The 61,279-nt window shown below is 44.1% G+C and overlaps 1 protein-coding gene across 1 annotated transcript; it reads right to left on the bottom strand.

Moving 5' to 3' along the window:
• Positions 1-7,302: 7,302 nt before the first annotated feature.
• Positions 7,303-40,366, bottom strand: LOC308506977 (uncharacterized protein). Its single transcript, XM_081071082.1, has 4 exons — positions 39,466-40,366; positions 39,079-39,269; positions 8,959-9,084; positions 7,303-7,496 (listed from the first exon to the last, which is right to left on the bottom strand). Exons 1-4 carry the CDS (start codon positions 39,554-39,556, stop codon positions 7,377-7,379), a joined length of 528 nt encoding a protein of 175 aa, XP_080927208.1. The 5' UTR covers positions 39,557-40,366; the 3' UTR covers positions 7,303-7,376.
• Between the last annotated feature and the right edge of the window lie 20,913 nt (positions 40,367-61,279).

Here is a 61,279-nt window from a genome sequence, read left to right on the forward strand (position 1 = left end):
CTCTTGGGGGTGAGCCACCCCAGGGAACAGGCTCAAGAACTTGAACCAAACTGTGAGGACACAAGGAATCACTGAAGGATTTTAAGCAAAGAAAAGAGGGTTATATGTCTTTTCTTTCTCTCTTGCCTTCAGCCCTCTGTATCTTCTGTTTCTTCTGCCTAGAATGCTTATCCTGTCACTGTCCACCTCTTCTCTTGATTAACTGTCACTCATTCTTTAGGACCCAGCTGAGATAACACTTCCTCCCGGAAGACTTCTCTGTTACAGCACTTAGAACCAACATGGTGTTCACTTGTCTTCACACTAGACTGCAAATCCATGGGAAGAGGGCCTGTGTCTGTCCTGTTCATCCTTGAATCCCAATCCCTAACCCACCGACACATGGTAGTCCTGAATTAATCATTTTAATGTCAATTATTGAGTTAACTCTATAATGTCCCAACAATTCGTAAAAGGATGGAGCTAGGGTCAAAAGTCCTCTGCCAAGATAGGTGGACAGGAGATGATAAGGACAGGAGAGGACCCACACCATCAGGTGACCAGTAAATGGCCACTGAATTAGAGTCTGAGTTCCTTTTTCTTTCTTCTTCTGCTCTAAGCCCCATGAGCTCCTTCCTCCAAGGAGATGTCCTTGAGCCGGTGTCCATTGTACCAGCGAGAATCTTCAGAGTTTGCCAGTGAGAAGAGAGACTTTTTCCTGGGGCATTTGTGAGAAACATTCAGTGGAGATTGTTCAACATGACAGCTGCCTGACGTGGTCATAACAGCTGCGAGGGGTGGGGGCAGAAAGCTGAGCACATAACTTCAAAGGAAAAGCAGGGGGGTGGCTTTGAAAAGTTCTGACATACCCCTAGGAATCTGGAAGCCACCCATGTGACAGGGCTGTGCTCATGCCCAGGAAAGACCCGAGAGCGCCCTAGGCACTCACCTTTGGCTGACCTTGAAGTTTGTGCTAGCAGGTAGTGAAGGCTAAGGCAGAGGTGTACACTGTGTGAATGGGTGTTGAAGGTGCAGCCCAACACACAGACAGCCCTGTGGCACCGTCTGGGACATCCTCATCCTGGGTATTTCAGGAAATAACCTTCCCATTATTAACTGACAGCTAAGCTAACCGAGGAGAGACTTCAGTGGCCAGTAATGACAAAGAACGGATGGTCACAGGCTGGCAGCACCGGGCCGGTTGCTGGGTGTCAGCAGCTGCTTTGCTCTTTCTCAATATAATCTAATGCCCAGGCTGTGTTCAGTTAACCCCAGTGTTTCAAAATGTGCTTCCGCAGCCAGTGTGTTCAAATCCAGATCGAAGGTCCACACATTACAGTGGACTGATACGTCTCTCAAGACTCTTGTTCTGTAACCGTTCTCCCTTCCTCTTTTCCCACGAACTCAGCTGGGCTGGTTGCACTCTCATGATGGCAGGCCATGTTCTAGGACTTTACAAGCATCGTATTTATTTACAGGCCATGTTCTAGGACTTTACAAACGGATGAGATGGTCCTTATTATATCATATTCCCGTAAGCCAGCGTCTCAGTGTGTGGCAGAGCAGGTCATGCCCAGGGCTGTTCTTAACCAGCTAACCCTCGCATAGCTGTCTGTGCGATAAGCGCCATCCTCTCCACCTGACGGATAAGGAAGCAGAGGTGCAGGAAGGCTAAGCACTGAGGTTCAGTCCTCTGCACCTGTTAGCTGGCTCTGCATTCACGGGAGCAGCACCAATCTCCCTTGTCACAATTTCTCCTCCCACTAAGCTCAGCAAAAGGAAAAACTCAGAATAGACACGGAAGTGCCCTTTTGTGTGAACTGTGCCACACACACTCCCTTTTGAAGGTACAAGTGACCAGCTTTGATTTTGTCCTAATAAACATTCTCCCCCCTCTGTGAAACGCAGAAGGAAATCAGTCTGATTCTCTGCCCTCCAGAACTTCACAGCACGCCTGGGAAGACAGGGAAATACTTATAGATACCTCGGATGCAAGGCAGGCATTGACAAGCCCAGCATACAGGAGTCTCTCAGGAAGTAAGCGAAAGATGGGGGGATGAGTAATAACCGCGGAGGCAGAAGGTATCTGGGGATGGAAATGTAGGAGGACATCATGGAAGAGATGATGTCTGACGGGTCCCTGAATGGAAGGTACATGACGTGAGACACAATAGGCATGTTTATTACTAAGTAAACGCACAGTAGAGGGTGATGGACCATTTGTTTGGGACTGTGGGCCTGTCGTTTCACATTTAACCACCAGAGGGCAGTAAATCACGTCCCGGTATTTAGGAAAACAAAGTTGGTTTTGGTCAAGTTTTGTCTTTCCCAGGCCCACTGCTCAGCAAGGTCTTTTAAGTCTCTAGCTTCTGGGGACTTGGCTAGTTCTCAGCATTCCTGAAGCCTCTGCACATAAAAGGGTCTTGGCTGGAGGAGGCTGTAACCTTTCTGGGGAGGGATGACAGAAGAGCTTGTTCCGAATTTGACTTGATGACCCTCCCTTTTTCCCTCCATGCTTCCAGCAAGAGGGTCAGGACAGCCAGGTTGAGCAACCTGTTTCCTCCCCAGAGATTCCCTCTCCTAACCCCTTTCTCCTCCAGAACTACCTTCTGTCTGAGCCCCCCGACAGACAAATTTAGAAGTTCCGTTCATATTTACGACTTTGTGTTCTAATTCTTTGTGTTCTTTTAAGAGTTCTTAGCAGTCAGAAAATGACTCTTCTTCTCTAATTTGCCTTAGGTGGACTTCGTGAAAGACCAGAGGACTCGGATTTTCCTGTGTCCCGTCCCCTGGGGAAGCCATGCTCGCTCTGCGGGCTGGCTCTGGGCCAGTAGTTTCCTGGTCTCCCCACAGCACGGGGACTGCTTGAGTCGGGGATGTACCGCAGACCATTGTACCCTCGATGCCTAGCAAAGCGCTTAGCACATGGCAAGTGCCCCCAAAACGTTTGCTGTCTGAGGAACAGATGAATAACCAAGAGCTACTTTGCTCGTATGACCAGGGCTCTACGTGTCAGGCCACACTCTCTGGGCTTTGAGGCTCACAGATGGTGGAATGACTCACGCCACAGCAAAGGGGCCAGTGTCAGTGAAATTACAGCACCTCATCCATCATGTCTGTCCCCGACTCCAGCCTCCATGGCTTCCTAACACACTTCAAATGGAAGCCTACGTCCTCTCTGGGACCTCAGTCCTGCGGGATCACCCCGGGCTCCTTCCCCACCTTACCTCCTGCTACACCCCTCACCTGTCAAACTCCGACACAACCTCCATCCACACACATCCACCCTGCCCACTCGGGGCTGTGGCACAGGCAGTCTCCTCTCCCTGGAACCCTTTCCTCCTCATTATCCCATGGCTGGTTCCATTTTGCTATTCAGATCTTAGTTTCAATGTCACGTCTCTGAAAGGCCTTACCTGTCACCCAACTAAAATGGACACCCAGCACTGTTGATCACGTGAGCCAGTTTTAATGCTGTCTAGCATACACCTGGGTTTCTCCATGGTGATGTGTTTATTGTCTGGTGCCCCAACTACACGACAAGATCCAGGAAATCCCAGGGCCCAGTACCAAGCCCGGCCCAGAGCAGGAGCCTATGTGCTGACCAAAAGCTTCTGGGATGGAGACCACAGCTACCCCTGGGCCAGAGCCTCTGCTGTCCCAGTGTTCACCCTGCTGACTCCAGACCCCGCCTTTCAGCCACAACGAGAGAGAGAAACAAATAGCAGTAAAGAGCAGGCTGTGGGACCTAGAGGGCCTGGATTTAAGTCCCAGCTCCTCCACTTACTAGAGATGACCTTGGACAAGTAACTTCACCGTTCCATGCCTCAGTTTACTCCTCTGTAAAAGGGGGATGCTAATCATACCATCTACCTCACAAGGCTAGACATCACAGGCTTTTCAAATCCTGGCATAGAACAAGCACCCCGCACGTGTTAGCCGTTACTATGAAGACTTGTTTGATTAAATCAAGAAGACTGTGTGTGTGTGTGTGTCTCCCTAGCAGAGCAGCAGCTCTGAGGGCGGGGATGGTGACTGGCCCCCCTCCTCCCGGCACCCAGCACCTTCCACAGTGCACGGCATATCCTACGATAGACAATCAGTGAGGTTGCTCGCCTCAGCGGAAAACCAGGAGATTTTGGATTTGGGAGCCTCTGAGCCCCCTCCAGCTGGAAGGTGCTCCGTTCTACTTGGGCCTGCTGCTGTTTCCTCTCCTTTTCATCCACTTACCTTAACAAGCCGTTTGCAAGTTCCCTTGTTTTCCAAAGGAGCCACTTCACAAGAGTGGGCTGGACCCATGCGGCAGTAGATACAGCTATGCAAAAACAATCAAAACATGCCTTTCCTTTCAGGTTATTTCTGCTCCGCCCCCCCCCCACCGTGAACAACACCCCTCCCTCCTGAGGCCCCATGGAAAAGCTCTCGCCGAGAGGAATGAAATGTATGTTCCGCAGAACTGCCAATATCACAGCCGATTTCCAAAGAAAATTGCCACTATCCATCAAAGCAGCTCGGAACCAGACATGCATCAGTGAGGAAGACCCCGAGCCAGCCACTCCGAGGGTCTTCTCGGAGGCAGAGGAGAGAAAGCCCACTGCTGGAAGACGAAAACGAGACACAAGGAAGAAAAAGAAGAACCACGTGAATCAGCAGATACCCCCCAGCAGGCCCCTTTGCCACCTTCACTGAATCCAGAGCCAGACAGTGTCCTGGAGGCCTGGCAAATGAGCTTTCCAATCACCTCCTCTCGAGTGGGAAATGGGAGTGGTAAGCCAGAGGGAGCTTGGAAGGCTACGTGACCACAGCTGCGTGGGTGGCTTTCCCCACAGCCAGAGTGGGGCAGCCCCTCCAGGGAGACCATCCAGGCTGCTCTGCCCTCCCCTCTCGTCTGTCTGTTCCAAGCCTGCCAGAGGTGGGCATGGCAGCATCCCCTCCGGGAAGATAATAATGAAGAACATGGCCACTAAACACATTCCAACAGAATCCATCAGGCATTTCCTCTGGGGCGACTCAGTTACTCTCAAAGCTAGGAGGCAGTGGGAAGCACCACCTGAGCTCTGCCAATCACGGGATTTCCTGGTCTTTGTGGCCATTGAAGATAGGCAGTTTCACAGCCTGTGTTTCTCACTGAGCCGCACAGCCATTTGCCTTTACTTTACAAATGACTAAGCTAAGACTTATGGAGGCTGAGAAAAGTGCCCAAGGGCACAGGGAGGCTAGGAGGTGGGGTGGTTCTCAGACCTCCCCGCAATCCCTCTTTAATGTCTGTGCATTAGGAAGAATGTCGTCGCCACGGGGTTTGCCAAGGAGGGTGCGGAGAATGTACAGAGAGCGTCCAGCCTCAGACACAAAGTCTCACACCTTATGAGTTCATAAGCATGTTTTCCCTGTTTATGTCAGGCCTCTCAGCCGGCCCTTCCTCAGCCCTGCCCCTGGGCCAGACCGTGTGCCCCCCACCCTGGGAGAAGACGCTCTCTCACTCATCCCTGTGTTCCTGCTGTCTGACTCAGGGCTCGCACACGACATACACGTGATTTGTGTTTCTGCTCCTGAACTGAATTCACTGGACCTACTATAAAAGGGGAAGGTGGGAAGGCCAAACACCCCACTTCTGGGGCTTCTAATAAGCCATAAATCCTAAGTCTCCTTAAGTCTGGCCGAAAAAGGAAAAGATGCAGCCCGGAAAGATTCTGCTCCCCAAAGCAATCGGTATATTCCCTCTAGCACTGGGCTTGTTCAGGCCGTCCAGCCCCAGCGTGGGACACATTTTCTACCTTTCCTTTGGGAAAGAGAGCAGTAATTTGGGGTTTGGCTGGAATCAGGGGCCGCTCCACTTACGTGGCTGGCTGGAAAATTGAGAGCAAAGCTGCAAGGCCCTTGCAGGTCACCTCTGGAGCTGGCTGAGATCAAGTGACTTTTAGAGATGAATATCCTCAACTGGTAGATGATGAAAGGAAGCTGCTTCCTGCATCACCCAGCACAGGGGCTGGAAGACAAAGAGCGGTATTCTCGGTTCTCCTGTGCACCACCTCGGCTTCATTCGGGAGGTTTGGGGGCTCCTCATACATAGAAGGCCCTGGGCTACGCACTGTGGGGGAACAAGAAGAGGCTGGGGTACAGCTGGAAGGGCATGCGCCTGGAGCCTGGGGTCTGGGTGTGAACTGCAGCCCTGCCACCTTGAAGTTGCATGACCTTGGGCACGTCATGCCAACCCTCGGGGAGAGTTCCCTCTGTGACTAAGTGATTGGGGAGGATTCTGGGATTGGCGATCACTTGTTCCATGTCGTATGGACCCCCTGGAACAGATCATAGTCAAACAACATCTGTCCTCAACTCTGTTCTGCGGCCCAACCATGTTCCTGGAGGTAGCAGGAGAAATGAAGTGGTTTTGCTGGTGCTGATTTCATAGGTATGAGTATTCCAAGGGATCTATGTGGGAAAAAGGAGACCCTCTGCTACAGAGGATGTGGATTCCCCAGCCTGCTTTCTCTGAGCATTTGTCACTTGTCCTGTGTGTCTGAGGAGCCCCAAAGCTTTGTTCAGGTCACCCACACCTGAGCAGGTTAACTAAGGGAGCTCTTTCACTCAGCAATATTTAAGACCAAAAAAAAAAAAAAAAATCCTTGAGAATAACGGAACACAGTGTAATGAACCGCATACGGTTTCTCAAATGGCTTACACAGAGGGTTTTCAGAAGTATTTAGCCAACGTTTAGCAATGGAGGGTGGGGGGGGGGGCGGTGATTCACTCTCGTACCTTCTCCCTAGGGAATGAATGGAAAAGCCCCAGCTGAGCATGAAGAACTTGCTGCCTTGCTCCTGTCCAGCTCCTTTTCTTTATGCAACATGACCAGATGGATTGTTCTCTGAGAGATGGCACCTTCCCTGAAACAACACTGTGATGAGGCAGGGGTACCAGACAGAGCGTGAGTGCTGAGGACATCCAGACCAGGATCAATGAGATCCCGTCATTTGAAGTTGTGTGGTTCACGCTGAACCACGGTTATCTCATCTAGAAAATGGACATGACCATACCTAGCTCGTAGGGCTGCAGAGAGAATTCTAGGTAATATACACAAAGCACTCAACACATAGACATTCTTAATATATGTTCATTATCCTCATAGTCTGTTAGTGGAGGGGCTCAGTCTGCTTAGCTTTGCAGAGTCAGAAATCTGATTTTGTCAGTCCCTGGAGAGCTGAAACCACATACCCTGAAACTGAACATAAATAATAATGCCACCTCATTAATTTACATTGAAAAATCACTGTCATGTGTATTAGTTTGCTTTTGCTGCTATAACAAATCACCACAAATGAACTTGGTGGCTTAAAACACCACAGATTTATTATCTCACAGTTCAGTAGGCCAGAAGTCTGGCACGCGTCTCACTGGGCTCAAAGCAAGCTGTCGGCAGCTGCGTTCCTTTTGGAGGCTCTCCGAGAGAATCTGTTCCCTTGCCGTTTACAGCTCCGAGAGGCGGCTGCGTTCCTTGGCTTCTTGCCTTCTTCCTGCATCTGCAACATCAGCAACAATGGGTGGAAGCCTCACATCTCCTCACTCTGACTGCCCTCTTCTTCTGCCCACCACTTGCACTTTTAAGGACCCTTGTGATTACATTGGGCCCACCCAGAAAATCCAAGGCAACCTCCCTATTTTAAGGTCAGCTGATTAGCAACCTTAATATGCCTTTACCATGTAATACAACATAGTCACGGGTTCCCAGGACTAGGACATGGACATTTTCCTTTCTTTTGGCGAGCAGGGAGGGAGGCATTATTCCACCTACGGCCTATGGGAACAAGAATACTCGCGTCCACAGAACCAATATGCTATTTCCCTGTAGGCAGGTCTCCCCAACAGGCTTAGCACATAGAACAGGAACCCAAAGGTGTCAGGATTACACAGTCCAACGTGTCTACCTCCAACAGGGACATGGCGTGACCAAGGGACCCAGATGCCAGTGTGATTCTTTCCCTGATGAGAACTGGGCTAGTCCTGAAAACAGCTGCCTCTGCGATGCCCTCTTCCATTCCCCCAAGGCTAAGTCACCACCGCTAACACCAACAGCCAAGGCCACCTTCCAATGAACACACGTTTACTTTACAGGTAATACTAAGGTCTTAGGCAGCCTGGGTGCCTTCATGCTTACATGGCCACGTATTGCATCTCTTCTGCATCTCTTCTGTGATCCATTATGTGTAGAAATTAAAGTTGAATTCTCAAAGTGTAAACTGATTTCCAAGTTCTTAGGGAACATCTAATTGTGTCCCCCGACAACAAGGATTCAATCCTGTGGGTACTCGTGAGCGCCTTCTTCATATCAAGCACAGTGAAATACTGGAGTAGAACTCAGACGCAGCCCATCCCTCAAAGAGCTCAGTGGTTTGAGCCAGATAAGGCCTGTGCCACGCCGATGACACGAGACATCACGTACCAAACCCTTCAAGAGGGGTTGGGGGCTTCCGAGGGGAGAGATGTCTGTGAGCTAGGGGGAGCAAGAAAAAGGATCCAGGGCTGTGGGATGGCTGTTCCAACACCAATGGAATCATTTGTCAGTAGACGGCTTTGTACTGTGACCCATTTTTGTCATGCCCAGACTTGAGTGTGGGCAATTTTCCCTTAGTTTTGAATACTTACTCAAAGGGAAAAAAACAAGTCATTTGTTCTTATGATCACACAGTAGGTATGAAACCATATGCTACGTTCTGCAGTTGCCAAGATTCTTAATTAAATTCTTTATGTTCTGCATAATGATGAGTATCTATTGTGTTTTTTTAGGATCGCTAGGTAGGGGTTATCTTTTATCAGGTACCAACGACAGCCGACATCTACTGGGTGCTTCCTTCTTGCCAGGCATTGTGCCCAGCATTTTGTGTGTGTGCAATCATCCAATCCTCACGGCAACGCTACAAGGTAGGTACTATTATTGCCTTGATTTTGCAAAGGAGGCGACTGCAGCTCAGGGAGATTAAGTACCATGGCCAAGATTACACCACTGGTAGAGTCCAGATTTGAACCGAGCTGGTCTATTGTCAGAGCCTGTGAGCTTAAGGACTCCTCATGGTTTCCATGCATCATGTACCCTTGACAGGAAGATCTGTACTGCAAACAGATGAGACAGTAATCATAATCTTTTTTAAAATTGTGGGAATATATGTAGAACATAAAATTTACCATTGTAAATTTCATTTAAGTACATTAAGGCATTAGGTACATTCACATAATTGTGCAAACATTACCACCATCCATCTCCAGAACTTTGTGTCTTTCCAAATTGAAACTCTGTCCCCATTAAACACTAACGGCCTGAACCCAGCCCCTGTCAACCACCATTCTACATTCTGTCTCTATGAACTTGATTACCCTAGGTACCACGTACAAGTAGAATTATACAGTATTGGTCCTTTTGTGTCTGGCTTATTTCACTTAGCGGATTGCCTTCCCGGGTCGTTCATGTTGTAGCATGTGTCAGAATATTTGAGTCTGTGTAACCAGAATTTAGCAAGTGTCAGAATGCTCTTCCTTTTTAAGGCTGGCTATCCATTGTACCTCATTTTGTTTATCTATTCATCCAGTGATAAATGAATCGTTGCCACCTTTTGGCTGTTGTGAATAATGCTGCTATGAACACGGGTGTACAAATATCTCTTCAAGACCCCGCTTTCAGTTCTTTTTGGAATATACCCAGAAGTGGAATTGTTGGGTCATAAGGTCATTCTGTTTCATTTTGGGAAGAATCACCATACAGTTTTACACCATAGCTGCCCCATCTTATATTCCCACCAACAGTGCACAAGGGCTCCGCTTTCTGCTCATCCTTGCCAACCTTGGCTATTTTCTTTTGTTTTAATAGTAGCAATCTTGATGGGTGCAAGGTGGTGCCTCGTGGTTTTGACACCCATTTCCCTAATGACTAGTGATGTTGGGCATCTTCTCATGTGCTGATTGGCCACTGGTCATCATAATCTTGATATCCTTCCCCACATCAACAATGAAAACACTGACTAGATCCCCACTCCCCTGTAGGGCTATTTTGAGAATAAAATGAGAAAACAGACATGGAAAAACAAATATGGCACCTGGCAGAGTGGGTGTGCACTAGACGGGAGGTCTGTTATCTAGTGACACAACCACAGTGCTGCATAACGAATCACCTAAACTCAGCGGCTTAAAACCACCACCATTTAGTATTGCTCATGGACTTTCGGGCCAGCTGACGGTTCTGGTCTTGACTGCGTTCAGTCCTGTACCAGCTGCAGGCTGGACAGGCCACTCGGCTGATTTGGGCTGGGCTCATTAACATGTTTGGAGCTAGACTGGCTCGAGACTGATCTAAGCTTTAGCTGAGACAACTCAGCTCTTCTGCACATACCTCACGTCCCTCCAGTAGATGAGTCCGGACATGGCCTCCAAATCATGCCAAGGGCCCAGCAGAAACATGCAAGCACATCGCCAAGCTTCTGCTTTGTCCCATTGGCCTAACCAATTGTGGTAGGCAGGATTCTAAGATGAGCCCCCAGTGACGCAGACCCTTATGTAATCCCCTACTCTTGGATGGAAACTGTGACCTGCTTCTGGTCAGTAGCGTATGACACAGGCAGATGTCACTCAGGATTTCACTACATTTTATAAGACTACATCTTAGCAGACGGAATGGGAGTTTCTCTTTCTGGCCTTGAAGAAGTGAGCTGTCATGTTGTCAGAAGGGAAGGAGCCATGTCACATGTCACATGGGAAGGAGCCATGAATGTTCCCTGAAAGCTGAGAGTGGCCCCCAATTGACAGCCAGCAAGAAAGCAGGGACATCAGTCCTACAACTGGAAGAACTGGATTCTGCCAACAACCTTAGAGCGTGGAAGAGGAATCTGAGCTACAGAAAGGAAGACAGCCCAGCGGAGGCCTTGAGTACAGGCTTGGAAGACCCTAAGTACAGGACCTACTTGAGCCATGCGCAGAGGCCTGGCCCTCAGAAACTGGGAGGTAACACATGTGCGCTGCTTTGGGCTGCTGAGATGGTAGTGACTTGTTATGCAACGTGGGAAGCTAACACAACACGTCACATAGCCGATCCCAGAGTCAGCATGGCATCCCCACAGGGTCCGATCGAGAGAGGCAGGGCAATTGGGGCCACTAATGCATTGAATCCAGCACACTTCCCAAGCACCAGTGGGGCTGGCCAATGCTGGCGGCACTTTGTCACAGTAACTTGGCACCACCATGATAGCATGCCCCATAACTGCAGATTCAAAAATGGAGTGAGCTTACAAATAGTGTCAGTGCACTGGATGGACAAGGGCAAGAATTCTGGAGCCCAGTATCATGGGTTCAAGTCCTGGCTACAAAACTTATCAGCTGTATGCCCCTGAACAAGTTACGTACCTGCCCCATGCCTTAGAGATGTCAATGACAGAAAGATAACAATACTATCATAGGGTTGTCGTGTCAGATATGTAAGTTAATATACGTAAAACACTTAGAATAGGGCCTGGGACCTTGTACATACTACATAGGTGTTTGTCACATTATTCCGTTTTTAAATGGTTAATCAATGTAAAGATTATAGTCATTCCAACAGAATACTCAAGTGGAAACTCTATTTCCTGACATGAGAATAAACACACATTGTTTTCATGCACTTCAAAACGCTTATAAATACAAACATGTAGAAAAATACACAACTAAAAAAGTTGCTGTGAAACATACAACCAATAACATGTCAGGGAGAGAAAAACAAGAAATAAACAGGAAGCAAAGTCATGTTCACAGTAAATTCCCTTGGGTACTGGAAGCCTCATACAATAATCCTATTTTATTGAGATTTCTTCTGCCTTTTGGAACTTTCATGGGGACTTACAAAGAAGTTCTAATTCTTGCCTTTTTATTTCCAAGGAATCTATTCTTTAAAGCATAGGCTTTATAATGCCTGTAACAGAGTGCATAATAAGCGCAGCTTTACAAATCAAGGTGGATCCTGGGTTTGGAAGGACAAGCAGTGGCAGGGGAGTTGGAGTCAAGTTCTGGTTCCACTCCTTGCTGGACCTTGGAGGTGTGGCCTGAGCTGCCTGGGCCTCAGTGCCCCTGATAAGATTAGTGAGCCCTGCTTCACAAGATGGGAACGAGGACCGGGGGGAAAAAGGATGGAAAGGGGCTTTTTAAACTCTATTTGACCATATACATGGCAGGTGGAGGTGGAACCATGAGACCTAATCTCCAGGTCAGAGAAGATAACCCAGCTGCTAATCCAGTGGTTCTCAGAATGGGGCTCAGATCCGTCACCCACTGGGTTTGTTAAAAGAGAAATTGCTGGGACCCACGCCCAGGGTTTCTGGTTCAGTTGGTATGATGTGGAACTGGAGAATCTGCATTTCCACACCAGTCCCCAGGGAGGCTGACGCTGCTGGTTGGAAACCACGTGTGGACAGCACTGACATAAAGCTCACCTGGTACTTACGTGGACAGCCAAAATTGACAAACACTGCTGTCACCCCTGCTTCACTCACACAGCAGTGTTCGTGCTGTCCCTGGCACCGTCTCACCTGGAAAACCTGAACAGCTGCCCATGGTCTCTCTGCCTCCTCTCTCCTCTGTGCGGTGGATTCCCCCACACCACTTCCGGAAACACAGGCCCTAAGCACAAATCCATGATCACTGCTCTCTTCAAAACACTGCCATGCGTCCCTGATGCCTGCAGCACTGAATCCAAATGCAAGCACTGCAATACAAGGCTTTTCACAACTTAATTCCAATCTCTGTGTGTTATGTTTCTAGTCTCATCTCCTTTGGAATAACTGCCTCCAACCAGCCCTAACTGGTTTCTTCCGAAACTTGTTGAGGTATGTGGAGTGCAGAGGTCATGTGGTATGGAGGGTAGCAGCAGAGGCTGTGTGATTAAGTGACTGCGAGTCCAGTTCTGGCTCTGCCCCTTTCTGGCTGTGCCCTGGGCAGGTGATTGCACGGAGCTTTCCTCAGTTCCTTCAGTCATGAAGGGAGGATCAGAGCAGTCCTTTCCTCAGTGGGTGGTTAACTGAAATAACCTGTGCAAAGCACTTTGCACAGAACCCAGCATGGTGAGTATTCAATGAAGTACTACTGACCGGAGTAGCTAGAAACGAGAAGGATAAAAATGAGCAGCGATCCTATCCACACAGCACGGGAGACAACCAGAGGTGGTAGAGGGTGGGAAGGCACGACCCTCAGAGTGGATCAGGGCCCTCGTCTTCCTCCTCTTAGCACCCATGCACACCCCATCCCAGGGTGTGGTACTTTCAGCACACTTTTCTTTCCCAATCTTTCTTCCCTGCTAGACTGAGCTCCTTATGGAAAGGGCCTGTGTCTCATTCAGCCCATGGAAGGAAAGAAGAGCTGTCATGGATGGAGTGGGGGAAGGGGGTGTGCACTTGAATTTAGCTCCAGAGAGTAAAATTCAACAGGGTGGTCCTTATGGGGAGGGGAGACCCTAAGAAAAGCATCTTCAGCAAGCCTGCTCTCGTGTCCTAAGACTCGAGTGTCTTTTCCCTCTTGGCCTCGCTTCAGAGGGACCCCTGAAGACAAGTGTGGGATTTGGAACCTTCAGAAGGGCTGGGCTCTGTTCTCAGCCAGAACTTCCCCCCCCTTCCCCTCCCAGCTCCCTCCATTGTGCTGTTTATTTACCTATCTCCCCTCCTAGATTCTAGACTCTTAAGAGCTCTTAAGATAATGTTTCTCCCTCCTTGTAACAGTGCGATAAATAAAAATGAAACAAAAATAAGTACAAGAAAACAGGATGTGCTGGTACATAATTCAATGTAAGGAAAAGCTTGCCAACTGCTAAAGCTTTCAAGAGGGGAAAGGTCATTGGAGCATTGGAGATTTGCAAACAGGAGCTGCAACCACCTCCCGAAATCAGTGGGCCTTGGAGGACTTTTCTGGGCTCTTCCAAGCAAACACTTCTGGGTACCAGGGTGAAAATTTGTTCTTTGATATTCCACTCCCTTATGTCTGCAGGCTTTTAAGCCTGGAAGCAGCCGACCCAAGTCAGCGGGTCTCCAGCCTTCCGGTCACTGGACATTGCCCTGCGTGAACCTGGCTGACCCACTTCTGGGACGCACTCCTAAGGCCAGCCCCACAGAAATGCCAGGTATGCAATCTCTTAATTGGGTACTTGGCAGAAGTTGAGGACAATTCATTGGCTCCACTGCCCGAGCCTACCTGTAGGCAGGCAAGGTTAGAAAGACTCCCTGGCTCGAGCAAAGAATGCCAGTTTCCACTTGGCAGGCTGGCAGGCATTTCAGAGAGGATTACAGAGCAATTCTAACCAGCTGTCACAAGGGCTGAGTATTGTTCTAATCAGTTGCCCCTGTGTGAACCCTCGTCTCCAGCCAGGCCAGTCTACCCATCCCCTGAACACACCGTGCTTACTTCTGCCCCCTCCGTGCATCCCTGAGATGCATGCAGCCCACCCTGCTGACAGCCCACCCGGTTTTCCCCAGCCTCCAAGTTCTTTCTCTTTCTGAAACTTCGACAGACCCCTCCCTAGACTGGGGGGGGGGTGTCTCAGCAATTCTAGAACTGCCTACTGGCTATTAGAATAATAACAACTGCCATTTATGAAGCTCTTAACTGTGTGCCAGAAACATGGTAGATACTTTGTATACATGGTGCTAATTCTCAAAACAATGCTGCAAGGAAGGAAGGTGGCTCCTGCTTTAAAGATGAGGAAACGAGACTTTTACACTATTCGCTAAGCTAGTGCACAAGGGCTGCGAGGCTCCAAATCCCATATGCTTTCCATGCAACATTTAAATGCAATTTTTTTTCCTTGACATTGGGAAACAGCCTGTGTTCCCTGAAACCCATTGACTTTAACTTACAATTCTATGTCCCCCAAGGTATTTGCCAATAGATATGAGCAAAGCTCCTTCCAATAAAATGTGTGCCTGATCTGTTTCAAATTGGGTTTTTGTCTCTTGCCACCAAGAGTCCTACAAATACAGTTTGGGAATTTTTTTCTCACTGTACCATCGTAGCTATTTGAGTGGGAGTGGGCCTCAAAAAGGTCACCTGCAGCAGGTAATAAGGTGAAACCATGGGCATCCTCATACATAGGGACTGGCTGTGACTACGTGTCTGCACCTTTCCAACCACAGGCATTTGAATGATTTGGGGAAATACACGAAATTTTCCCAAAAGCTTTTACATAAGGTGTCGAGATGTATATTTAAAAAGCACATTGCATAAGAACTCCCAGGGTAGCCAGACAATCAGAGAAAATTACTTTAGTGCCATTCCAACCAGGAGCCATCCAATTAGCCAGAAGAGGTTGTCCCTCTGGCTCCTCCCTCCTCCCTCCCTCCCCTGTGCAGCCCCACCCCTGTGCATGCTCTAGACAGAGCTGTTGAGCACTTGAGTGAAGAATCTTGGAGTGTTGCTTCTGCAATGTTCATGCACGGCCCACCTGGGTGCCTGACACAGTGGGGCCAATCAGAGCACGTATTGGCATGACGTAAAGATCTTGGAGCATCTCGGGCAAAGAGCGTTGACCCCCAAGGCCTGCAGAGGCCTGGGCGGTGTGCAGAAACATGAACAATAGCCATGCAAGCCCAGGGCTGACGGATGGCTGACTCCAGCTTCCGTGTTGGGGAGACCAAGGGGAGGATGGGGGAGCCTAAGGGTGGACAGCCCAAGAGTTCTGTCCAACACAGGGGACAGCTGTGGCCCTGTCTGCCCACCTGTCAGCAGGTGTGATATTGTGATTTAGAATAAGAAATATGTATTTGGTCTTCATCTGTTTCTGGCAGACTCCTAAAGCTCCTGGCATTTCCAAAGCAAGGAGAAGATAAAAGTCTTTTGTTATGTGAATGAGATGACTTGTGGATAACACCTCAGGATGGGGGCTGGTTGCCAGGAGAACTTATCTTGTGACTAGAGAGTTGGAACTTTCTGTACCCCCCACTCCAGGGAGGGGAGAGGGGCTGGAGGTTGAATCCATCACCAGTGGCCAATGATTTCATGAAGCGTGACTAGGGAATAGAGCCTCCCTTAAAACCCCAAAGGACAGGATTCAGAGAGCCTCTGGTTGATGACCACCTGGAGGTGCTGGGAAAATGGCTCCTGGAGAGGGCATGGAAGTTCCTTGCCCTTTCCCCACACCCTGCCCTGGGTATCTCCTCCATTTGGCTGTTTGTTACAGCTTACTATAATAAAGCGGTCATCTAGCAAGTAAAATGTTTTTCCTGAGTTCTGCGAGCCTCTTAGGAAATTAATCAAAACCAAGGAGGGGGTAGTGGGAAGCTGGGGTTTACAGGCAGTTGGTCAGAAGTACAAGTGACAACTTGGGCTTGCAATTAGCATCTGAAGTCCAGGGAGGGGGTCTCCGGAGCCTCCAGTCTATATTTAGTCAGTCAAAAGCACAGGGGACAAGCAGGGCTTGCGACTGATGTCTGAGGTAGGGGTCCAGGAGACGGTCTTGTAGCACTGAGCCCTTACCCTGTGGGATCTGACACTCTCTGGATAGATAGGTGTCAGAATTGAGTTGAACTGAACACCCAGTTAGTGTCCAGATAATTGCTTCTTGGTGGTGTGGGGTACCCACCAGGCAGCAGGGATAGTCTGATGAGACATGTGCAAGGTCATGGGGAGGCCACGCCTTTGCCAGTGTCCCTGCAAGTCACTGCCATGTTCACCTGACGAACCCGCGACTCTGCAGTGATTCCTGATTGCTTCTTGGCCTCATGTCCGATATTCTGGGCAGAGTATAATGTTCTTTCCCTTGCGCTGTGCTTCTGCCAAGGTCATTCTGGGAGCTTGCGATTTTGACTCATTCACTCACCTGCTTGTCCTGAGCACTCACTGCACAGGGCACGACATTCAACCTTGGGGACATGAATCAAGTCAGACCCAGCCTCTGCTGGAGAAGCTGTGATGGTCCATTTTACGTGTCAAGGTGGCTTGACCATGGTGCCTAGATATTTGGTCAAACACCCGTCTTGGTGTTTCTGTGAAGGTATTTTTTAAATGTGACTAACATTTAAATCAGTGGGCTTTGAGTAAAGTAGATGACCCTCTACAGTGTGGGTTGGCCTTGTCCGGTCTGTTGAAGGCTTTCAGAGAAAAGACTGAGGTCCCTGGAGGGAGAGAAAACTCTGCTTCTGGACCACCTTGGCCCCCAAGCTGCAACATGAGTTCTTCCCTCGTCCCCAGCCGGCCAGCCTGTCCTGCAGATTTGGGGCTTGCCAGCTCACACCATCACATGAGTCAATTACTTAAAATACCTCTGTCTGTCTGTCTGTCTCTCTCTCTCTCTCTCTCTCTCTCACACACACACACACACACACCCTATTGGTTCTGTTTCTGTAGAGAACCGTGACTAACACAGGAACTCTTACTCTCATGGGAAACATACTGGCTTTCATACAACTTCCTCTCATCATACTACACTCACATTTGATGTGAGGGCACAGGAAAATGAGGGGAAGGGTCATTTCTCTTCAAACTCATAAGCAACATTTTTTGTATTTGCATTTTTTTGGAAAAAAGCACCAACTGATTTTGAAACCCCCTATCCCCCAGAAAAAATTAAAAAAACAGAAACAAAAAAACTCAAGGACCACTCAATGTCCTGGTCTTGAACCGCCCTGACATTCTGTAATTCAGGGGGATATGAAGCATTTCTGTGGTTTGTTTTGCTCTCATCAACCAGGGGCCTAGAAAGCTTTTGGTGCTCATTCCAAATGAAATCACCAAAGACCAATGGAAAGTGTCCTAAATCTAGAATTTGACATTTGTGGGTTCACACTCTGTCTCTGCCATTTACAAACTCAATGACTTAACCTCTCTGGGCCTTGATTTCCTCATCTGTAAAATGGAAAAATACCACCTCAGAGAGAAGAGTCACTGATGAGCACAGGGCCACCCACAGCGGGGGCTCCGAACACTTCCAGTTACTTATGGATTCATCCCGATGCACTCAGCTCCTGAGTAGCCGTGTCCTCCGCGTGCAGGACTTCAGTGTGAGCCAACCAACGTCAAGCCGCTTTCTTTTCAGTCTTGGACACCTTCACCTGCTGACTGCGTTTGCACCAAACCACAAGGAAAGAAACAATGCACCTACTCCGATAAACCCAAACTCCTAGGATGGGATAAATGTGTTTCCCTCGCAGAGGCAGCCTTGCTTTTCTCAGCTGCCAGTTGGGGATAATTATACCCCCCTTAAAGAACTGTCACGATGCCAGGATTCAAGTGCTTTACAAAATGCCTGGGTCTCTCCTTTCTCACCTCCACAAGATAGAAAAGCATGGAGGCCTAGACTCTGCCTCTGGAGCCAGAGAGAGAGGCCTTCCGGTTCTGCCTGATGGCATCCTGCTCCTCGGGCTCCGGTTTGCCTGGTATCAGACAAAGTTGCCAAAAGTGGGCAAGGATTTACTGAGGTGTGTCATACAAGGCTCAGGCTCCCTGTCTACCAGGGGCTGCAAGCAAGTAGTGTTATTATCTTGTATTTTTAGGACCCTAACTTTTACAGGGGAAGGTGACTAACCTCTTTGCCTAACCTCTTTTGAACTGGCATTTTATCACCGTCCACCAAAATGTACTTATCACTTTACAGTTTGGGTCACTGAGCCGAGCAAGCAGTTAGCTCTCCCCCATCTTTCCAGGTGGGACATCTGAGGTTGCAGAGGTGACACCACTTGCCCAGTGGGGCACGGCTAGGAAGCAGCGGAAGTCAACCACTCCCAATTGTTACTGCGTCATCTTACTGACCGCATGAGGGTCAGACGGTTGAGACAGCAGCCAAGAGCTTCTTGGTCAGGGGGGTCACAGAGCAGGAGAAAGCCTGGGAATTTGATCCCTAATTAAGTCCTGTTGAAGTTGGCCCTCCCTGTCCCGGCAAAATCAGCTGCCAGCAGAGTTCTTGCCCTTGGGTGGTCATCAGGAATTCTGACTTCTAATTTGGGCTGATTACTTTGGACAAGACGCCCAGTCTCTCTATTCTCATCTTCCCATTTATAAGTCTGGGATAATAATAGCTTCCTCTCTTTGGGAAACATTTCAATGGCTTTTTTTTTCCTCCTTCTGAACAGGGTTACATCATTTGTTCCCCTTAATTTGCTTTGTTTGGGTAGGCAGGAAATTATTTGCAGCCAGCAGCCAGTAATCACTAATCACACTGGCGATTTGTAACAAATGAACTGCCAAATGTATATTTTGGGACTAGATCTCCATTTCCTGAGACATTCTCCCGGGAGGGGCTGAGGTTCAGGCACCACATGGCTGTGATTAGAGGTTGGACTAGAAGAGAAAGAGTACCTGACTGACAGAGCCTCAGGTGAGACTGGAAGACCCTGCTGAAGCCTCCAATTCTTCAACCATAAAATGAGGGTATTGAACTAAAAGACCTAGGTCCTCTTCTTGGGCAATGCTGCTCTGAATCTACCTATGAGAATCATTTATAAAAATAGTTCTCCACCCTGGTCCCGCCCAACCTCTACCCTTTCCCAGCCACACCCACCCTCCAGACAGCTCCCAACGTAAATCTAACCATGTCACTCTCTGGGTGAAACTCCTCTGATAGCAGAGGAACAGACATGAAAATCATGGTAAAATATGCAGTCATTGAAAATGATGTATAAATGGAAAACTAAAATAAAATGTAAAAAGAATTAAAAAAATAATTTATAAAGAGGAGCTTTCAAGAACACGGGGAAATGAAGAGCTTATGTTGGGTGAGAAAGGCAGGAGATACAATTATGCAATAACATCTCAATAATTAAAAACCGCGTAAGACAAAGATGAGAAGGAAACATTGCAAGATGTGAACAGTGGTTTATTGACCCAGCTGACTACATGCCACAGCTGGGGCTCCAACCCAGGTCCCTGGGTGGTGAGATGGTGGGCGAGTTGTTAGAGAAACAGCATGTGATCATCGAGGTCGAGTACTTTCAAGAGTTCAAAGACAAAAGAGTATTGGAATTTTGATGTGGGCAGAGAGAACCTATTTAGAGAAGTCATCACTTATCTGCCATGTACTTTACAATGGATTATAATTGAATCAAGTTAGATAATGTGTTTTTTTCATCATTCGCTTTATTGCTTTCCTTCAGCACAATTTCTACACACATTAAGAAGGCATGTTTTGTTCATCCTTCAGACTCATCCTCCAAATACCTGTGAAAGCTAAGCAATAAATCCTTGGTACCTTAAGCAGTGAAAATCTTTATTTATCTCATTACATCATCATTAGTGGTCCTAGATTATTAAATAGCTAAATGACCTGATAGTTCAGACAAAAATCGTGTCCTTTTTCTCTGGGCTGGGCCATTGCCTTTGAAATTATACTCTCTTTAAAAAAGATAGGGCATTTATCCTGGTCTTAGTATTTGAGGAATCCCAAGATGCTCCTGTGTGCCAAACCTAACCATCCCCTCTTTCACTAGTCACCCAGGGTTTTCTGGACACGACCCTAATTGTCAGACTCCCTGAGGGCAGACAGGTCCCTGGGGCTGAGACTCGCTTCATGGATACGAGGGGGTAATAGGAGCTAGATACGTATGGACCCAAAAGGCAGGAGAAAATCACTGGATGTATTATTTTCTTAAATAAAGGGGTCTGCTATAAACAAAACCACCCTGTTTCATGAGATGCTGAGGTGCAAGCCCTTGACTCCAGGAAAACAATTCCACCTAAATGATCGAGGGGGAACTAGTCACTCGAGTTAACTGGTACCACAGGGGGCAAATCTCTCAAAATAGAAAACAAAAACAAAAAACATATATATATATATATATATGTAGATATATACATATCTATATATATACACACATATATATATATACATACATACACACACACACATATATATAGATATAGATATATAGATATATAGATATATATGTCCATGGCAAGACATCAGACAGTATTATCATAGAAATGGCATTGTGTTTGGATTTGGGACGCCAGGATTCAAATCCCAAGCTATCAGATTTCCTCCGTAGGTCTTTTACAAGTTCCCAAGCCACCTTAAACTTCATTATTGCCAACAACCACAACAAAAAAATGTGACTAACAGATATAGCACATAACTGGTGCTCCAGAAAACGTGAGTGGAATACCAAATTAAATACAGAAGGGAAAACAAAATCAATAGCCCTTCTTCGATAGACAGATAGATCTTCCAGATATAGGACTCAGAAGAGCACCGTGTTACCTGTCATAGACGATTAGTGCTGAGAGGGACCTCAAAGCTCACGAGTCTAGAACCTGGAAGTTCCACAGACACACAGCCTTCAAAGGTGAGATGGATGTCCGTAGTCTCTGCCTTCCCACTACACACTGCCCCATCTCATGGGAACAATATCCTCATTTGCTTTCGGGAAACCACCCCCATTCATGCTCCACACGGTTCAGGTAGGGCCAGCCCACTCCATGTTACAGTGACAGACACATGGCCAATCCACTGTTCATCCCACCACCTGAGGGATGGCATCAGGCCTGGGCTGGACTTTTAACAGACCCGCGAGGGTTGTGCTCTTCATGTTGGGGTTGCTGGACTGGTGGAATGTCAGCCTGCATTGATGGACATGTTTGCAATCACTTGGGGAGACCCTTCCTGATAGAAAGCCAACAACTCAGAGAGCAGAGGCAAGAGACAGAAAGAGACAGGCTTCTGATGGTATCCTTGGGGCTCCTGGATCCAGCCAGGCCGAAAGCTATCGCTCCCTCTGAACCTGAGCCATAACGTGAGCCATAACATTGCCATGGTGTGTGCCAATCTGAGCTGAGTCCCTACCTTTGGTGACCACAAGAGAGTCCTGACCAATATAAGAGACTTCACGAGCTCCTTGGAAAAGTATGTACATTTTGTGTAACTATGCACAGACATATTTTCCCAGTGAGAGGATCAGCATTATTAATGGGTTCCTGAACTAAAAAGATTAAAACTGACCATTGGAATGCAATGCTCACATTTTACAGATGAGAAAGCCAAGACCCAAGACCCAAGATAGTACCTTGCCTCTGGTCACACAGCAAGTTGGTGCTGGAGGAGGGCATTGACAGGACATGACCATGGGTTGACCCACAAGCTGGACCTGGGCAGCTGGAGGCTCCTTACCCACTACCCACCCCGTCTTGGAATGTGCATACCACTTGCCTTCCCCACACCAAAAGCTCCCCAAGGACACAACCTTGAGACAGTAAGGTGTTACTGAGACCAGCTGGATGGCAGATGTGACTAAACCCCATTAAGGCCTCTCTATCTAAACGTCTAAGATTCTGGTGAGCAAGTGTGGAGATCTACCCATCTTGCGGCTGCCTGGGACAAGCCTTGTAAGTGCCCTTGCTTTTTAAAGCTGCCACCTACCCATCTGGAGTGACCTGCCTGTCTACGGTCTCTCCTTACTCTCTGCGTACAGCGCCAATTTGCCAACCAACAGCTGATGACAGAACATGAACCAGAATGCACTCCTGTTGCCTCATCCTAACCCTACGTCTCCCTCCTCACCAGTGGAGCCCACCTCTGGCCACTCAGAATCACCGGGGAGCCGCAGGCTCTCCCCTAGACCAAGTCAGTCAGAACGTCGAGGGCTGAAGATTGCAGCACTGATAGTGTAAAAAGATCCCTGGAGGATTCTAATGTGCAATTAGGACGAGTACCCCTGCCGTCCAACATGAAAACAATGATGAAGAAACACACACAATCCAATCTGTCCAATATTTATCAATAAACATTAAATAAACACCAGACTAACATAAAATGGAGTATCTTACTCCACCCAGGCACTGTGCTAGGTGTTGAGGTGCAAAACTGAAAAAGACATAGGACCTGCCCTGAAAAACACTTCACCTCTTGTGTAAAAGAAAGCTAAAAACCATCCATCAAAAAAAAAGGGTTACTTTTCATCCACAGAAAAATAGAATTCTTGGCAGCTCTGCGTTCAAACGCTCAGCCACCTAACTCCCTCTTGGTCTTTCAGATTCAGTAAACATTTCCTTTAGAAGATACAGTTGAGTGTTTGCATCTGTTTGAACAGTCCTATTTAGGGAATGTATGGCATTTGAGTATATTTACAAAAATTCTCTTCAAGGGTAGTTTTTGTGTGATTGAAGTTAAATTGCTGTCAGCATAAAATAGACTGCTATATCAACAAGATGCTTTCTGTAAGCCTCATGGTAACCACAAAGCAAAAATCTACAGTAGATTCACAAAATATAACAACAAAGAGAAGGGAATCAAAGCATACCACTATGGAAAATCATCAATTCACAAAGGAAGGCAGCAAGAGAGGAAGAAAGGACAAGGGAAGTAGAAAACAATAAGATGGCATTAGGAAGTCCTTATCTATCGATAATTACTCTGAATGTAAATAAATTGAATTCTTCAATCAAAGGACACAGACTGTCTGGATGGATTAAAAAAACAAGACCCAGCTCTATGCTGCCTGCAAGAGACTCACTTCAGCTTTAGGATACATACAGGCTCAAAGTGAAGGGATGAAGGAAGATACTGGGTGCAAGCAGAAATCGAAACAGAGCAGTGATAGCTATTTTTGTATCATAAAATAGACTTTAAGCTGAAAACAGTGACATAACAAGAGACAAAAAAGGTCATTATGTAATGATAAAGGGGTCAATTCATCATGAAGATATAACAAAATATGTATGTCAAATCAACACATTGTGTATTTTAAACTTACACAATATTATATGTCAATTATATCTCAATAAAGCTGGAAAACACTTATTTTTTAAATTCTCTTTAATGAATGTAGTCTATAGATGAACTTATCTCCTTCCCATATTTTTCCTAGCGACTCCTGCTCACGTTCACTACAGTTTCTTTTTTACACCATCTTCTGTGAGTTGTCCCGTCCTACCTCCACTTCCTTCCCATCCCATTAGTGGCCGCCATATTGGACAGTGCCTATGCAGAAAGTTCCACTGCACAACTGACTGTGGAGGAAGCCAGAGGACAATAGCGAGAGAAGTGGTCTGTCTCAGGGCCAGGCAGGGCTCCACCAGCCCTGGAGTGGGGGGCAAGAAGCAGGAAAGACAGACGGGAAAACCAGTCTACACCGTTCAACACACAGTGAACTTTCCTGGTGATGAAGCCAAGCTTAATGGGTGTTTCAGGCTCTGACCAAAAAATGCACATCACCCCCTCAAGGTAAAACAGATCAGGGACATAGGAGCAAACATCCTGCCTGCTTTCACAGTAGGCATATGAGACCCCTATTAAACAAACAAACAAACAAACAAACAAAAAACAAAACCCACTTTTTTTTCTTCTTTTTTTTTTTTTTTTTGGTAAGGGGTAATTCATAGCCTGGAGTAAGTTCACTTACTATCCACAATAAGTATGAGATCCCAGAAAAAGACTGATTGACCCAGGTAGGGTCAGAGTGACCCCTGGATCACTCATTCTAATGGAAGTTATATGAATATGGCAGCCAAGGGGGTGGCTGTGTGATTGGAGCATGACTGCTCCAATGGACATTCCACTACTACAGGCAGAGAGAAAGGCAGGGGTCCATGGCACTGACGAGATATCCTTCATTTCACTTCTCACTTTGTTTAGCCAATCTTGGTTTGCATGTTCCTGGTCTCTGAGACTTTCAAGGACAAAGGATCCTATTTCCTTCATTGTGCCCAACACAGAGTCTGTCTCACAGTTTCCTTTTGTTTCTCAATAAATATTTAACTGGATGATAAATGTTATTTATTGAGCCCTACCGTGGACCAGGGATAATGCTATGGGTGCCACATCCATTACCTTATTTAAGCATTACCACAATCTTAGGTGATAGGTTTTATTCACCATGTTTTTCAGATGAAGCAACTGAGTCTCATCAAGGTCAAGTAATTTGTACAAGGTTACATGACCAATGAGTCTAGATGTGGAATTCAAACTCCCATCGACATGACTTTTCATGATGCTCAATATTTAAAAATGATGAGTGAATGCTACTGTAATTGATTTGCTTAAATACCAAAAACGACTCACAAAACAATTATTTAAAATTGAATTCTACTAAAAAGCCGATACGTAGGAGGCCTCAATTCAAGATGACTTCTGAGTGCTACAATTGATGTCTGTTTTCTGTGAAGACAAAGCCATATTCACACCCTATTGAAGGAGCAAATATGTGGGCTGGCACTATGTTAACCACAGCTTAATAATGTTCTAAATGGAGACAATAAAACTGTGAATACAGTTGGCCTTTTCTACTTGGCACAGCCAGACTAATCTTAGGCCTTTACCTGTCTTCATTACGCTGTTGACCTCTGAATGTCAACGACTTACAGTCTATAGGTGACATACAATTAGCATCCAGGGTGCCCTGTAACTTATGTTTCTTTGCTGGTGCCAAGAATTAAAGAGTAGAAGGTAAATCTACCTTCCTTAATTCTTTATGTTCTAATTCAAATACCTTTAGGTTTTTTTTGCATCCTCCCCATACACTCCAACAAGTGGTCTACACTCTGGCCTGTTCACTAGTACTAGAACGGGTCTGGCACATTCTTTCTTCATACCCTTGCTTTTGCTGCTCTAGCAGTGGTACTGTTTCCTCACTCCACCTAGGACTCTTTAACCCTATGCTTTCTTGAAGGACCACCAACACCCATACAAAGTGAATATGAGTAGTTTAAAGATTTCTCTGCTGGCACTGTCCTAGGTGATGTTTAGTATTTGACATAGAAGTGTCACGGTGCTGCAAAATGGGAGCTTCACTTGTATCAGTTGGACTTTGTATCAGTCAGTTTTTGCTGTGTAACAAGTAACAAAAATCTGTGTCATATGACAGTAAACTGATAGATCCACAAGACAGCTGAAGTTTCATTGATCAAAGCTGAGCTCCTTTAGTTGGAGCTCCAAGTGCAAGTTGGATCCAGGTGTGTGACTTGGTGTAGGAGTTTCCCAAGGCATGTTATTCTCGTGGCAAAAAGCAGTGGCACTAGAGACCAAGCCCATGCAAGCAGATTTGAAGGTTCTGAACATAGCACATCTGCTAACATTCTATTGGCTAAAGCTAATCACATGGCCAAAGCCAAAGTCAGGGAGTGGGGACAGTTCTTTCCTCTCATGGGGGCAGGGGGAAGGGAGTGAATATTTGCTGAATAACAAATAATCTAATATATGGTGATGGAAGGAGAACTGACTCTGGGTGGTGAACACACAATGGGATTTATAGATGATGTAATACAGAATTGTACACTTGAAATCTATGTAATTTCACTAACAATTGTCACCCCAAGAAATTAATAAATAAGTAAATAAATAAACAAATAAATAAATAATCTCTACAGGCACTAACACATATTTTAAATGCCCCTTCTTTTGCTAACTGGAGAATGCAACCCAAACAAAGAGGCAGAAAACACATTTAGAGCAGACAAATGGCAGAGAAATAGAGCAGTGCTGCAGCATTCACAGCCTCTCCCTGGGTAGTGAGTAAAGTACATGGAGCACTCTGGAGAGTATGTGGGAAGGCAGCAAAGGCTTCTCAGCAAGAATGTGTTATGGGCAGAAAGGTAGAGGGAATCCCATTCTGGTGTCGTCACACACAGCTGATGGGAGCGTGAACTGATGGCAACATCTGGTAGGGAAAGTTGTCAACACATATTACAGTTTGTAAATGTACATGGCCTTTGATCCAGCAGTCCCATTGCTAAATATATGCTCTATGGATAGAATTTCGTAAGGATACACAGATTATACTCATTTGTTTGTTACAGGGAAAGAAGGAAGGAAGGAAGGAAGGAGGGAGGGAGGGAGGGAGGGAGGGAGGGAGGGAGGGAGGGAGGGAGGGAGGGAGGGAGGGAAGGAAGGAAGGAAAGAAAGAAGAAACAAAGGAAGGAAGGAAAGAAGGAAGAAAAAAATGAGTATTCATCTCTAAAGGCCTGATTAAGTAAATTATGGTAGATCCATATGACATATTATGAGGCTGTTAAAAAATAAGTTAAATCTATACATGCTAATTCTTTCATTAAAAAAAAAACACATTTATTGTGTGTCCACCATGTGCCAAATCCTGTTGTTGGCACTGGAGACGTAACAAAACGTGAGACATGTATGGTCTCTCTTCTCAAGGAGAAAGGGTAGTGGAAGAGCATTGACAAGCCAACAAATAAATAAGATAACCACAGGAAGTGATAAATGCTATGTAACGATACAACACGGTGCTGTGCTAAAGGGAGCCAGGAGAGGGACCACCTTCGATGGGTGTCTATGGAAGGCATCTCTGAGGAAGCGACGGTAGAGCTGAGACCCGAACGACAAGAAGGAGCCAACCCTTTCCCGAAGAACATCAAGATATAGGGGAAGAACATTCTTGAAAGACGACACAGCAAGGTCTGTGAGGGAGGAATGAGCCCGGCTTATTCAAGGGAAGGACCCAATGCGAGTGTGGTTGGAGCTGAGTGAGTGGGGGAATCAGCAGACCAAAATGAGGATGGAGACATGCCAGAGACCTGTGTCTCTTCTGTTCCACATCTTATACTTGTGTCCTCGGTTTCTCCACCTGTAAAATGGAGCTGCTCGTCACTAACTGCTTTCATCTCTAGGATCTCTGCAAGAAGTCTGTGCAACAGGCCGGACTGGCATCATCATCCCCCACTTTACAAGTGAGGAAACTGAGACTTGAAATATTTAGTGACTTGGCCCCAAATCACACATCCTGATTCAGCAGAATCAAGACTCAAACTCAATGCTTTTCCCACCACACCATAACCTCTTCCACCTCATTTGTGAATTTCAATAATAGCAACCCTAATTCTGAAGTGAGTCTTTCTAATCCAGCTCTTCTTAAGAGGGATTTAACCCCCATGATGTGGATAAATTGAGTTTTTCAGTCTGCAGCTTAAGGCCGCGATGGGTTTTAGTTTCAATATAATTCGTTGCTTACATATTTGTTTCACCTACCAAAATGTGAGCGGTCAACGTGGTGGCACTGTCCATGGTGCAGAACTTCGATACGCAGAGAAGTAAGGGGTGGAATATATGGTGAGGGACACAAGGGGTGCCCACTCTCCACATCCAACGTCACACAGCTTGGGAACTGCGGGAGCAGGATTTGAACTGGTATCTATCCAAGTGAAAAGTGTGTGCTCTTTCCAATAATTGGGACAGTGCATAGCAAGGACCGAGCAGAGCGCCTGACACGTGGCAACAGCTTAACGAACTTTAGTTGCTGTGTCACATACTGTGTTGTTGGAAGGGTCTCTCCCTAATCATCCAGTCTAATGGCAAAGAATCCACCTGAAGAGTCACGGGATTAAAAAGATGAAGTCGTGGGAATTCCAGGGGATTCCCATGCCATGGAAACTCCCTGTACACTTCACACAGAAGCCTGGCAGTCTCGCTCTGCTTCCCAGAACAGAATCTGCTGGGGACTGGGAGATGAATCAGACTTCATTAATTCTGCAAAATAAACCTTAGCATGTTTACCCGCACACGCAGAGGCATTACCGTAAATCACTAAAAGTAAAACTCCCCTGTCTGAGCAGATGCACAGCCTGCACCCCGGCCCTGGGAGCAGAAGGTCACGGCGCCCATGGCTTCCCAATGGCTCCACTGGGAGCAGAAGGTCACGGCGCCCATGGCTTCCCAATGGCTCCACTGCTCTCTGAGCCGTTCTGTGACCAGCGGGACCAGCTGCTCCAGCTTGATCATGAACAGTCACGAATAGCAGCCCAGCAGTTCTGAAGGGGCTCTAGGGCTGTGTGTGTATTTCTGCTCGGAATTAGGAAAGACTAAGCTACATTCAGAGCAGACCAGAAGTTTGAGAGGCCCTGATTTGCTTTTTTAAGCCATAGCTTCTTAAGTCAAAACCTGAAGGAGACCTTAGAAATCCAGAAAGGATTAGTAATATGTCCAAGGTCACACAGGTCATTAATGGCAGATCTGGGACCATATCTCAGGGCTTGGGGTAGATTAGTACATAGTCAAAAATATTTACTCCCTCCTGGGACGAGTGTATGGCTTTCCCTGGTCTTTGTCACACGACTTCCTTTGGCCTTGGAACAGAAGCAGACCCACTGCAAGCAGAGGCTGAAATGCACTTGCTCAGTTGGGCTTGCTCTGCCTTCAGCATGAGAAGACGGTACCCTGACAAGTTCGTGGGTCCAAGTAGAATGAGAGACTTGTGCAGCAGACCCCGACCCAGGCTGCAGCTCAGAGGCACCTAGTCCTGTGCAGCCGAGATCAGCGGGTCCCCAACTGCTGCATTGACACAGGAGTGAAACAGAGGTGCATCACTGAAACGTCTTGGCTGCATGTTATGCAACAGAAGGTGGCTGATTCAAGGCATGGCCTACAAACAGACATACAATTCCTGTGATTCAGCATTATGCACTAGAAAGACCCTGAGCTTTGACAGAGTTAATCTGAATCTTGGTTTGGGCATTTAGTTATGTGAGGACCTCAGGGAAATCATTAAAACTCTCCGAGACATGGTTTCTTGAATTCTGAAATGGAAGTAAAAATATTTACCTATAGGGAGATATTATGGACTGAATTACGACCCCCTCCAAAAAAAACTGAAGCCCTAACCCCCGCAGTGTGCCTGCGTTTGGGGATGGGGACTATAAAGAGATGATTAAGCTTAAATGAGGTCATAAGAGTGGAGCCCTGATCCCGTAGGATTGGGCTTCTTATAAGAGAACCAAAGTGCTCTCAGTCTCTGTCTGCACTCTCTCCCTCCCCTTCTCTTCTCTCTCTCCCCCTTTTCTCCTTTCCCTCCCCTCACCCCAGCCAGAGGGACAGAGGGATGAGGACTTCCCTCTGTGAGGGCAGAGGGAGAAGGAGGCTGCCTGCAATTGCTAATCTTCAGATTTCTCCAAAATTGTGAGAAATAAATTCCTGTTGTTAAGCCACCCAGCCTGTGGCGTTTGTTTATAGCAGCCTGAGCAGACTAAACCAGAGAAATTCAGAATTTTATATTAACTGCCTAGCACATAGTGGGGTTGAGATTATAAATCTCTACCTGGAGAATTGGAAACAGGCGAGAACTACACTGAAAAAATCAGTAATGTCGGAAATGTATTCTCCTCTGATGTGATTTCTTAGCTGGACACATGACACCCAAAATAAAAACTGTGTTTCCCAGATTTCTTTGCAGCTAGTGTGATTTGGCTATGTGACAAAGTTATGCCCAAGAAGATATAAATGGAAGCGCCACATAAACTTCTGGGACATGTCCTTAAAAAGAAAGAGGGCATCTTTCCTCCCCTTCCTCCTTCCTACTGGCTGGAATGTGGATGTGATGGCTGGAGATCAAGCAACCATTTTGGAATAGGAAATCACATGCCATGTGCAGCAGAAAGGAAACAGAAGGAGCTTAGGTTCTGACACCTTGGGACCAGCCCTGGACACCTGGCAATGCACTTCTATAACATAACAGAAAAATTACTAAATTAAGCCACTATTATTTAAGGCAGCCCTACTCGTACTACTTGGGAGCTTGTTAGAAATGCAAATTCTCACCGCCCACCACAGACCCCCTAAACCAGTCTCTGGGGCCAAGGAATCTGTTTCAACAAGCTCTCCAGGAGATTCCTATGCCCACTAATGCCTGAGAGGCATGGATTTAGAGATTTCCACCACATCCGTCTAAGCTGATAACTGATAGAGTCGTCTAAAATTGTAGGTTTTATCCAGGACTTGGCAGGGGAGAGATAAAGCCAGGAAGGATGGCAAAGCCAATAAATGACAGTGTCAAACTTTAAAATGATTCTGACAGAATGGAACACTGGACCAGAGCCATGCAGATAAATGTAATTGGAATATGTAAAAAGCAAATCAAAATGTTCTTTTTTTTATTGAAGGAAATATAAGATGTTCTACTCTTTGACTTCTTAAATTAAAAAGAAATATAAAATTACGTATTTTAAAGTACAGCAAATAACGCTATAAATCAATGCCAATTATGGCTAGTGAAAGGAATGACAAAAGGAGAGAAGATCAGGAAAGGGAATGAAAGCAAAACCCAAAGTAATAAATAGAGTCAAGGGTGGAACAGAAGAGAAGTGAGGCCCCAGTTCAGGCTCAATCTGTAGATGCTAAGATGTTAAGATGCTCTGCGAAACTGGACGTAGTCATGAGTCAGATGATATTGAAATGCACTCTGTGCCGGGCACTGGGTTGTGTGTGTTATGTGAACTTATCCTCTCAGGAATTTTATGAGGTCAGATCTATTATTATCATTGTTTCTCAGACACAAAAACTGAAGCACAGAGAAGCTGAATGCGTTTCCCAAGGCCACACAGCTAGAACAAACAAGCAGGACATGAACCTGGGCGGCTAGCGTTCAGGGCCCTTTGGTGCTGCCCCACTCTCGTGACTGATCAGTTGCTACTGATTGAAAGCCTGGCATAAAAATAAGGAAAGCCGTAACGTCATATAACTGTGTCCAGAGGTAGGGCGGGATCCAGGAGTCGTAGGATTATCCGCTCAAAAATGTCCTCACAGGTACAAGCGCCTTCCATTCCTGGGAGATACTGTTCTCAGCATCTGGTTTCATCCTAAGGCTGGATCAGCTCAGTTCCAAGATGGCAGCTAACAGTCCGGAGGCTTTGTGCTTCTCCTTCCACGCTAGTAACGGAGAGAAGTTGTCACCGCAAACATGGACTATTCTGAAATATATATTCTTTAATTCAGTTTTCTGGTCACACTTTAGGCAAATGACAATTCTTGGACCATAAGTGTCATCCATGGAAATGCTACAAGTCACCTGTGACAGGTTCCTCAGCACCTAACCCTGGAATCAAGGATGGGGTCACCTAATCAGGGCTTGGTGGCACCCAGGACAAATGGGCTCCACTATCAGTTGTGATTCACTTTCGTTTCTTCTAAAGCAAATCAAGCCTCCTCATTTGTGTGAATCCTGGCACAATAAGAAAGATGGAGAAAATCATAAAATATTCTTTGGGTATAAACCAACAAACGTCTCTTCCCGACTTTTCAACAGCCTTCCTGTCTGAGGAAGCATGGGGGCTGGCACTTTGGGGCAGTAACCCTCATCCTTTCCTTTGACTAAAAATGACCTCCTGTAAGGAGTGACCAGCCTACAGTGGTTAGTAGCAGGTGCTTTAGGAGGAGGGAGGTGGCTGGCATTTAGTGACTGTCTACATGCCTAGAATGATGTGTCATGCTTTATTGATTTATGTTAACAATTACAAGGAGATAATACGATCTCCACTTTGTAGATGAGAGAGCCAAGGCCCAGAACTGTTGTGCAATTTGCTCAATGTCATTTCACTTGTCAGGTGGCAGAGGTGAATTTCCAACTCAAGTCTATCTGACTCTACATCCCAAATTCTTTCCACCACATCACGCTGGCCCCATCCAGGATTGTTTCCGTTTGCTTAAATTATTAGCAGTGAAATTTTTTTTTCCAGATTTTTATTGGGGAAGGGGAACAGGACTTTATTGGGGAACAATGTGTACCTCCCGGACTTTTCCAAAGTCAAGTTGTTGTCCTTTCAATATTAGTTGTGAAGGGTGCAGCTCAGCTCCTGGTCCAGTTGCCGTTGTTAAGCAGTGAACTTTTAAACTGAGGTTTCTTGGCTACTTCTCATCTGCCCTCTGGCCTGGGTTAGTTGTGACAATTACTCTCAGCTTATAACAGATTTTATTTTAAAAATTTGTATTTATTGAACACTTACTCTGTGCCAAGAACTTTGCTCCATGTTCTATGTGTACAATCTCATTGTATTCTGCCAAGAAGCCTGTGATGCAGTTTATTATGGACAATGCTTTTAGTTGCTAGTGATAGAATCCCAAATTCATCATGTGCCAATGGCCACATCCACAATTCTTTTCCAGCTATGACTCTGTCTAGAATTAATTGCAGGTATCTTGAATTTATCTGGCTTTAATGGGAAAACACTGTATATCTCTTTTCCTTGAGCCATTTTGTCCAATTTAAAAGATTTATTCAGTGTCACTTTAATCAATTCAGAGGTTTTAATAGAGGGACCATACATTCCGTTGGTCCTTGCCGCAAGGCTGAATTTTAAACAGGCTTTGTCACTTAAAGACCCAAGTTTTATCTTTTATTATTTGGAAATCAGAATCAATTACATCCTCTAGTCCTCTCAGTCCTCAAATTTCTGGATATTTCTACTCTGTATGACAGCTCCAAAATGGACAATTCTTTCCTAAACTCAGCCTTCTTTTACAGTACCTCATTATGTATAAACCATACCACCTCGGGCACTTGAGCAACATACTGTTTCATAACCTCTTTGCCTAAAAACACAAGCTGAAATTCAGTCCCTATCTCCCCAGTGATCATAGGTAAAAGTTTTACAAAATGCATCACTACTAGATTCCATGGGTGGCCACTTTTCCATCCTTCGATAACATATTTTTTTGCTTCCCACTCCCAAACCCCCGAGTTAAGACCCCATCATTTAAGATTTCTGTTATGGCAGTACCTCAATTATAAGTCCTAATTGCTGTATCAATCAACTTAGCCTAAGTAATGCTGGCGTAACAACAAACAAGCCCCACATCTTTCCAAGAAGAAAGATTTTTTTTTTTTAATGTCCAAGGCCTTTAATAGGTTGGCTGTGATTTTGCTTCATGTCCCCTTTAGTTAAGGACTCAGATTGAAGATGCTGAAACTATCTGGGACATGCCAGCTTGTGGCATAAGAAAAAAAAAAGATCTGGGCACATTTGCTTCTGCTTAGAAATGGCACGTGCACTTCCAGTCACATCCCATTGACCACAGTCAGTCACATGGTCAAGCCTGACTTCGATGGGTGAAAAACCTCCTCTTCCTACAGGGAAGGGAAGCCTAGAGACCCACAGTGAAGGCAACAGATATTTTGAGCAAATAATACAATGTATGCAGTTGTGTACTGATAAATGCTTAACAACCACCTCTTGGGGAATAAATGTCCTGATACGTAGCATTTGCCAATTTCCATTGTGTAAATACTCCCACAATGGCCAATTTCAAGGTAGTAGTCAGATGTCACAGAATGCAGAATTAAGCAGAGATGTGTGCAGTCAGCTCTTGGGAGCCAGTGTGAGCAGGCCACAGCACAGCACTGAATTCATCCCATTTTAAATCAATCACTGAACATAAATTGAGTGATACCTGTTCCACGATATGAATATGAAATCTTGCTGTGGACTACGGAAGGAAGAATATTATTAGGTTTGACTCAGCATCAACCTGCCTTAGGCCTTAACCAGGATTGGCAGAAGGGATGAGGAGGATTTAGGCAACTCAAAATTAAGTCTTCACATTATTTGCTATTCCTGTATTAACTGGCAAATTCAAGTGGAGTATAAGAATGTGAGATTGAAATAAAAATCATCCTTGCCTCTATAAATAAGATTCAGTCCCAGGTCCCTCCTTTGCAGAAATTCTTATTAAAGACTTGGCTCTCCTCCAAGAAAAATAAGGTAGAGCTCATTCAAAACCCTTTAATTCCCAAGTATTCACAAAGGGAGTTGCTCAATAAGTATACCTATTTTTTAATATGTTTACCATATTAACTTTTTTCCCCACTAAAAAGTTTGCTTAAAATATTCATGATCATGGAATTAGCGCTTACATACGCTAAATCTTAAGCTATTTTTCTTTTCAAAGAACACTCTTTAAGTACACTGACATCACTGCTGTAGTGACACTCAGCAAGTTGCTTACGTTCCCTGAATCTGTTTCCTCATCTATAGATTGGAATGACACTTCTTTATTGCTTGCTACTCCTTATAACCTTGAAAGGCTGTTATGAGCGTAAATATCTGGCCTACATGAAGCATCTATTAGAGTCCCTGGGACATGGTTACTCAATAAATACTCATTGTCCTGCATTACTGAGGATGCCAACAAGAATTTTCACGATTATTATGGAGACATAGGACTAGAGAGTTTGCATTACTATATAAAATAGTGCAGGGCTTTACTCAGTAGCCTCAGATTACAGGGCAGGAATAATTTGGCTGTTGATTTTGAGAACATCTGACAGGAATAAGTTCTGCAGCTCCCCTGGAAGCATGGATGTCATTGTAATTTAACAAAACTCACCTCTCTCGTTGTTAATGCACTATGGCTATTAGCCTCTAGCTTGGTCCAAATTGTCAGTCCAACGGACTGAATGGTTTACCCCAGGGCAAAATCTTAGCCTGCAGGGAATGGATCCAGAACCCCATCCTCAGGGAGAATGGAAAGCTCACTTAACCATGTTGCATGCTGCAGTCCCTCACACTGATTATCACATAAAATATCAAGAGGAAATTCCATCTCTACAGAAGCTGGAGGGCCATTCAAACACAGATGCCTGGCGTAACGCTGCATGCCTCATGAAGTCATAGGACAAACATCACAGAGAGACTGTGATGACAGAAAAAAACAGCCCACCACCTTCCTGGAGACCACTCATTCATTCTTCCTGAGGTCCTGAGAATAATCAAATTATTATTTCAGACTTCTTTAAGCGTCTTAACTTAAAATGTAATGATGAAGAAGATACTGATGCTGGTAATAGTAAAAATGGTGAAAGCTGCTTGACTCTGTATCCTACTATTTTTTAGGGTGTATGTGTCTGTGTGTGTAAGAGGGGGGGGAGAGGGAGGGAGGGAGGGAGGGAGGGAGGGAGAGAGAGAGAGAGAGAGAGAGAGAGAGAGAGAGAGAGAGAGGCAGGCTATGTATGTATGTACATATGTATGCATTGGTTCCTCCTGGGTGGCTTTTCCTTTTTTTTTTTTGAACTGATTAGCAGCTTCTGGAAGTGCACACAATTTTCCAGTAATGACAGTGACTTACTATGTGTATAGTACGACCATCGAAGACTTGGCAGCAATATAATAAAGATTACTAGAAGCAGAGGCTCACTTAATTGGGTGTTGCAAAATTAAGAATTTAACCCTACTTGTGTGAGCAGCTCCACAAATATCAGGTGAATATGGTCATATTATTTACTTTTCCAGTTAATCCACTGAGTAAAGCTTGCTTCTATGACAAATAACCTCCCAAATTTTCATTTATTTCTTGCCCATATAATAGGCCAAATGAAATATTTCTATATGGAGATCAGCTTTCCTCCACAGAGTGATACAGGGATCCAAGCCTAATTATACTCTTCCTGGACAATGGAGTCATGGGCTCACTCTACTAAAGACGGCTTCCCCAGCACTCCCAGGAAACACTTAAGGCAGCCAACTTAACTTTCTGGCGGATTTCTTGATAAAGCTAGGAGGGCAAAAAAAAAAGGGGGGGGGTATATAAAAAGCTTTATATTCACCGGGGCTTCATGATATGTTGGATTGTTTGAAATGGATGAACCAGATGCCACCTCCAGGTTTTAGTGGATAAGTGTCTATCAAATCTTTAGATCAAACTTTGTACAATAAAATTCACTTAAGTTTTTCAGATGACAACTGGTAAGTATTCAATAACTATTGGTTTGTATTATCAAAGGTATAATCGGGATCATGTGAATTGCCGAAGTGGACAGAGATTTGCCTTGTACATGTCACTCAGGGCTGCTATATATGTCCATGCAGGGTGACCGGTCTGGCAAACCAGGTGGCTGTGGGCTCTCACTTCCCCACCTGCTCTTCATTAACCACCTCCCTCTACAAGTTTCCATTCTGGTCAGAGACGTTGACCTTCCCAATAGGGGAGAGTGCCTTCCAGTCAAGGGTGTGCTTGTAACTCTGCTGGAGCCCCCACCCAGACTCCAGGTGCCTCTCACTAACCCTGGAGCAAAGGAGTCCCTCAAGAAGAGAACTGAATGTTCTTCACCTCTCCCTAATGAGGCACTTACACAAATACACATGGCCTTTTTTTTAACCCTGCTTTTGAAGAATTGCTTTTTAAATGCCAAGATTCACCTTAGCGCTTCGTGAACTGACAAATGTCACTAATTCAAAAACGTTTTCATTTTCTAGCTTCCAGAAAGGTGTCAGCTGGGTCCTTCATATCACAAAGGCCAATTGTAAACATCCTATCCTTACATGCCAAACTTTTGTACTCTAAAACTAAGTAATCTTCATTTCAGTTATAGAAACATAATTCTGAAAAAAAAAAAAAGAAAAAGAAAAACACGACCCCTCCATTTAGCCTGACTTGTGCACATTCACTGTGTACAATGCAATGGTATTTCTTCCTGTTGAAGCAAAGGAGGCACTGATATCTCGCGGATAAAAGGTAGGAGCCTATGGTTATGACACAAGAGAGGAGAAGAGGAAATGAAAGTCACCATCACATCAGCAGTAGGAGCATACTTTCCATCATAGCCTAATGCCAAATTAGGTGAACTTGTAATCATATCCTTGGCCAACAAGTCTAAGTGTGACCTTGGCCCAGTCAGGCAGTCCCCTCCTTAAGCTCTGGTTTCCTTACCAATGCCTACAGCATAGGGTTGATGGGGGATAAACTGAGTTAATGAATGGAAAGTATTAAGTTCCTGATATGTGGTAGGTTTTTCGGACCTCGTTAATACCCTTTCATTCATTTGTTGTGATTGGAAGTAACTACTTATTACTGGCGTAATACTGGGTATGGCTTTGTGAGAATCCATGAAATGTAATAGCTTTTTTCCTTCATGGAGCTTTCAGTACATTCATTCATTTGATAAACAATTACTGAGTGTCCAGTTTGTGCTGGGCACCCTGGTAGGTGTTACTTACAAACACGAATAAAATAAGCCAAGCCCCTGCCCTCAAGTAGCTCACATTCCAGCTGAAACATGTAAACACATACTGTATATTTACAACACAGAATAAAAGCTACACCAGAGGTAAGTAGCATGAATGTTCTCACAGACCTAGAAAGCACAGAAGAGAGAGGAGAGAGGCTCGGCCTGAGCAGAGAATTCTAGGTAGGTGAACTTGCGTGCACAGAGAACATGATATGCATGAGGTTTCTGCAAGTTCTCAACATCCAGGGAACAAAACAGTTCTTGCAGAAGTAGTGGGAGACGGGGCTGAAGGAATTAGTTGAGGATGAAGTATCACAAGCCATTGAAGAAGTTTGGTTTATTTCCCTAAAAGGCAAGGAGAAGCCATGGAAGACTTTTAAGCTGTTTGGAGATGTGCTCCATTTTCTGCCTTTCAGAAAAGCCCCTCCGGAGTCTGGGCTATGGTGGAAGTTGGGCTGGACTGGCCCAAGGCAAGGTGGCTACCACCACCACTTAAGAAAAAGGCTGTATGGGATTCAGAGAGTGACAGAATGGAGATAGGGTAAACTGAGAATGACTCACGCTACTGGGTATCTGGCATTGCCATTACCACGGTCAAGAAGAAGTGGACTGGGTTTAGTAAGGATTTACACACACCTACCGAGTTAAATAGCATATCACAAGAACAATACTACACATGAGAACACCACTGACTTTAGATTATTGTGCCTCATGAGACAAAGGAACAAGTGCTACCAGTTCAGAGGAAGCAAACGCTGTTTGCCGCTGGGTCTTTTTCAGATTCTTCTTTGCATAATTTCCCCCCCTGTCCTGGGAGCAACAGCACTGATACACCTGGGAGTAATTTGCCTATTATCTCATCCTGAAGATCTAAAAATCTCATTCTAGGTCCCCAGCAGCAGTTATAAAGAAATGACTACCTCTTCTCCAGTGGATCTCCTACTTCTGGCTCTGGTTAGTATCTCGGGCTACTGCCAACACATTTTGTTTTGTTTTTTTTCATCGTATGAGTGTGACCATGAAATTTCTAGTGCATTTTCGAGGAGTCCAAGATTTATGGGGCACTCATATAACTTCCCAGGTAAATCGTTGGTTCTGAGATGTAAATATAAACATGGTAAAGTCTGCCCCTAACAATTTTATGAAATAGGCAAGGAGCCATTTAGCCTTTGAAGAGCTGTTGGTTCAGTAGTGTTGTGGTACTGAAGGAGGTGTCGGAAATGCCACGTGGAACTAGACCTGATTCCTGCTACTAACGAGTTTTATAGTCTGGAGAAGGCAAATAAATCAGGCCTTACAGGAATGGGCAACAAGTGATGTATTCGACCTTTAAGACGGTCCGGGAGCAAGGAACAGGGACAGCCAGCCTATACAAGGACGTGCAGAGCCGCTTTCTGCAGGTGACCTGCACAAGCCACAGAACACAAAGTGTACTTAGGAACAGTGGCCCAAGCAAGGTACGTACCCAGCACTCTGGACAGAGGACTACTGCACTGCAACGGAGTAGATCCAGCCAGGCCTTTTGGAAGACACTACATGTTAGGTGGCGCTCGGACGGGTCAAGGGAATGAATACGTTGAGAGCAGGTAGGAAACGTAAGGGCACGTTTGAGGCACTGAGGGAAGTCCTTTACCGAGACCAGGTGTAGGTGTACGGCTGCAAAACAAGCACACAGACACATGGTACTTTTTAAAAAGTCAGCTCTTAACGGTACGTGTAGACTTAAGCAGCGCTACGACAGCCACCAAATGCCGGGAGGCAGCGCGTGCCTGGGAGCGAAGCGCAAGGAAAGCGCTCCCAGCCCCGGCCTGAGGAAGGATAACGTGCCCCGCGTGTCTGGACCCAAAGGTACCTGCGCCGCCCTGGGGTCCCCGGCTCGCTCGCGAGGGGCACTGCTGCCCCCGGGGTGGACGCTGGCCTGGATGTCGTTTCGCTGAGTCCATCGTTCCCCCGTGGCTGGAGATCGTACCGGACCGGGAGCTCGTCGTCGAGAGTTTCAACTTGAAACAAAACGTAAGAGGCCGCGGTGCCCCGAAGGCACTGAGCAAAGCACCCGCTGTCCCCTGTCCGGGTGCAGACCGAGAAGCCAGAGTCGCCCCCCTCCGCGCGGCCCGTGTACCCGGAGCTCTAAGGACACTTCTGCGCGGGTGGCCGGGGTGGCCGGGGCCCGGGGAAGGCCCACCCGCAGCAGGACTCCGCCGCGCGCCTTTCCCGGGTTCCCTCCGTCGTCCCGTCGTTCCCACCTGCGTCCCGTGTCCCCACGCGTAACGCGAGGCCGTGGCGGGCTCCACGGCCCTAACTGCGGCTCCATTCGGGGCTTCCCGGGGTCACGGGAGGCGTTCTCCGCCTTCTCTCCATCCTCAGCTCCGCCGCCAAGTCCCCCCATCCCGCTGGACCGCGGCCCGTCAGGGCGGAGGGGGTGAGCGGCCCGTCCGAGGTCCCGCAGCTTAGCGGGGGACATGCAGTGCGGGGTCGCCCGGCGAACCGCCCCAAAGCGCGCCCGGGTCCCCTTCCCGTGACTCCCCGACCTCGCCGTCCTCCGCCCCCTCCTGCTCCCGAACTGCCGGGCGACGCTCCCCTTTCCCCCCCGCGCGTCCCGCTCAGTCTCTCGGGAAAGGCTTTCGCTCTGCCCCGGGAAACTTTCCACGCAGCTCGCGCCCGTCCCGCGGGGCCGCGGGGCTGCTCTTTATTAGACCCGTGCGACTTAGGGGACCGACGAGGAGGCCCGGACGACCTCCCCACCCCCCCTCCCCAGCGCTCTGGGCGCACGCGCTCCCAGCGTGCGTGCGTGCGTGCGTGCGTGCGAGTGAGCACGTGAGGCCCCGGAACGTGCACAGGGGGCGGGGGCAGGAAATGGGAGGCGAGGGGCGGGGCGGCCGTTGCCATGACAGTGACGTCAGGCGTCGGGGAGCAAACCCGGCCCTTGCCCCACGCGCGCGCGCGCGCACACACACAGACAGGCACACGCGCGCGCACCGCGGCTCTTCCCTCAGACACACTGGAGGGAAAGGTCAAACTAAAGGCGAGGGAGCGGGGAGGCCGGAGGAGCCGCCGCCGCGCGCCATGACGGACGCGGCCGAGGCGCCTTTCTCTCCGCCGGCGCCGCCGCGCCGCTGCTGTCGCCGCGCCCCCTGCGCCCACCCTGGGTGCCCTGTCCCCGACGCTCGCGCGTTCACGCGTCCCCTGCCCCGCCACCCCCCCCCCCCCCCGGCGCTCCTGGCGCGCGTCGGACGCGGGGCGCGCGCCGGCCGGGAGCGGAGCGCGAGCGGGCGCCGGAGGGTGGGGGCCGCGGCCGGCGGGCGGGCGGGCGGCCTCCTCGCGCGACCCCCGACCCCGTGGCCCAGCCCGGCGGGGGCCCGTCAGGTGAGTGCGGCGGCGGCGGGGCGTCAGGACAAGAGGCCCCGCGGAGCTCAGCCCCCGCCCGCCCCGCCCGGGGCGCCCTGACAGGCGCGCGGGGCCCGGCCTCTGGGGGGCGTCGCGGGGTCCGCCGTCGCGGGCCTGTTCGGGCGCCCCTGCCCCTGCGGCGTGGGCCCCGGCGCGGCGGAGTCTCGGGACGGGGCCGGCGTGGGCCGGGCGGGCGTGGGCCGGGCGTGGGGCGGGCGGCGCGAGGCAGGTGGGCCCCGGCGCGGGGCGCGGGGGCGCGGGGCGCGGGGCCGCAGGAGCGCGCGGCAAACGTGGGCCGGCAGTTGGGGAAAGTCCGCCCCGGGGGCGGCGGCGCGGGCTTGACGGGGAGCGGAAGGGAGGGCGGCCGGAGGGCCCGTGGGCGTGGGGCCGGGAGGGAGCGCCCCGCCGGGGGCAGCGCGGGCCACGGGGCGTGGACGTCGCCTTGCCGCGTGGGCTGTTATTTGGGGACTAAGTGACTGCCCCCCCCCCAAAAAAAAGTTACTTGGAAGAGAGGGAACTGCGTGGACGGGCGTCAGTCCTTCCCTGTGCACGCGGGAAATGGGTTAATCGTTCACACCCCCCCCGCACTGAACCTGTGCCCGGTGGACGTTAAAAATAATACAGAGAAAACGCCGAGGCCCCGGCGCGAGGTGACGTGTGTCTGATGAGCCTCGGGTGTCGGGCCCGGTGTTCCGCGGGGGGAACGGGGCTCGCGCGGCCGCCCTCCCGTCCTGAGCCTCGGCGCCCGTCCGCGGGGACCGTCGTGGCAACTGGCGGGTGACATGATCGCGTGGACCCAGCGCCCGCCACCCGTCGGGGCGTCCCTGGAGTGACCGGGAAGCAAGCCGCCGGCCAGGACCCCGCCGGGGCCGACCGGCCGGCGCCGCTGCCCACTTCTGCCCCACGCCTTCGTTTTCCACCCTCGTGGTGCAGGCTGCCCACTGACCGAACCTCAGAACGAGTTACCCGTGGTCAGCTGTCCTCCACCGAGTCACGTTTAAATGACCAGGTGCCAGCCCTGGCGTGTCCTGTTCTCGGACTGCAAAGTTCTGTGCAATTTCAACTTGCAAGTGGATGCGTTCGCTTTGTTTCTTAAGCCTAAATCCCGCTTAAACAGATTATAGCAAGTGGGTAACCTGTTTTCGAATTTAAATCTCATCCAAGGAAACGTGCGGTCTGTGAAAGGTGCACGGCTGTGACCGCTGAGGACACGCCTGCAGGCGTCTCGGGGGGGAAAAGGCTAAGCACCGCCGGGACACCTGCCCGGTGCGTCGGCTGTTTCACTGGCAGGTGCCGCACACGCAGACTCACGCCTCGCCAAGCCTTTCTGAGCCTTTCTGGTTGGTGTTGCTTCTGGTGGTTGCGGGGCTTTGCTTATTTGTCATTTTCAAAAAGGTCTGTCAACACAGAACCCTCATTTTGAAATCGCGTCGTTGCGGCATGTAGCCAAGGCACTAAAGGTTTTTCTACAAGATGTAAGGGAGGATTGTTCCGTTCCGGGGGGTCTTGTTAATTCTTTACGTGCAGCAGTTTTTGTATCTGGTTCTGTGCGTGATGCCCCTGGTACATCTTGCTCCTATTGGCTGTTGCTGACATGCGTCTGTACACAATCCTGTGATGGGGTACTTGAACGTTACAACCTAAACATCATTTCCGGTGGCAGATAAATACAGTTTTATTTATTGTCTTCTCCATTTTTAAAGGGAACCCTAGAATTGGGCAAATCAGCACTTACTCAGCATGTCCCCCTCCTGGAGGTCTCCTTGACCTTGGTGGCATTCTGGAGGTCATGTGTTCATGGACATAAACAGTTCTTGTTTGCTCCAGGTGATAAAGGCCCATGGGAAAGTGATCTGACATGTGCATATCTTGATTGATTTAAAATTTTTATTGGACACTTATTGTGATCGTTGTCAAAAAGAATTCATTGACCTCTTTCTGGGGATACCTACATTTCTATTTTACATTTAAAAATAATCACTTTTTTTTTTCCAACTTTTCTAGTATTGCTTCTACCACTGGAGAACAGCTGTTACTTGGGGTGACATTTTTAAAACTTGGGAAATAGGGAGAAGGACTGTAATGCTGAAATGAATTTGGCCTATGAAAGCAGCTGTGCTCACTGTAAGAAATTTGATATTTTCAAGTGTAAGATTACCAAACAAATTAAATAGTGGTTAGTTATGTTATATGACAATTCTATGTTTAAATAAAAAAAGGATTCACTAAAAGGTGCCTTCAAATAATGAATGCCTTTTTTATGGAGCTTACAAAATGTGATTTGATTTATGAAAAATCAGTTGGCATACAACAATTTAGGAACAGATTTTTAGCTTAATGCAAGATTTATCAGTGTGTTCCGTGAATTATCTCTTTTCCAAAATTGTTTTGAGGCAAAGTTATTCTTTAAAGGCTTCTTAAATTTGGAGTTGTGTCACTTATGTGCTACCTACTAATGTTTTAACTGAATGGAAAATTTGTCATCTGATTTGTGCTGTACCATTTAAGGAGAACATTGAAACCTAATTAAAATGCCGAAATGTTGTGGTCAGGTTTGTCTGGAACCCCATCCAAGGTAGTTCAGTTACTGAGGTATCAAAAGCACCTTGTTATAAGATACTCAATCTAGAACAGTGGTCCTCCAGCAAAGACCACCAGTGGTTATACCCAGACTTCAGCAAAATCAAAATAAATAAGTTGGTCTAAAGTCCACATTCAATGAAAACCATTACTTTGAATTTTTCTCTGGGTACAAATTGTTGTCCTGAATTAAAGGCTTGATTTTTCTAAGCTGCAGTTCTGTTTGGGTCAATTGTGAAATTTTCTATTTTGATAAAAGAACAACTACATACACTCTAAACTTTCAAGATATTTTTTTTTCTTTTTGTTAGTGCAATTGAGTTTATTTGGAATCACAGAAGATACTGAATAAAACACTTGGGGAGTTCTCATTCTGAAATCATTTTGCTTTGGTGATGTAAAAAAGAAAAAGGAATGTGAGTTGATATGAGTTGAACCTCTCTTATGGTTTAGTTCAGACTTATGTTGGGATAAAGGAGAAAGGGAGGAACTAGACATAGACTTTATTAAGGATAATTAATCAAATTTGCTTTATACTCTTCATACCTGGCTTCGTAAGTATGATACTCCTTCTCTCCCCACTTTGAGAGAAGTCTTCTCAGAGAAGAGATTTAAAGGATAAGAGCTAAGATGCAGGCATATTAGTGTTCAAAGTATCTTTTGAGAGCCTTAATAGTTTTTTTGTTTCGTTTTTATGCATTAGACAGAAAGGAAGAAATTATTTTCATGCTGACTATGGGTTGAGAGCTCAACTTTGGCATAATGGACAGTTTTATTCCCTTTAGCGTAATTGAATATTATAAAAATGGAGGGAAGAGCTTGACTGATGCCACTGATTTTTAGTACAGGCTATTAATTCCTCTATTGAACAAATGAGTAAAAATGACGATTGAAGAAGTGCTATTAAGAGAAATATTTAATTTTGTTTTAAACCTCAAGAGACTGTCTCAAAGGATTGCTAATTTTAGAGTATGGTGAGGTAAATAAGTTTATTACTTGGATTTATATTAATGAAGGCGTGTAATTAAAAAAATTAAGTGCATGCAAAAAAAATAGACTACTGAATTTTAAAAATATTCATGCCAACACCTGTGAGAATAAAGGTAATGATTAGAAATTTTAATTGGAACTTATCTGATTTTGATTTGTGTTCTCAATTTCATTATTTAACCCAACGTCACTTTAAAAATGTCACTTAATTTTTCTGTTCCCGGTTTTCTTTTCCATAAAATGCAATCAGTAGTGCAACATACTTTATGTAAATTGGGTTTTCAAATAATATTTGCTAGACTTATTAAGCATAAACTATTACCTAATACTAATATGTATGTGTATACCCACTATGTAGGATTTTAAAACGTTTAGACTCTGCAATCTACAGAAATTTGGGTGAAAGTTTTAAAAATAAGAAAGGCTGTAAGTTGCATTTTCCTCATTCTTCTGAAAGGATGTTTTTTTCACTATGACATATTTATATTTTCGAGACTTCAGTCATGCTAGTTTTGAATGTTGGGTGATCTTACCTAGAGCATCAATAGAAAACTCAGAATTATAAAAACTGTCCTCTTTATTTTTTCCCAGCTGTTCCATCTGGGAGATTGTTTGAATTTCAGTTATTGAATGTGGCTTAACCAGAAGTTATTCTAAGTAGACAGGTTATTACAATTTTCACAAACTAGGGGGAAATACAAATTTATTTTAAGAGAATTTACGAACATTTTGTATTACTGCAGGGACAATTAAACACAGTGTGTATAATTTGATATTTTTAACTTATTAAAAGTTAATTTGACTTTTGTTAAAAATCAACGTAGTTGTTGTACATTCTCTTAAAAATACCTATTTATCTGTGTAATATTTTTCAAATAACTTGCCCTTAATTGGGCAAGAGATGGAAATTTTACTCTGAAACCTTCTAATTGAATATACAGTTAAATGTATATAGTTAAATGTTTGATATTGGGTATTGTTTTGATTATTTTACATATGGTGATTTTTTTTGGTGTATCTATGTAGGATTTGTATTAATTTGTAGGATTACTTTATAAAAAGTTTTCCTTTAAAAAAAGTTATGTTATTCTTAATGATTATTTGGTAGTCCTCAGACTTTTATATTTGAAAGAAGCGGAAATGAATAATTTAGTAAGGTCTTTCCCTAAAATGTACTAAGTTGGTTGGAACATGTGGTATAATTTATTTTTCTGTAATGTAGAGAGTTATCTTTGTCTCCCCCCAATTTATGGCAGAATAGTTGGCTATTTTTGCAAATTTAGGGAGTGTAGAGTATGTCCAGAAATGATCCATTGAATGCTAAGTGTTGAACTGAATTTACAATGTCATATGGAAATGACGTTTTCCTTTATACTGACATTTATGTTGTTTCTGTTAAGGACCATTTCTTAAACATGAGTGTAAGGGAATATATTGTACATGTCGGTCAAATGATGCATTGAACGATTTAATTTATATTCTATGCTTCTCTCTCTCTGTCCATAATTGGCATTTAGCCATATACTGAGAGAGAACTTTTAATGCATGATAGAGTGGCCCAGGGTGGTTGTTGGTTTTTTCCTAGTGTCTTACCTGATGGAGAAAAGTGAGATTGTTCTGTAACTCTTAATATGTGTTAAATATTGTTTTGAGAATTTGTTTTCAATTAATCTATTTTTAAAGGAGACGACACTTTAAAAATTCGTGAGAATGTTTAAGTGGTTATGTTCCCCAAAACTGTTAGTGCCAGGAGCAGGGGAGGGTAAATAGAGAGGGTTGTAGGAATTAGATAAGGTTGTATGAAGTGCATATAATTATTCTGATATAAATGTTGAATAAATCATTATGTACCTTTTCTCTACTGTTGTAACCTTGCTTTTTTATTAGCGCTTCTCACTGTGAAGAGTCAAGAGTAGTAAATTGCCGGGAAAGGCATATGCGTAACTGTACTGTTACATGTTACTGCTGGTAACGTATTAGATGGCTATGAGAAAGGTAAGCAGTTCCACACTGACGGTCCTTTTCAGTGATCACAGTTAGAACTCCAGATTTTACAGGGTGGTAGAGGACACATGCTCAAGTGATGGGGGAGCAGGGGAGGGAAGGATTTTCAGATACAAAGTTACTATTAAGAAAATTCAAGTATGCCAGTCTTGAAAAATATCATACCACTTACATATCCTATATTTTCTAACACTACCAGTTTTGAATATTCTGTGGCCATTTTTCTTCAACCATAAGCCCTAACTTTTAGGTTAGAAAATGTGGTCACTTAAATTATAGTTTACCCCATGTGTGGAAAACTTGATAATGTTTATCTTCCTTTTTCTGTGTCACTACTTTGTGTCATTAATTTTGAAGGCCTAGTACTACTTTGTTTTATGTATGCCTAGTTCAGTAATTGAAGAGAAACTGTGAGAATGAATCCTTACACCTGAGAAATTAGAATCACATTGGGAGGAGCATGAATATATAGAGCACAGTGGTGTAGATATATTAATTTTTCTGTCTAAAGCAGTGGTTTTGAAACATTTTGTAAAGGATTGTAGGGGAAGTCATGCAGGTTCATTCCAATTTCAACCAGTGTGGTTTTCCTTGGATTAATTTTAAGTGTGGAAGTTTGCATAAGATTTCATTTGAGATCAGGATTCTGTTGTTTAAAATAAAAAGTGTGATAGACATTGTTGTTAGGATATTTGATCTCATCACATCTTCTTAAACCCTTGTAATGGTTGGGTCTTTTTATGATGACTTGTAAGACTTTTCTTTATCGAGCTCCAGCTTCATTCATCTCTCATCACTGTTTCCCTTGCTTTTCATGTATACCTTGCATTCTAGTTTTACTTAAATTGCTTGATATTCCCTAAGAGGAAAATGTTATATCTCCATGCTTTTGTACCCGGAACTGCCATCATTCATGTCATGCTAGGCCGAACTGTGTTCCCTTGGAACCTTGGTCATAGCTCCATAAAAGCACTTATTTCATTGTTGTGTAACCATGGCCTCCCTTGAGAGCAGAGACCATCTAATTTATCTTTGTATCTCTACTACTTGGTGTTCATTAAGTATTCAAATGTCTGTTGAATAGTTACATTTAGAATTTGAGAAGTAGTAGAATTACTTTAATGCACACTCATGTGAATAAAACATCCCAGATCTAGCCTGTGCAAAATATTTTAGTGACAGTGTCAGGCATTATGCTACGTACAAAAGGCACCCATTGAATTTATCATGAAGTGATAAACCAGAAGATATATGGAAAGATTAGATTCGATTAGGTACTAGTGGCTTAAATGAAATGATGTATTGGATTCAGTCGTCTGATCTTAAAAGTTGGTTGTGAAAGCATTTTAATAATAATTCTATAATATTGACTGCCCATGAAAAAATTTCTTCATACGTGATTAAAGCTAATAGACTCAAAAAGACATTCAAATGTCAAAGAACATAATGTAGTGATACCCACCCATAAAGGTTAAAGGTTGGGTCCTGGAACTGTCTTGCCTGAGTTCATATCCCTACAGTAGTTTAAATCATTCTGTGCTTCCTTTTTCTTATCTGCAAAACAAGGATATTATGGACCATACTACTTTATATGGCTCTGATGAAGGGTATGCATGAGTAAATATTTTTACAGCACTTAAAAGAATGCCCAACACACAAAAAACACTAAATACGTGTTCAAGCTGTCACTAATTTCTAGTGGCTTCTTATTTAAACAAATAAATATTTATTGCGCATCATTTCCCTGTTTAAAAATAATTGCTTTACATTTTTAGTTACTTACTGTCTTTAAACTGGCAACTGTTTTGCCTCCTTCCTGACGTCATCTCTCCTTCTCCCAGTGGTATATAAACTGTTTCTATCAGGCGCGTTGACCTGGGAGATCTGAAACTGTGCTCTCCTGATTCTGCAGCAGAGCAAGGTGTTCCCATGCCCTGTGCAGTTCTTGGTGGTGCCCACAAGGGAGCAGGGAGACAAATACCAAGTACTGGAATCCAGTGACGAGTTAAACAAGCCTTAACCTGTACCAGATTAAGTCCTATACTTCTGCTCTTCAGGAGAGGATAGGTGTTCAGCTCTTTTTTTATCCCCCTTTTTACATTTTCCTTTACTTTTTTGGCTTGGAAGAATAGATTTTTGAAAATCTGAATTCACATTCATTTCAGAAAGGCACGTACACATTTCAATCAATGAACCTATTTTTTAACTCATCTGTTGTATATGTTCCTGAATGAGGGAAACAAGTAAGGCGTTAGTAATCTGTGACAGTACAGTGAAATTCTGTTAAATATGCTCATTTAGAATGCAAAGAAGAATTAAAAGGAAGAAGTTTTTATTACAAAATATTTTGTAAAGAGTATTTATTCATTTCTTATAACAAGAATACCCAGTGTCTCTTTATAGCCTACTTTGATTTTCTCTTGTGTAACAATTAAAACATAATGAGAAGTTAGTACATAATTTTTAAAAAATATTTCATTAAAGGAGGGAATTTAGCAAACAATTTTGAGTTTACCGTGTTGAGTGATTTGAACATGAGGGTCTGAGGTGTAGAGATACGTCAGGGTTTTATCTTTGTACTTATGACCTACTACTGGGAGACCAGAGTGTGCAGAGAACTCATGAAGGTTGAAAGCTAAAAATGAGAGTGGAAAAGTGCTGGATTTTGAATAGAGGAAGGAAACGACATTAGTGAGGGACCTTTTTTAAATGCCGTGGGAAATTTGAATGCTTACAAGTTGATGGATACACTAGTATTGTCTTGTACTTGGAACTCTTAGTTTAATATTAGGGTTTTTTGCTCAAATGCCATTGTAGGCACTTGAAAATATTTTTTGTACCTCCTTGGAAATTGTAGGAGTTAGGTCATACTGGGCAAAACAACTTCTAAAATAAATACAGTTTTGATTAAGCCTATTTCCTCTGTACAAACCAAGCCACTATGTCCATGTCTAATGTTATCTAGCTTGAAATTTCATTTCCCTTCAGCAGCATGCCTTTCTGTGTTTGGTAGGCCAAACAACTTCTTGTTTTACTTCTTACGTCAGTTCTTGTTCCTTATTGTTGTTATTGTTAGTATTAATATTATTATTATTTAATCAGAAAAGAGAAATACTGTTTGGGCATTTTCAAATGCCTCCAAAATGTTTGCTTACATAGAGCAGTGAGTTAGGTTTGTACGACTCATAACCAACTTCCTTCTCTTCAATAGCACTTCTTCCATTGTTGTCATCTACCCTTCCTTCTTTTAGAAGGTTTCTAATTGTTAGAGGTAACTCTCTTTGAACTAGATCTATTTCTGCTCTAACTTTCAGTTACTGGTCCTTGGCAATCTAGGGCTATGTGAAATATGTGACACTTAGTCTTCTGACACACACTAACTCTTAAAAAGTATTGGAGAGCGACTATTAAATCTTACTGAAGTCTTTTTGCTACCCTAAGGGAAAGAAGTCCTAATTCTCAAACCATATGCACATGACATGGTTTACAGACCTTCCTCCATCCACATCACTCAACTCATGACAAAGTCTGTTTTGTCAGTATACCTCTTAAAATACAGTGACTAGAACTGAACTGACTACTTCAGATGTGGTCAGACGATTGCCGAATACAATGAAGCTATTATCTGGATACTGTACTTCTATTAATGTAGCCTGAAATTTGCATTTCATTTTTTGGCAGCCACATTATCCTTTGATCATATTGAGCTTATGGTCAACTAAAACCTTGTCTCTTTTTCATGTGAACTGCTTTAAGTCTAATCTTTCTCATTCTTTACTTGCTAGTTGATGCTTTGAAAGTAAATGCAGAATATTATATATAGCATTACTATAAATGCAGAATATTATATATAGCATTACTATAAAAGTTTAAATGAATTTATCTTTTATCAAGTTTCATCCCATTTGACTAAACGGAGATATGAGCTAACATTTGTGTAAGACAGCACAGTTTTCGTGGTGCTTTCACATATATTTTAATTTAATCTTGACAACAACCATCGAAGAGTCAAAAGAGGAAAACAACTTTCCACTAAGTCAGGAATTGGCAGACAGTACTTTGTCGTAGGTGTTTGATTCCAGACCTCTTGCTCCTCTTACCACGACGTATCCACTTTGTAAGCATTCAGCTTGTCCTTTGCTATGTGGGTAGCACCATGTAGCTGGTGCATGCAGTGCAAGACACATGACAGTCTCTGCCCTTTGGTAGTAATTGCTTGCCATATAAATAGTTACTGCCAGTTACTGCCCACTTTCTTTTGGGAAGGCACTGTGGGAAATTGTATTATCGTTCAAAATATTTGTTGCCTCTCTCTATCAGGGTCCTCTCTGTAGGAGGATTGTATTTCCTACTCTGTTGACAACAAGTTTGAGCACTTGGCTTTCCTTGACCAATAAAATGTTAGAGGAAGTGACACGTCCCACCTTTGAACAGATGTTTTAAATTCCACCTTGTGGTTCTGCCGGTGACTCTTTTCCTTCTTTCACAGAACCAGCATACCTTAGTCAAGGCTGGTCCCAGAATGATGGAGCCTAGCTGAAGTCAATCCAGGTAGACATTTTATGTAAATGAGAAATAAATGCTTGTGTTGTAGGCACCATGATTTTGGAGCCTTTGGGGCCCAATATGGCCCAAAAAGAGTATGATACTGACAACACTGAAGGTGTTACGTGAAGATAAATAAGAGGTAGGCCTTGTCCTCAAGGAGCTTGCAGTCTTGGTGGATGCATTAAATTTCCACCAGTTATTTGTAGTTGGAGAAGAGAAGGCTAGATGTATGAAAATGTCTTTGAATTTGAGGCTCTTTCCCGGCCTTTACTTCACCCCTACACTGAATTAGTCAATATGTTTTAAATCCTGGGTCTATGGTCCAGCTACTCACTGTCACAACTTCTTATCCAAAATTTGATAAGAATGTTTTCTATGTCCTTTTTTAAAACAAATGTTTAAGAGAATGGGCTTCTACAGAATAATCAGCAGAAACTTTCTTCATAAATCTATTACTCAGTGCTCACGGAGTAGCCTACGAGTCTTTCTGGTTGAACTATTTTGCCACCATATCTAGAAAAATATTATGAGATCCTAGGACCTATGTGAATTTTATGAGTATTCGTGTTTCCCATTGCTGCTGCTGTGTATGCCTCACTCACTCTGCATGGCGTTTTTGGAGACAAACCCCAGGGTGGAATCATGCAAGGAATTTTCTTACCCTGAGAAGCTAAGGAATACATGGCCAAAGTTCAAGGGAGCTCTTGAGACCTTTGAAATAATTTACATGTAAAGTCGTATGTAAATGTACATTGTTTTGGGCTGTAGCTTTCATCATATTATCAAAGGGAATTATGAGTCCCCTGGAATCTTACAACCCTGTTGTAAAGTGAGACTAGAAGAATGAGGAGCTGGAGAGCACCCATGCGTAGGGGACAGCTGGAGCAAGAACCCAGAAAGAAACTGACAAGGAACAATGGAAAGGTCCAGGACCAGGAGCACATGTAATGGGATAGAAGCCAGTTCCACGTTAATCAGATTCTAAAAACTCTTCTAGAATTTTGCATGGATTCTGCATCCATTCTCATGGTCCCTCTTTCTCATTCCTTGGAAATTACATATTTGCAGATACATTTAATGTCTTAGAATGTGATTTTTCTTGCTCTATAAATATGAATTTAAAGCAATTCCTTCTGCTTTTCCTGTCTCCTTCCTATCTTGGGCTTCAATTTCTTCCCCCCCCCCCAATTCATAATTACCCTTCCCAGATTAAAGAACATTCTTCTTGTTTAACAAAGATGACCTAAGGTAGGAGTGAAACAGTTCTTTAGGTTATCTGCTGACAGTTGATTCCAAGTAAGGAAGCTGGCCTTTATTATTCCTGTTGAGAAGGCATTTTTAAGTCTGTAAATTTTTCCTTAACACTTCTGACAGTTGTACACAGTAAACTGCACATATTGAAAATGTACAATATAAGCTTTGCATATGTGTATATCCATAAAATCATTACCATAGTCAAGATACTGAATATATGTATAACCTCCCCCCCCACACACACACATACACAGTTTTCTAGTGTCTCTTGGCAATCCCCCTGGCACCACCACTTTATTCTCCAGGAACCACTCTTTGTTTTCTTTACATTAGTTGGCACGTCCTAGAGTACACCTGAGTTGGGTGTGCTTGGCTCCTTATTTCAGTGAAGTAGGAGTTATATTACCTTAGCTATCTGGCCTTTCTTGTGCCCCTTTGCCTCCCAGCCATATCCCTGGGCTAAACATGAGCGAGTTTGAAGCCCCTCCATGAAGTTGTATCTGACCAGCAAAACTTGTCTTGACAGCCGTCTGGAGAGCCCTGAGACTTCAGTATCTACCCATGGCCACCTTGGTGGCAGCATGTCTTATTTCAAGTAGAAACACATTTACACTAATTTTAAGAATAATCCATTCAAATTTTATTAATTCTTAATTTTTGAAAGATTCTTAAAGGAAACTGTAAAACAGATTTTTTTTTGTTTGTTTGTTTATTTTGGCTTATTTGCCTTATATGTATTTTTTGGGATGTGGCCATTTCTAAGGAAACCATCACATTAAGTTGGTTGTTGATGTTATAACGTTCTGAATCTTAAAATAAGGCACCAAAAATGCATTCAGAGAACAGGTAGATAAAGTAGCATGGCTATAATTATGGAGAAACAATAGTTTCTTTTTAAGCCTCTCAAGAGCTTATAATTTTCTATATAACCCAAACATTATCCCTTGGGCAGGTATGTTTTATTCTTGCTCTTGATTCTGTGTTACAAAGTTTGGTTAGACAGTGAAGATACTAACTTTTTTCTCTCCCACACAGAGAATGTTCATATTTGTATTCTTTTGGTAAGACTCAATTCGAAACCGCTTAGCCTGCTTTAGTTTGAAGAATAATATCAATATCTTTTCTACAAGGAGTACCTTTGACATTATGTGTGTGTGTAAAATCAAAGCCCACAAATATGGCGTACATTGTTGAGAATATTAGATGATCAGTTCCAGATGACTATTATATTTGCAGAGTTTTAGATGACAACTGGTTTTGACAGTCTAATGTAGTAGGTGATCTGGCATTCTCCGTCTCCTGGGTCATATGAGGATAAAATTATCCATTTCCTCGGTCTTATGAGGAAGGGAACTAGAATATGAGAAGAAGTATTTTCTATGAAATGTGAATAAGCTACCCGTAGTGAATGTTTTAGCTTACGTAGAAGACGTCGGCAGCTCTACTAAATTGAACACTGTCATGTCTCTGAAGGTGTCTGCAATAATTGCTCAACCTTCTCAGCTGACAGCAGCGGTATGCATTAGGTTGGTGCAAAAATAATTGCGGTTTAAAAGGTTAAAAATAACTGCAGAAACCGCAGTTACTTTTGCATCAACCTAATATAGCACAGGTGAGAGCAGGCTGGAGCCAGGCTGCTGGGTCAGAGCCCAGGCCACCAGCTTCTGCGTGGCTCTAGGCACACTGCTTTCTGTCTCACGCTCCTCACTTACAAAAAGGGGCTAATACTAGTGCCTACCCAACAGGGCTGTTCCGAGGATTAAGTGGGTTAATGTATGTGATGCACTTAGAACGCTGCCTCAAACATAGTAAATACCAGGTTAGTGTTAATTATTCTTATGATTGATGCGCATTGTAATACATTTCAAGTGGCTGGTTTTGTTGGTGAAGTTTTCATAGAGAATTTGACATTTGAACTGGGTCTTGAAGGATAAAAAGGATTTATAAAAATGAAATTGCAACTTTGTTCTCACAGCTTTTCCCATTTTCAAAGAGGAGGTAAAGAATCTTGTTTTCGTTGCTGCTCCCAGTTATTACATTCTAGCTGTGTCCCTACCACTGAGCTCAGCATTTGATGAGCACATACTATACTATCTTACTCAGTCCTCACATAACCCTGTGAGTTATTTTATTTTACAGATGGGACAGTAGCTTCGGGAAAATAAAGTCACTCTCCCAAAGTCACCACCAGGTAGATGGTTCCTAGTGGCCCACAGTCCTTGAGCAGTGAGCTTGGTCAGATCCCTTCTCCAGCTTGTACCTGCTTCCCTCAGCTGTAGAGTAGAAGTAACACCTGCTCTCCTGCTAATTTCAACACTATGTTGTTACAAGGCTAAGATGAGAAACTATGAAAACACTTTGAAGCCTTTGGTGTGGATGGCAATTAGTAATAGGGAGTAAATAGGCCTCAAAGATCAGAAGCGTGTTCTTTTCATCAGTCTATCCTAAGCATTTTGCTACTTTATACATTTTTCAAATGAATTGAGTTGATTGATTGAGACCTCATTTTCTTTTCTTTTGTCTCTGCTGTTTCTTTTACATAAAGTATATCCAGAATGGTGGTGAGTGTTACTGAATGAGTTGAAAATAAGAACAGAATGTTTTGGGGGGTATCTGTTTTTCGCTTTTTGGTTTTTTTGTTTGTTTTCTTTGAATTTGGACATTTTCTTCTCCATTACCTGTTTTCCACTGGTTTGTGAATTCTTGCCTTCTGCCAGGTTTTTCTCCCTGTCACCACTTGACGTCATCACCCTACTACTACTGCTCTTGGAACTTACCCTTCCAGCTCCCCTGCCTATTTCAGAGTTCAGGGTCAAAATTGTGGCATGCCATTTCTGAGAGAGTCCCTAGGCACCACTGAATTTCAACAAATTAACAGATTTCTTTTAGAGTATGCAAAATCTAGGCCAATTGAGAATTTTACTTGATTTGGGTTTTTTTCCAACATGTTTATCTTATTAAGTTACAAAATGATGAGTCTTGTTAACTGTTTTCTTTTGTGTCCTAGTAAAATTTCCTAAACCCAGTAAGACTTCCTTGTACTACTTTTAGGGGGTAATGTCTGCATTATGGGTTGTCACATTGAAAGAGATATTTTTAGGTATATGACTTGTTTTCAGCATTGTACTTGAGAGATCTGTGATATGACGGAATCTGTGGCAAAACGTGGCACGGCATACATTATGTGTGGATACTCATAAAATGCCTGTGACAGATTGAGTTGACAGACATTTCCAGTTGCTGCATGGTAGCACTGTTCTGGCCAGCAGTTCAATGATATTCCATTTCTGTCTGGACAGCAGATTGTTTATATGTATGTAATGTATATTTTGCCTATTTTTATAAAGATTTGTAAACGGAAAAGTAAAGTGCTAACGCTAGTAGTAAGAAGGGAAACTTAAATATGTAATACGTCTGTGACAAAGATAGAAATCATTAACCATGCCCAAAATGGTAAATCTTTAGCCTAAGTGACACCCTCATTAGATTGCTGTATATTTGATTATGAATAAAAGAACAAAATTAAAGAACACTTATGAAATATAGATTATATATTATAATTAAAGATTATGTCTAAGAAGTATTTGTAATTATATAAGGTATTTTATAAATGATTTTCTTATATATACTTATTCAACTGCTATTCATTTAATTTTCAACAATCTTCAAGAATACATCATATACAAAGGTATGGCACTTGACAGAATTCCCTAATAACACTGAAGAAAAGAGTCCATGTATTATATGAGTGAGTTAAGTATAGAAGCTCTGATCAACCGTTAATGAAATTAGAATAGAGAGGGAAATTGTCTGAAGGAGAGAGTTGTAATACCTGGTTCATTGCAACTTAGCATGCAGCACCCTAATCAGGCAACTATCATGTGCCTATCTTGGCATGAAATCATTTTCTTTCCCCCTAATTTAAATCTGGAAATTTTCAATTGTTGAACAGCCTGAATAGTCTTTGTTGTAAATAGCCACTGAATTATTTTTTTTTAAGTATTTGTCTTCAGAAACAATGAAGGTCATCTTGTATCCATAGAGACCACTTGTACTTTCCTCATTATTTCCAGCATTATTTCTATAATGGGTAGAGTTATTTATAACATTTACACCAAAAAAATGAATTTCAGAAAGCAACCTTTAAATATTATCACAGGGTAAATAGCAGTGACTGAAATCCCTTATTCCATAGTTTCTCAAAAAATTGCTATTAGAAAATTGTGTACGTTGGTGTTTTTAGTAGTTACCCTATTGAGTGTATGTGTACATACCGGGGGTGCCAAAAAATGCATACAAGTGGACACTTTTGTCAGCGTTGCTCAAGCAGTAGTTCACCGTCATCAGAAGTGTCTGGACGCTGATGGGAACCACTTTGAGCACCTCTTGTCATTGCAGAAATCAAATGTGACTTGTATTCATCTTGTGTTAGCCGTACATATTGAGTAGTACAGTTAATACAGTTTTTTTCTTTCTTAAAATGTGTATACAGTTTTTGGCACCCTCTGTATGCTCATGTATGTATGTATGTGTGTTCATTTCTTGGAAATCACTGTAACTTAATAGTAGCTTTTAATTGTTTTAAAAGTTATTTTTTGTTTGTTTTGAAGGAACAGTAATTTATTAAAACACATCTTGGTTTCAATGGAGTGTAGATTTACTGTATTTCGCCCAATTGTCTTTCTGTCCTTCAGAAAAGTGGTGTGTGTGAAACAACATGGTTTCAGTATACCACTTTATACACAAAGCCAAGGTCACGAGTGTGTTCCTCTTATTATGTACTTTGCTTTGTTCATTTCCAAGCGCTGTGTATCCCTAACCTAAATCAGCTGGCGGTAGGGGAAGAAAATGTTAGATTTCTACTCAGTATAGATCGACTGCCAGGAAAACCCACTATATTAGCAAATCTAAACTAGGGTATTTTTGTTAATGAGAGGAGTCACTTTTAATAACATGAGGGCAACAGGCATGAATTGGGCCTTTTTTGGGCAGATGAATGGCTCCTGTAATCATTAGGGTTGTCATTCTAGTGTGTATATTTTATTTTGAAACTCTAGGTTTAAAGAGAGAAAAACTCATTTTTGCATGTATCAAATAGAAAAATGTATCTTCATGTAGGATAACTGGATAATACTTTAATGCTGCATATCTGCCAAGATAAATTGGTACTGTATATCTTCTTTTTAATTAGATTATTTAGGAACAATTATAATTGAACCACTTATTTTCTTGACAGTTACTGGCATTGACTTCATCATTTTTGTTCCAAGGTGCCACAGATACCGTGCAGCGCTAAAGAATCTTTAAATCATTAGATAAAAATGGTGACTGGTAACATTTGTGTCTTTTCCTTCTATTAATTTGTTGTTCAGAAAGTCTGTTGTTGTAAACATCCCCGACTGGAAGCTGTAAGACGTAGCTAAGCTTTCAGTCAGATGTTTGCTGCTACCGGCTTTTCATAGACATCAGGTTGGTGTAGTTAAATCTGAGAGGTGGATGTGGGGAGACTGTAGAATGTGTGGGGGAACACCAGAAACCTTGCGATTCCGTCCGTGGCTGCTCTGTGAGAGCGCGTGTGTTATGACAGGGTTTAGCATAGGACGCTGCCCGAACAACAGGCTACCTGTGCTGGATGCCAGCTGAGCTTCCGGACTTGGGGTGCTGCTGCTGGGCCTCAGAGCATTTAAATTTGTTTTTTCCACTGGGGATTCTTATTTCTGGTTTCGTCCTACGAATAGACGTTGGAGTCTCTATTGCTTTTCCTAGTAAGCTGGAGTTTAACTTTCCATCAGTTCTGGAGACTGATTTCCTCCTTTAGAAATTCTGTAGAAGTTTGTGGAATAAATTTACCACCCAGCAGTATACAACCGAGAAATTTCCTTTTTTCTCTGCAGAGAAGAAATGCTTGTAGACTTTTTCTTCCTCCTCTCAACCCCTCAACTTCCCGTTCTCCCCACCCTGAATGATATCACAGCTCCTAATCAGAACTCTCCTCTCTAAAAAAATCATGCTGCTTCAAACCACTGAGACTACTTACAACATTTACCATTGGGTAGATGTGTCTTAGTTTATTAAGTATATTTTCCTAAGTATTTTCATGTTATCGCTTGCCTTTTCTCTTCCTCATTAGAGGATGGATGCCTTGTGAGCAGGTACACTCTGCCTACTTTTTTGTTTTTCTCCACAGACCTGGATAACACAGCTTTTCTCGTAGATGGCATTCAGTGTGGACTAATGGATGATGTATAATTTTACAGCTACTTTTTTCCTGAATTAAAAAATATTTGTTTTCATAGAGAATTTTACTTCCTGCTTTTTCTATTTGTCTTTAGACATTGGGCAGCATTTTTATTTTATTGAAATTTTTCTCTTCAGTAAAGCATTGATATTATTATAATTTATTATTATTAAAGTGCAAAACATCATACTGTGTTAGGTTCAGGGCATAATTAAACCAAAAGGTAAAGCTTTTGCTAACCTAATTTTTTACACGCATTATCTTCCTTGATTAGCTTACAAGCTTTCTGAGGACATGAACATAAGTAAAGCACCTTGCAAGACTCTAACACTGATTTTATTTTATTGCAGCAATGTCTACTATATCCTTTTATCTTTCTTCCAGATAAGCAAATGACAGTTTGTATCATAATGTAGCTAGTACAAATTTGTGTTGGCTACAGCATTGGTTTCTAAACACTCCTTCTTTAGGGGGCTAGTTTATAAGACTTACTTGGCCAAGAGTGGAGGGTAGGAGGGTAGTTAGTTGCTTCAGACGCAAGTAGCTTTGCAACCTATAATTATGATATTCAAGCTTGATGATTAGCATGCATCAAACCTCCCTTCCCTCTGAACTCTTAAGAAAGCAGATCTATTGTATAAGCTGTGACCCTGTGTGTTAGCATATTGGAACCCTCAGGTTCCAGATTCCAGCCAATTAATTGGATAGAGCCATTTCTGAGAACCCAAGAAAATGTCCCTGGCAAAGAGTTCTCTGGTCATAGGTGACATTGTTTATTTCCTATGAAAAAGTTGGTTATGTAGCTTTAAAAATCAGTAAGATGGATAGAAGCTACCTAGTTTAATAATTTGCACAGCTAAATTTGAATTCTTTTCCGAAATGATAGCCCAAATCTAAGCTACAAATGAGGTAGGTATGGGGCATAAAGCTGTTATACTCAGCTAGTCCAGTTACCCCTGGGTGCTAGCGGCATTAATAGAACAATCTGTGTTATGTAACATTTGTTCTATATTCTGCCCTGATGAGGTGGATCGGAGACCATGTCAGCTTTAATTCTGGATGCCCTTGCTCCAAAGTACTTGAGTACAGCCTTGTAGTCCTTTGAGATGACTTATGTATGTATTAATTGTGAAGAATCACAAACTTCGCAGTGCCTTACACATTTAGTAATTATTTAGAGCTAATGCCTTAAAATGTTAGATCACCATTTGCCAGTAAACCTCTAACAACTTGTTTCTCCATCCTGTAATTTAGTATTTAGGGAGAAGTGTGTGGTCCTTATTGACAAGTATAGCAAGCTCAAATTCTTTGCTATTTAAGGAGATTTTAAAATTTTAAATTAATATTACAAGTAAATTGTTTTTAGTTACTGAACACCATTCTGAAAATCAGAAGGTCTTTTCCTTAATATCTGCTTCGAGATTACTTAGGGGTTACTTTTTTAAGGAAACAACTATACAGTTGTGTCTTCAAGTTCATTCCAATTATGCTTGTGTACAAATATTCTTGATTCAAATTACATTGTTGGATGGGTCCTCATTGGTCAGTGCCTGAGTCCTTTCTACGTAACCAGAGGCCTGGGGTGATCAGAAGTGGACAGAACTCTAAATCCCAGCATGCCTCCCTGATTGCACAGAATGCTTTCTGACTCTACCTTTCATTCCTCTGGTTAAAACTTCATTCACTGAATGCATATGCTTTTATTTGTCGTGCATTTTTTGTTGGGGGCGGAATTAAGTTTGAATATCATTCTCAACTTAATTACTTTTTCAAATACTGCTGTTTCAGATTGTCTCTGCCACAGTTTCCCCCAGCCTGGTGAATTATGGATGGACATATGTTGCCTTTTAAAAAAACTCTTAACAAATTACAACCTTTCTAATAATTGAACTGTCATTGCTTTGGCTTTCAACATGTGTGGTGAAACAATTAGCCCACTGGGTTTCAGGTATTAGTGTGTGTCAGAATTACTCGGAGGGCTTATTAAAACACAGGTTGCTGGGCCCTGCGAGAGTTTCTGACTCAGTAGGTCTGGAGTAGGGCTTGAAAATGTGTTTGCCCCAAGTTTGCTGCTGCTGTCCTGGCACCATGTTTTCAAAGCCACGGGGCTCATCCGACATGTTTTCCCTGCTTCGTACGTATTATGCCCAGTTAGTGACTGGAGAACAATACAGAATATCTCCAATTTAAGAATGTGTAAGTGGGGTGGTCGGTTAGCTCAGTTGGTTAGAGCATGGTGCTAATAACACCTGGGTTGCCAGTTTGATCCCTGCATGGGCCACTGTGAGCTGCACCCTCTGTACAAACAAACAAACTAATAAATAAGTAAATAAATGAATTAAAAACGTGTAGTAATCCAAAAGTTTGATTTTTAAAAAGATTTGTTGGAAACCTGAGACCCATTTTTCTCCCAGAGAAAGTATATTGTCTAGCGCACAAAAAACTATTTGAATATATTTGCAAAGAAAAGCAGAAGAAAAAAGTATTGTGGTAATTGAAACAGAAAAACAGTATACTCAGAGAAGGGGATAGAGGGGTATGGGTGTGTGTGTGTGTGTGTGTGTGTGTGTGTGTGTGTGTGTGTTTAATCTGGAGAACTGATGCTTCAGGAAAAGTAGCCTGAAGGGTCCATGAGAGGCCAGGTAGAGAATTAGGAGGTTCCTGAGGT

The sequence above is a fragment of the Rhinolophus hipposideros genome (assembly GCF_964194185.1).
Source record: "Rhinolophus hipposideros genome assembly, chromosome: 13".
Taxonomy (NCBI): domain Eukaryota; kingdom Metazoa; phylum Chordata; class Mammalia; order Chiroptera; family Rhinolophidae; genus Rhinolophus; species Rhinolophus hipposideros.

Coding starts and splice junctions, on each gene's coding strand:
- LOC308506977 (XM_081071082.1), bottom strand. CDS start 39,556: ATGGACTCAGCGAAACGACATCCAGGCCAGCGTCCACCCCGGGGGCAG. Junction 9,085..39,078: donor TCCTCTGTCCAGAGTGCTGG/GTACGTACCTTG, acceptor ATCTGTTTGCAG/TACAGATCTTCCTGTCAAGG. Junction 7,497..8,958: donor GTGGTGTAATCTTGGCCATG/GTACTTAATCTC, acceptor CTGATGTTGCAG/ATGCAGGAAGAAGGCAAGAA.